Source organism: Miscanthus floridulus, chromosome 8 (assembly GCF_019320115.1).
Source record: "Miscanthus floridulus cultivar M001 chromosome 8, ASM1932011v1, whole genome shotgun sequence".
Taxonomy (NCBI): Eukaryota; Viridiplantae; Streptophyta; class Magnoliopsida; order Poales; family Poaceae; genus Miscanthus; species Miscanthus floridulus.
In genome coordinates this window covers 18328578-18399355 of record NC_089587.1, presented here as the reverse complement: position 1 = coordinate 18399355, position 70778 = coordinate 18328578, and the positions used below count along the sequence as shown (strand labels likewise).

The 70778-nt window shown below is 46.8% G+C and overlaps 4 protein-coding genes and 1 pseudogene across 6 annotated transcripts; 1 reads left to right on the top strand and 4 right to left on the bottom strand.

Moving 5' to 3' along the window:
* Positions 1 to 19857: 19857 nt before the first annotated feature.
* On the bottom strand, positions 19858 to 22021 carry LOC136471262 (cation transporter HKT1;3-like; annotated as a pseudogene).
* Positions 22022 to 29953: 7932 nt separating this feature from the next.
* Positions 29954 to 33464, bottom strand: LOC136475881 (FCS-Like Zinc finger 12-like). The gene is made up of 2 exons (XM_066473529.1): positions 32766 to 33464; positions 29954 to 30491 (listed from the first exon to the last, which is right to left on the bottom strand). The coding sequence occupies exons 1-2, from the start codon at positions 33275 to 33277 to the stop codon at positions 30323 to 30325; spliced, it is 681 nt and encodes a 226-aa protein (XP_066329626.1). The 5' UTR covers positions 33278 to 33464; the 3' UTR covers positions 29954 to 30322.
* An 8510-nt stretch (positions 33465 to 41974) lies between these two features.
* Positions 41975 to 45213, top strand: LOC136475882 (transcription initiation factor TFIID subunit 7-like). Of its 2 annotated transcripts, none has more exons than XM_066473530.1 (6): positions 41975 to 42230; positions 42355 to 42514; positions 43869 to 44002; positions 44094 to 44213; positions 44316 to 44376; positions 44794 to 45213. In XM_066473530.1, the coding sequence occupies exons 2-6, from the start codon at positions 42391 to 42393 to the stop codon at positions 44946 to 44948; spliced, it is 594 nt and encodes a 197-aa protein (XP_066329627.1). In that variant the 5' UTR covers positions 41975 to 42230; positions 42355 to 42390; the 3' UTR covers positions 44949 to 45213. The 2 variants fall into 2 exon arrangements, with proteins under 2 accessions (XP_066329627.1, XP_066329628.1); XM_066473531.1 differs by having other exon boundaries at positions 42344 to 42514.
* A 12196-nt stretch (positions 45214 to 57409) lies between these two features.
* On the bottom strand, positions 57410 to 60313 carry LOC136475877 (pollen receptor-like kinase 5). Its single transcript, XM_066473523.1, has 3 exons — positions 59311 to 60313; positions 58512 to 59192; positions 57410 to 58413 (listed from the first exon to the last, which is right to left on the bottom strand). Exons 1-3 carry the CDS (start codon positions 60002 to 60004, stop codon positions 57815 to 57817), a joined length of 1974 nt encoding a protein of 657 aa, XP_066329620.1. The 5' UTR covers positions 60005 to 60313; the 3' UTR covers positions 57410 to 57814.
* Positions 60314 to 60710: 397 nt separating this feature from the next.
* Positions 60711 to 63538, bottom strand: LOC136475880 (trihelix transcription factor ASR3-like). Of its 2 annotated transcripts, none has more exons than XM_066473527.1 (2): positions 62575 to 63538; positions 60711 to 61239 (listed from the first exon to the last, which is right to left on the bottom strand). In XM_066473527.1, the coding sequence occupies exons 1-2, from the start codon at positions 63443 to 63445 to the stop codon at positions 60941 to 60943; spliced, it is 1170 nt and encodes a 389-aa protein (XP_066329624.1). In that variant the 5' UTR covers positions 63446 to 63538; the 3' UTR covers positions 60711 to 60940. The 2 variants fall into 2 exon arrangements, with proteins under 2 accessions (XP_066329624.1, XP_066329625.1); XM_066473528.1 differs by lacking the exon at positions 60711 to 61239 and adding an exon at positions 61264 to 61738.
* Positions 63539 to 70778: the final 7240 nt, after the last annotated feature.

Here is a 70778-nt window from a genome sequence, read left to right as displayed (position 1 = left end):
GTATTCAAAAGAGGTCAAGGAATAACATTACTACTACAAGACAAATATACTCACGGTTTGGTCTTCCGGTTCAACTTCTTGAACCGGCGATACTTGCCTGATCCTCCAGGTGCAGCTACGTGGTCCGCCTCAGTGCTCTGCTGGGGAGGTTCCTGCTCTTCTACAGAAGACCGCCAATCCATTTGGTGTTCCGGAGCCCTCTCCACATGCTGCTCCGAGGTTACTCCCATTTGTTGCTTGGGCACTCCGGTCGTCTGCACCACTGGGACTTCCATCGTCGGTTGTGCAGGAATCTCTTTCGCTCTCTAAACAGGGATTTCAGCGCGGAGCAGTGGCTCCTTCATGCTCGGCGGACGCGCTATCAGGTCTTCATCATCGTCAGACCACTCCAACACTGCAGTCCTTCACGGTTGAGTAGCCTGGTCATCACCAAGCGAGATGCCGCCCAGTTTGTAGGAAGCGGTGCCCGCCGTCTTTCTCCTCTTCCGAGCCAGCTCGTCTACCGCTGGCCTTTTCCCACGGATTTTCTCTGATACTGGGGATGCACTATCCGATGAGGTGCTCAGCCCCTCCTCTTCAGGCTGCGGCGGTCGTTAGCTGTCTACTCCCATCGGCCATTCACTCCTCGGTACACCCGAGAAGTATACGGTTCTATCCTGCGAGTGGATCTTTTTACAGGTGAATGAGTCCAGATGTTTGGAAATGACGACATATTAAAAGCATCAGGAACATAATGCTGAGACATTTACCTGGGGTGGCTGGTTACTGCAGTTAAAGGGTTTTGAATACCCTGGCATGTTGAACGAGACATGCGAAGTGAACAGCTCGGTAGCTCGCTCTTTGATAACCTCCTTCAATAGCATATCCGGTTTCTCCCGGGTACCGTCAGTTTTCCCTTTGAATTCAAAGGCAGGATGGGCTCTCACCTTGCAGGGTTGAACGTGGCATGATATAAAACTCACTACTACCAATCCGCCGTTGACATTCACACCCCGGATTAAGTCAAGAAGCTCTTTCACTTGGTCCATATCAGTGTTTCTTGGCATCTCTGACCAGCTCTTTTGGTTCTCCGGGATGTGATCAGGGTCGCAGCGGATGGCTGGGTCAGTCTGCCTTATGTAGAACCACCTTGTGTTCTAGTTTTTCAATGATTTGTTCAGTGGCACAGTAAGATATTCACCTGCCATTCCGTCACACAGTTGAAGGTATACTCCGCCGACCACCTTGGAACCACCACCGCCTCTCTTCTTTAGCCAGAATAGATAACGGAAAAGGTTGAAGTGGGGAAGGATACCAAGGAATGCCTCACATAAGTGGATAAAGATAGAGATGCGAAGAATGGTATTTGGGTGGAGATTGCACAAACTGACTACCCATAGCTCCAACAAATCCCTAAGGAATGGATGAACAGGGAATCCCAACCCATGCCAAAAGTAATATTCAAATACCACAACTTTGTCGGTATGAGGTGTTGGAAAGGGCGCACCGAGGGCCGACCGCCATTCGGCGGTCGCGCGGTCAGGAAGAACGCCTGCCTCAACCAGTCTGTTTAGCTCCGCCTCTCCAGTGCGTGATGGCACCCACTCTTCATCCCTCCAGGCCTCGGTAACCGCTTTCTTCAGGCTCATCTTCTTCGATTTCACGGCTCCCTTCTTCGGTGCCATCCTTCAGATTCCGATTAGGGTTTGGCGGCGGAGGCAGATGTGCCTGTGAATCTAGAAATGTGGGAGTATTGGAGAAAGACGAAGTGGCAAGGGTGGGAGTGGGGACTGCGGCAGCACAGTTATAAAGCACTTTCCCCACCCTTTTTTGCATCCAAGGGTTTTTGGGAAACCATTCCCGTGATCTGCGCTGCTCCGAATTCTCCAACGCGGTTTAATGGGCCACAACCTAGGCTTTCACGCAACCATAGCCCACGTCATTCATTTATCACTATCGTTTGTTGTTACTCACCGAATAACCGCCGATTTCTCTGCAATTTATCGAGGCTCAGTAACCGTTACTGTACAGCGTTACTCCGATTTTTTCGCCATGGTTTGATTGCTCTAGTATATCCGCTTGCAGCTCAGGGACTAGCTGACTGCTCGGCTGGTCGTCTGTTATTTCTTCTACTTTAGACCCTGGCACCACGTGACTACGCCACCTACTGTCAGGCTCGGGGACTAAGTGGGCACACTTCACCTTGCGGTGAATGTGTTTTGTCTTGTTTCGGAGCTATGCCCAGGGACTGGCTGACTGCTCAGCTGGTCGTTTGTTATTTCTTCTACTTTGGACCTTGGCACCACATGACTATGCCATCTACTATCAGGCTCGGGGACTAAGTGGGCACACTTCACCTTGCGGTGAATGTGCTTGAATTTTCTAGAAGACTCCGTTACTCTAGAAACCGAAGAAGATTATCTCCTTTCCTCGTGGTCGGACTCTAAGTGGGCACACTTGGTCCACTAAGAGGAAATTTTCAATTCTAGACTTGAGCTCCTTACACCCTTATGGCAAGCCGTGCTTGGGGCATGTTGCTTGGCAATGGTCCACGCTGCTTGGCTATGATGCACGCTGCTCGCCAACTACTCATAGCTGCTCGGCGACTCATCATGGTGGTCGGACCATGAGTTGGACTGCTCAGCTTTGGTTCGCACCTGCTCGGACAAGCTCAAGACGGTGTTGCACAACTGGTACAAGGCGCTCGGGGACTAGCTGTGGGGGGTATGACCCCGGATACCCACGGCAGACCACATGGGCTGTGCCCCTAGGGGTGGCCCAGCCCACAAGAAGAAGCCTTACGAGGCACGACTCTGCTCGGCGCCTTCCGCAAGACATCGAGAAGATATCCTGAAGATACTACGAGATCTGTTAGGATATGTATGATCCCAAGATTCTTGTAATCAGTTATTACTTTCTGGTTATCTCTCAGATCTAACCGACTTGTAACCCTGCCTCCTGGACTATATAAGGCGGGCAGGGACCCCCTCTAAAATCACAGCATATCATACGATAGCTAATACCAACCAACAGACCACAGGAGTAGGGTATTACGTCATACTGACGGTCTGAACCTATCTAACTCGTGTGTCTCTGTTGCTTTCTTGTTCTTGATCTCGTGCTCCTCTACCGATCAATCTACCTTCGTGGGATACCCCTCGGAGGACTGCTGATGATATTCTATCGACAGTCGGTGACTTAATTCCTGAGCCCAGGTGCTCGAAGTTTGCAGTGGGGTTACAAACGAGAAGGAGAAAGATGGGGGTACAAGTGGTCCGGTCGGAAGGGCCGAGAGTGACGGGAGCCCTGCTATGAGCTAAGTGATCAAGCATGTGCTTGAGGTTCGAACCTGGCGGTTCTGTGATTGTGAACTAGTGAACTTGATCGATCTCATGAATATGAATGTTGGAAGAGAGTGCATCCCCTTTTATAGATGAAGGAGTATGTTTGCTGCTGAGCCTTGTTGCCCACGACGACAGGTACATGATGATGGTAGGCGCCCACAAAACTATTGGATGTCAGATCCACATGGGAGGTTGAGTTGCTTTCTTTGGGTATGGCAGCTGTCGACGCCTGCCATACTGTTGATTCCTGGAGGCATGCAAGGGGTTTTTACCATGTTCGCTTGGTATGGTAAATGCCAGCGTCCACAACACTATCGATGCCCAGAGGCATGTGGGGGAGCCTTACCATATGGGAGTTAATGGCGCTCACAACACTGTAGGGGAAAATATCAACGCCTACAACACTGCTTGGGCTCTGCCATGCCAGGGAGGTTGCAGAGTACTGTTTCCATAGGTGTATAGGATACGGACCCTGGTATTGTGGTTTGACTTGTGCGTCCTGCCTTACTTTCTCCATCCGTTTCTTGGTCCTTACTGAGCGGGCGTCCCCGATCGGTTGGTCCCAGTCGACTTTGATCGCGCCAGTCAAGGAAGAGTAGTGAGCAGGGTTTTGGCGCATCCCCGGTCGAAGGCGTGGGGTTGGAGTCTAAAGTAGTGTTTTAGCCATGCCTTCAGGTCGGAGGTCATCCGGAGGCGGGCTGGAGACCGATGTGAGCGCTCCAGTCGGAACGGTGGGCCGGGGTCGAAAAACGGGCTCCGCTCCTCCTCGGCCAAACCTTCCTGTCGGTGATTGGATCACCCTTCTGGCCTATTGCTTAGATACTTGGGCTGACCCATGAGTTGCGTGTCATCTACTTGGGCCAAGCCTTTGTTCGGAAGCCGGTCCACAATGGACCCCGGGTTTATGAACCTGATAGCTTGTCTAGGTGAACTTATCTAAACTTATTGCTCACCAATCTTTACTATAAAATCATTCTTCATCTTTTCCGCTATCAAATACACCTTTATCGCTCTCCACGGATACAGAGTTCCTTATGAAGTTTTTCGAACAAGAAAAGTTATGATAAACTATATAAGAGATTAGAAATTTAACATAGGAGATTTACAAATACAATATTTATGAGATGGCTCCCAAACATAGATATACAGATTGAAGAAACTTAGAGGTGTTCTAAGTTTAACTAATACTCCCTCCGTCCAAGTGATGTTTTAGTTTGTCTTAAGTCAAACCATTTCAAGTTTAACCAAGTTTATATGAAAAAGAACGTTAATATTTAGGACACGAAATATGTAGAATATAAAAATATATTTCATGATCAATCCAATAATAATTTTTGATAAATCCAATAATAATTTTTTGGTATCATAAATATTAGTATTTTTATATAAATTTGGTTAAACTTGAAATAGTTTAACATAGGATAAATCTAAAATATCATTTATTTTAGGGCGGAGGAAGTATTATATAGATAGAAAATATAAAAATATTTTAAAGATCGCATCGAGAGAGTACAGTATCCTAAACTGAGTGCGAGACACGAATGGCGTGATTGGTAGGCCGAATCGGCCGTTCTTGCACCGTTTTGATGTCTGACATCATTCATACGGCGTGTTTGGTTGCTCTCATCGCACCTTTCACCTGTATCCTTTCATTCATCTATCCTCCTCCGTCCCATACGACTTCATCTTCTCAATTTTCACTTTCCTCTCCATACAGGATGGCTTGATTCAGGCATGGCGCAGGGACCCATGTGTCATATACTTAAAACTACCATCCATGCATGCAACCAAATAAGATCTCATCTCATACTGGATCAACAACAAAGACAACCAAACACGACTGAGTGCACGATTTGAACATGCATCTCACAATTTTAAACTGGCTCTCCATCCCGACTCTCCCTCACCAAAGCAACCAATCGCGCTCGAAAGGTGTAACACCTCTGGTGTTTTGACCTAATACTAAAATTTGACATGTCATCATGTGCATTGCAAAGGATTCATATAGTAGAAAAATTTTGAATGCATTCACTATATAAGCTTTATTTCATAATGTTGTTATTTCATGTGATCATGTGAGGCCATGTGTCATTTTACTCAAATAACCCTAATGGGCCATGTTACTGGTCAAAAATCAAAATCTAAGAAAAAGGAAGACAAATTAAATTTGAATTCATATTCAAATTATAAAAGTCCTTTTTGCCCCTTTTTACTAATTCAAAATCCATGTGGAATTTGGGGTTTAGGCAAAAAGCAAAGTTGGAGATTATTTTATGTAGATCAACTTTGGTATTCAAAGTTTTTCAAGTTTACATATAAAATTTGGAGTAATTTTAAAATGATTAAATGCTCAAATGCACCCCAAATTCAAATTTCAAAATGGAGGCAGAATTTGAAAATGTTCCTAGAAGCAAAGTTGTAGAGTTTGAAAATTTGAACAACTTTCTTTTTTGGAGATTTTTTACTTCTTTAGAAAAATTGGGAGTAATTCAAAAAATAGTCTCAGTGGCAGTTCTGTAATTTATTCAAAAATCAATCGGAACAGGTCATCACCTCCCTGCTCGCCACCGAGCTGCCACCGCCGATCGGTTTTTCACCGCTTGCTAGCGCGGTGACACGCCGATGTCACCGTGGCGAACCCGCCCGTGCGCTGGCGACGCCGGACGCCTTCTTCCGGGCTATAAATAGCTACAGTCGCCGCCATCGTTCCCATTCTTCCCCTCTGCTCTGCTCTGCCACTGCGTAGCTCCGCCGCTCGCCGTAGGCATCGTCGAGCCACGTCAGTCGTTCCCAGCTACGTCAACGTGATCGCCTCGGTCTTGCGCTCCTCCTCGATTTGCTCTCGTCGCTGGTGTTGGCCGGAATCGCCCGGCGCAACCCGTCTTCCCTGTGACCGGTCAGAGCTCCACCACGACTGCCCTCACCGTGGCCAGGCTGCTCCAGACCATCTCCGTCTTCACCGAGTCCACCATCGTAATCATAGTGAGCTCCTGAACGTGTTTATCACTTCGCTTTAGTCTCTACTGCATCGTCGCCGTGGTTACGTCATGCGCCGCCGTGCCCGAGCCGCCATGGCCGGCGTGGAGCTCGCTCCCGTGAGCCTTCTGTCGTTCTGGGGATTGGGTTAGGTTCGCAACGTGGTGTAGAGCATGGTGGTACAGTCCGTCTCACCGGAGAAGCACCGCCGACGTGTTTTGCTGGCCAGAGCTGGCAACAGCGCCGTCGTGCCCTGTCTCTATGTCGCTGACAGCGGGCCCAGGTTGTCAGTGCGAGTGAGGAAGAAGAACAGTGAAAAATTTTATTTTCTGAATTTGTGAATAGTACTGAATCTTTGGAAATTTGTAGAAAAATAATCATAGCTCCAAAAATTCTGAAAATTTTTGTGTAGCTTCTGTACATGTTCTAGTATGATTTAAAATTTTGAAATTTGGATAAATTTTGAATGTTCAAATATTCAGACCATTAATTGAAAAATGCAATTTCCATGATTTTTGTAGGTCACTGTATAATTCCAAAAATTATGAAATTTGTTTTGGTACACTAATTTGTCATAAGGAAACTTACATAAAATTTTCAGGTCATTTGGAACAAGTTAATTTTTGGGCTTAATTCCAAATTAATTCAAAAATAAATAAAAGCAAACCCTAAGTGTTTGATTAGTGTTGGATCTTGTTTTGGTCATGTTTTGTGACTAGTAGGGTTTCAAGATCCATTTGATCAAGTCACATGTCTAGTTCTTAATGGTACGTTTGCAAGTTGGTTTTGTTGGCTTGCAACTGTACCGTAAAATAAAAATCATTTGCGGGTGTTTGTACATTTCATGTACCATGAAAGCATCATGTTTACATTATCATCATATTAAAGCATATGTTATCATTTCGTGTAGAACCCAAGAACGAAACGATTCTAGTTGAGCAAGTTCTGGAAGAATCCCCGGTTGTCACGGGATTCGATAATTGTGGTACTGATCCGGAACCTGAGATCGTCAACGAAGGCAAGCCCCGGTTTAAGCATTAAGCCATTATCTTGTTTACTTTGAAAAGTTTATCACCTATGTTACTTATTGCATTAAGTTGTTTAATTCAAATGTTACCTACTTGATGCATTGCCTACCTTGTTACTTGTTTACCATCCTTGAAGATGTTTTTATTTACAAAGGCGTAGATGCTTAGTATGCTTTATAGTAGGCTTTCAAAGTAAAAGTTTTGATACAATCAAAGATGGCATACTGGCCAAAGAAAGAAAGAAAGTTGAATGAACTAGAGACTAGTCGGGTGACTTATCTTGAATGTTGGGTAATGTTGCTGACTATGTCGCTTAAAGGCCACTCATTGTGGATCTTCTGAACAAGACACTTTGTAGTACTGGTCACATACTCTGGTAAGCCTACTTCGGCTAATCCGATACTAAGACGAATGCCCACGCACTGGGAGTAGAGAGATGGCGGGAGTAGCGTGTACCCTCATGGCTGGAATGTGGCCAGATTTGAGGTGTGCTGTGCTCTCGGGTGGCGTGGAGACGGCTTAGTATAGGAGGATCCGGTAGCGAGGTTGATGTATGCAAGATTAAGTTCTACATATGTCGTGTGATAAGGAATCCCCAGCTGGGACTTGAAACAATTCGAATTGCCGGTGCTCCGTGGATATGGAGACTCGTTTCATTACAGAAGCAATATAGGACTAGTGAATTACTAAAATATGAGAATGGAATGAGAAGGAATGAAATATGGGAAATGTACATTTAGTTTGAGATAAAGAACTAAAAGGACTTAGGGGTAAAATTGAGAATAGGATAAATATAGTAAGCTTTTGGCAAAAGACTGGAATTTGGCTACATCCTTACCTTGTCCCAAACCCCTGCATCTCTAAAGTCTTGCACCCCGTTATGTCGGGTTAGTCTTGTTGAGTACCTTTGTACTCAGGGTTTGTTAACCCTTGTTGCAGGTGAGTCGCATGCGCAGGCTTGTTTTGGTCCCTGCTGCATGTCTGTGTTTGAAGTCAATGACGATGAGGAGTGATGAATGGCCTTTGGACAAGGCACTAGTTTGTATGATAAATAAAGTTAATGTAATATTATCTCGCTACTATGGTTGTATAACACTTATGGTATTGTAAGTTTGAAAACAACTGGTTTGTAATTATGTTATCTTAAGACTTCCGCTATCTTTTACTCTGGTATATATTTGAATAAACTGTTGTAATCTGCAATATCTATGATTGGGATCCTGTTTGAAAAGAGAATCGTGGATGATTCGGGTTTCCCGAGGACACCCGACAGACCTGTTGAGTTGTTGGGAACTCATGAATGCTATCCGAGGTCTGATAAGACAACGATAGGTGCACGTGGGCCCGATTTCTTAGGAGGTTCTGCCACAGCTGGTATCAGAGAAGTTCCCATCTAAGATCATTGTAGGTTACTTTGGAAAACCTTCAAAATGATTTGGATCAAAGAAAGTAAATTTGATATTTTAAAGTTTAAATTTCTTTCTTCTTACCTTTGATCTAGACTCGATCCTGACTTATTTGAAAAGTTTGTGGCGGATAATATGATTAGGTTTGTCCTATGTATTATGAAAATCTAGTACTTATGATTATATTAATCTTTTGTACTTATATTCGTAAGATCGATTCATGCATCATGCTTGAGCACCTTGCATTATAATTCCCCTTAATAGTGGTTGGGTAAGTAATGTCAATCCCATTCTTGCTAACCTCCGTTATCCTCAAGCTATTCTTATAGTCCTGCCCTAAATTCTACAGGCTATGGCAAAGACCAAGGTTACCGCACACAAGTCCACGGGACCTCATGGAGTCCCTCGTCACCAGTTGGCACCACGAAACCATGAGCTTGGTGAAGGAAGTGCCAAGACCCTAGGAGATGAAGGATCTTCAAGCAACCCCGCCAACATCGAGAACCTTAACAAGGAGCTCAACACTCTTCGTCGAGCTCATGCTAAAGATCAAGAAGAACTGGCAGAAATGCAAAGGGGTATCACCATGACCATGGAGCTGCGGAATGAAGCCTGGACACGAGAAGATGCAGCCAATGAACGCGTCAATGAGTTGGAGTTCTATGTAGAAGACCTAGAGATGGACAATGCCATTCGTCATGAGAATGTCCATATACTGTATGCTCAACTTCATCCTCCTCATGGGGATGGTGAAGTTACCGATGAAGAAATGATTGTAGCTCTAGGAGAAGTCGAGAATGAAGAAGAGGAGGAGGACCCTGAGGAGTTAGTGTACTTCTCAGATGAAGATGAGGTTTCGTCCGATATGGGCACGGATGCCGAAGACTAAAAGCTTGGAGTAGTAGTAGTTCCTTTACTATTTTCCTAGAAAACCTGGGTTGTCTTGTGGGATACAAGACATGTAATATAAATAAGAACCCTTTGTAGCATGCAACCTTTTAAAAGCTTTCAATAAAGAATAATGTAAGTAAATGTGTTTCTCTAACAGATGCCTCGTCCTATCACCCGAACTGGTGCTAGTGGCTCGCATGACGATGATGAGTGTCCAAATCCTCCACCAATGCCCTCAACTATGGCAGATGCCATAGCTGCACTCGTCAATGCAATGACAGAGAATGCCAGGCTGTTAAGGGAGTTGGCACAGAACCAGCAGGCACCATACCCTAATCGTGGCCGTCGTAATAACAGAAACGACGAGTCAACCTATGTGGATTTTACTGACACACGTCCGCCTGTATTCTCTAAGGCAGACAAACCTTTAGAAGCTGATGATTGGCTTAGGACAATAGAGCAAAAGTTCGAGCTGATTCACTGTACTGAGGTTCAGAAACCAAGGTTTGCGGCACAGCAACTCCGAGGAGCTGCTGGTGCTTGGTGGGCAAATTTGGTAGCAGTATAGCCCGCTGGTCACCAAATCAACTGGAGGGAGTTCAAGGATGCCTTCAGGGCACATTATATTCCAGACGGTGTGATGACCATGAAGTTGGAAGAGTTCTTGGCTCTTAAGCAAGGGGAGTACCCGGTGATGTAGTATGTTGGGCGTTTCAACCACCTGTCGCAGTATGCTATTGAGTATGTGAATACTGACAGGAAGAAAAAGAATCATTTTCTTAGAGGCTTGAACACTAAACTTCAGACAATGATGGCAGCCTGTGGTAATGCAACTTACCATGAGACAATCAACATTGCTATCGCTTCGGAAGAGAATTACCACCGACACAAAGAGGCGAAGAAGAAGAAAATATTTGCTTCCGGATCATCAAGTGGCAAGCGTCAGAAGATTGTATACCATCCTCAGAATCATGGCCGTACTCCATTCCGCCCACAACAAGGCCAAAGCAGGCAGCAAATCTTCATTCGCCCTGCAACTAATACGCCTTATACTCATCAAGCACCACAGCAGCAGAACAATGCCAATAATGCAAACCGCAATGCTACTCCCCAGAATCACAATTTTCCATGCTATAATTGTGGTAAACCCGGGCATTTTTCCCGAGAATGTCCGTATCCTAGGAAGAACAATCCTGATGCACCCAAAGCCCCTGTTAATCAAGCTCAGAATCAGTACAAGGGCAATGCTCAGACCAATCAGAAGGGTCAGGCTGAGAAGAAAACTGGAAGGGTATTCTATACGCAAGTGGAATCTATTCCAGAAGGAGAACCAGTTATGATGGGTATGTTTCCCATTGCTAAGCATCCTGCAATTACCTTATTTGATTCTGGTGCATCCCATACATTCATCAATCGTACATTTGTTGTGAAGCATGGGATAGCTATTGGGGAAACAAAAGAACCCTATCATATACAGTCGCCTGGGGGACGAATCTGTACAAGGGAGGTAGTTCAGCATGTACCTATTGATTTGGGAGGATATGAGTTCCCTACCAATATACTGATATTAAAGGATTAAGATATAGATGTGATCCTTGGTATGAACTGGCTAACTCAACACGGGGCTATCATAGATGTCCTGCGTAGAACAATAAGGGTAAATGCACCTGACAGCAAAACCCAACTTCTCATCCAACTTCCTTTTCCTAAGAGTACAGTGGAGACAGTCTATGCAACTATTGTTGAAGGAGTCGAGGAAATTTCAGTGGTATGTGAGTTTACGGATGTCTTTCCCAATGACCTGCCTGGTCTGCCACCAGACCGAGACGTAGAGTTCAGAATTGATCTGAAACCAGGGACAGCACCAGTGTCCAGAAGAGCATATAGGATGCCACCAAAAGAATTAGCAGAATTAAAAATGCAACTACAAGAGTTGTTAGACAAGGGTTTCATTCAACCCAGTTCATCACCTTGGGGATGTCCTGCTATTTTCGTGAAGAAGAAGGACCAAACCTTAAGGTTATGTGTTGACTATAGGCCATTAAATGAAGTCACCATCAAGAACAAATACTCCTTACCCCGAATTGATTTGCTTTTTGATCAACTTGCGGGAGCTAAGGTATTCTCAAAGATAGACTTGAGATCAGGCTACCACCAGATTAAGATCAGATGTGAAGATGTGCCGAAGACAGCATTTACTACCCGATATGGTTTATATGAGTATCTAGTCATGTCTTTTGGGCTAACCAATGCCCCGGCTCATTTCATGTACCTGATGAACTCAGTTTTTATGCCTGAGTTAGATAAGTTTGTCGTGGTGTTCATAGACGACATTCTTATCTATTCTAAGAGCAAAGTGGAACATGCGGAACATCTCCGTATTGTTCTACAAAGGTTAAGAGATCACCAACTATATGCCAAATTCAGCAAATGTGCATTTTGGTTAGAGGAAGTACAATTTCTGGGTCATGTACTATCTGCTGAAGGTATAGCTGTTGATCCGAGCAAGGTAGAAGAAGTCCTTAACTGGAGAGCACCTACAACTGTTCATCAAGTTCGTAGTTTCCTGGGGTTGGCAGGGTATTACCGTCGGTTTATCCCTGACTTCTCCAGAATTGCGAAGCCAATTACTGGATTGCTAAAAAATCAAACAAAGTTTGTATGGTCAATAGAATGTGAAGAGGCCTTTCAGACATTGAAGAAGTTGCTGACAACTGCACCAGTATTAGCACAACCTAATATCGAGAGGCCATTTGATATCTATTGTGATGCATCTGGAATTGGTATTGGCTGTGTTCTTATGCAAGAAGGCAGAGTCATAGCATATGCTTCCAGACAACTCAAGAAGCATGAAAAACATTATCCCACCTATGATCTTGAATTAGCTGCTGTTGTCCATTCACTGAAGATTTGGCGATATTATTTATTGGGCAATATATGTCATATCTATACGGATCACAAAAGTTTGAAATACATCTTCACCTAGTCAGAGCTGAATATGAGGCAAAGAAGATGGTTGGAACTTATTAAAGATTATGATTTAGAAGTGCACTATCATCCAGGCAAGGCTAATGTGGTTGCCGATGCCCTGAGTCGTAAGAGTCATTGTCATTGCCTGATTGTAGAACCGATGCAGCGAACATTGTGTCAAGAGATGGAGCAGCTAAATTTACAAATCATAGAACAAGGTTTCTTGTCCAACATTGTAGTTAAGTCCACTATCAAAGATCAGATCATTGCTGCTCAATAGAAAAGTAAGGGCATAGCCCATATTAAGGATAAAGTCAGATCTAGGAGACCAACATGTTTCAAGATTGATGAATCAGATGTCGTATGGTTTAAGGATAGATTGGTAGTACCCAAAAATCCAGAGCTGCGAAAGCAGATTCTTGATGAAGCTCATTCTACAAGATACTCCATTCATCTGAGTAGCAACAAAATGTATTATGATCTGAGAAAGAGATATTGGTGGATCAAAATGAAAATAGAAATAGCTCAATATGTGGCCAAGTGTGATATTTGCCAGAGAGTCAAAGCAGTTCATATGAAGACTGCAGGTCCATTACATTCGTTGCCAATTCCATTTTGGAAGTGGGAAGATATTTGTATGGATTTCATCGTGGGATTGCCTAGGACATCTGCAGGCTACAATTCAATATGGGTTATTGTTGATCGTCTAACCAAAATAGCTCATTTCTTACCAGTCAGAGATAAATATCGAGCGGAGCAGTATGCAAAGCTTTATCTTGCTAGAATCTTCAGTCTACATGGGGCACCCAAGACCATTGTCTCTGATAGAGGGTCATTGTTTATATCCAAGTTTTGGAAAAGTCTACACGAGTCTTTGGGGACTAAACTTATCCATAGTTCTGCTTATCATCCGCAAACAGACGGACAGACTGAAAGGGTAAATCAAATTCTTGAAGATATGTTAAGAGCATGTGTTCTTTCCTTTGGTGCTAAATGGGATGAATGCCTTCCCTTAGCTGAATTCTCATATAACAACAGCCATCAAGAGAGCATTAAAATGGCACCGTTCGAAGCACTGTATGGCCGTAGGTGCCAAACACCTTTAAATTGGTCAGAAGCTGGAGAACATTGGTTCTTTGGACCAGATGTGGTCAAGGAAGCTGAAGAGAAAGTTAAACTCATACAAGCCAATATGAAGGTAGCTCAATCTCGATAGAAAAGCTATGCTGATAAGAGGAGACGACCGCTAGAATTCAAAGTGAGAGATTTTGTCTACCTCAAGGTATCACCGATGAAAGGAGTTCATCGTTTTGGGATTCGGGGAAAGTTGGCACCCCGTTATGTAGGTCCTTTTCAGATCCAACAACGATGTGGACTAGTCGCCTATCGCGTCAAGCTACCAGATCACATGTCAGCGGTACATGATATCTTTCATGTGTCTCAGTTAAAGAAGTGTCTTCAAGTGCCTGACCAAGAAATCAACTTTGGTGATGTAGAACTAGAACCTAATTTGACTTATACCGAGTACCCCATTAGAGTCTTAGATCAGAAAGATCGAGGCACTCGTAGACGTACAATCAAGTTCTACAAAGTACAATGGAATTAACACACTAAAGAAGAAGCTACTTGGGAGTCTGAGGATTCCTTAGAAGAAAACTTTCCTGCCTTCTTCGCTTCTATCTAGTTGCAATACCTTATCTATATTGTAACTTGTCTTGCTGTTAACAGAATGGAAAACCCCCCCACTAGCCTTTTGAATAAAGTTATGATGTGTTAGCTTGACACATTTCCTTTTCCATTACTTAGCCTTAAGTTTTAAATCTCAGGACGAGATTTCTTTAAGGGGGAAGGGTTGTAACACCTCTGGTGTTTTGACCTAATACTAAAATTTGACATGTCATCATGTGCATTGCAAAGCATTCATATAGTAGAAAAATTTTGAATGCATTCACTATATAAGCTTTATTTCATAATGTTGTTATTTCATGTGATCATGTGAGGCCATGTGTCATTTTACTCAAATAACCCTAATGGGCCATGTTACTGGTCAAAAATCAAAATCTAAGAAAAAGGAAGACAAATTAAATTTGAATTCATATTCAAATTATAAAAGTCCTTTTTGTCCCTTTTTACTAATTCAAAATCCATGTGGAATTTGGGGTTTAGGCAAAAAGCAAAGTTGGAGATTATTTTATGTAGATCAACTTTGGTATTCAAAGTTTTTCAAGTTTACATATAAAATTTGGAGTAATTTTAAAATGATTAAAATGCTCAAATGCACCCCAAATTCAAATTTCAAAATGGAGGCAGAATTTGAAAATGTTCCTAGAAGCAAAGTTGTACAGTTTGAAAATTTGAACAACTTTCTTTTTTGGAGATTTTTTACTTCTTTAGAAAAATTGGGAGTAATTCGAAAAATAGTCTCAGTGGCAGTTCTGTAATTTATTCAAAAATCAATCGGAACAGGTCATCACCTCCCTGCTCGCCACCGAGCTGCCACCGCCAATCGGTTTTTCATCGCTTGCTAGCGCGGTGACACGCCGATGTCACCGTGGCGAACCCGCCCGTGCGCTGGCGACGCCGGACGCCTTCTTCCGGGCTATAAATAGCTACAGTCGCCGCCGTCGTTCCCATTCTTCCCCTCTGCTCTGCTCTGCCACCGCGTAGCTCCGCCGCTCGCCGTAGGCATCGTCGAGCCGCGTCAGTCGTTCCCAGCTACGTCAACGTGATCGCCTCGGTCTTGCGCTCCTCCTCGATTTGCTCTCGTCGCTGGTGTTGGCCGGAATCGCCCGGCGCAACCCGTCTTCCCCGTGACCGGTCGGAGCTCCACCACGACTACCCTCACCGTGGCCAGGCTGCTCCAGACCATCTCCGTCTTCACCGAGTCCACCATCGTAATCATAGTGAGCTCCTGAACGTGTTTACCACTTCGCTTTAGTCTCTACTGCATCGTCGCCATGGTTACGTCGTGCGCCGCCGTGCCCGAGCCGCCATGGCCGGCGTGGAGCTCGCTCCCGTGAGCCTTCTGTTGTTCTGGGGATTGGGTTAGGTTCGCAACGTGGTGTAGAGCATGGTGGTACAGTCCGTCTCACCGGAGAAGCACCGCCGACGCGTTTTGCTGACCGGAGCTGGCAACAGCGCCGTCGTGCCCTGTCTCTGTGTCGCTGACAGCGGGCCCAGGTTGTTAGTGCGAGTGAGGAAGAAGAACAGTGAAAATTTTTATTTTCTGAATTTGTGAATAGTACTGAATCTTTGGAAATTTGTAGAAAAATAATCATAGCTCCAAAAATTCTGAAAATTTTTGTGTAGCTTCTGTACATGTTCTAGTATGATTTAAAAATTTGAAATTTGAAATTTGGATAAATTTTGAATGTTCAAATATTCAGACCATTAATTAAAAAATGCAATTTCCATGATTTTTGTAGGTCACTGTATAATTCCAAAAATTATGAAATTTGTTTTGGTACACTAATTTGTCATAAGGAAACTTACATAAAATTTTCAGGTCATTTGGAACAAGTTAATTTTTGGGCTTAATTCCAAATTAATTCAAAAATAAATAAAAGCAAACCCTAAGTGTTTGATTAGTGTTGGATCTTGTTTTGGTCATGTTTTGTGACTAGTAGGGTTTCAAGATCCATTTGGTCAAGTCACATGTCTGGTTCTTAATGGTAGGTTTGCAAGTTGGTTTTGTTGGCTTACAACTGTACCGTAAAATAAAATCATTTGCGGGTGTTTGTACATTTCATGTACCATGAAAGCATCATGTTTACATTATCATCATGTTAAAGCATATGTTATCATTTCATGTAGAACCCGAGAACGAAACGATTCTAGTTGAGCAAGTTCTGGAAGAATCCCCGGTTGTCACGGGATTCGATAATTGTGGTACTGATCTGGAACCTGAGATCGTCAACGAAGGCAAGCCCCGGTTTAAGCATTAAGCCATTATCTTGTTTACTTTGAAAAGTTTATCACCTATGTTACTTATTGCATTAAGTTGTTTAATTCAAATGTTACCTACTTGATGCATTACCTACCTTGTTACTTGTTTACCATCCTTGAAGATGTTTTTATTTACAAAGGCGTAGAATGCTTAGTATGCTTTATAGTAGGCTTTCAAAGTAAAAGTTTTGATACAATCAAAGATGGCATACTGGCTAAAGAAAGAAAGAAAGTTGAATGAACTAGAGACTAGTCGGGTGACTTATCTTGAATGTTGGGTAATGTTGCCGACTATGTCGCTTAAAGGCCACTCATTGTGGATCTTCTGAACGAGACACTTTATAGTACTGGTCACATACTCCGGTAAGCCTACTTCGGCTAATCCGATACTAAGACGAATGCCCACGCACTGGGAGTGAAGAGATGGCGGGAGTAGCGTGTACCCTCGTGGCTAGAATGTGGCCGGATTTGAGGTGTGCTATGCTCTCGGGTGGCGTGGAGACGGCTTAGTATAGGAGGATCCGGTAGCGAGGTTGATGTATGCAAGATTAAGTTCTACATATATCGTGTGATAAGGAATCCCCAGCCGGGACTTGAAACAATTCGAATTGCCGGTGCTCCGCGGATATGGAGACTCGTTTCATTACAGAAGCAATGTAGGACTGGTGAATTACTAAAATATGAGAATGGAATGAGAAGGAATGAAATATGAGAAATGTACATTTAGTTTGAGATAAAGAACTAAAAGGACTTAGGGGTAAAATTGAGAATAGGATAAATATAGTAAGCTTTTGGCAAAGGACTGGAATTTGGCTACATCCTTACCTTGTCCCAAATCCCTGCATCTCTAAAGTCTTGCACCCCGTTACGTCGGGTTAGTCTTGTTGAGTACCTTTGTACTCAGGGTTTGTTAACTCTTGTTGCAGGTGAGTCGCATGCGCAGGCTTGTTTTGGTCCCTGCTGCATGTCTGTGTTTGAAGTCAATGACGATGAGGAGTGATGAATGGCCTTTGGACAAGGCACTAGTTTGTATGATAAATAAAGTTAATGTAATATTATCTCGCTACTATGGTTGTATAACACTTATGGTATTGTAAGTTTGAAAACAACTGGTTTGTAATTATGTTATCTTAAGACTTCCGCTATCTTTTACTCTGGTATATATTTGAATAAACTGTTGTAATCTGCAATGTCTGTGATTGGGATCCTGTTTGAAAAGAGAATCGTGGATGATTCGGGTTTCTCGAGGACACCCGACAGACCTGTTGAGTTGTTGGGAACTCGTGAACGCTATCCGAGGTCTGATAAGACAATGATAGGTGTACGTGGGCCCGATTTCTTAGGAGGTTCTGCCACAAAAGGCATCTATAGAAGCATCCATGCATGCAGGGAATCAAAGATATGGTGGGGTATTTCTAGGAACATGCATTTCGCGGCCTCGCGTCGCCAGGGGGCCATCCCAACGGCTGACGTGCCCGAGCCTAACCGCACGAGGAGGACGCCGCCGTCCCCAGAGCTCAAACCGCTTCCCAGTTCGCACAGGCGCCAGCGGGAAGCACCGTCCCCGACTCCCCGTCCCGCGAGGGCATTTCGGGCAACTCGGTGCTCCCACCAGTAATGGCAGCTGATTCGGATCCGCACCGACCTCTCCCGGGCCGGGGGCGGCCAACACGTCGGCGTCGCCCCTCCCGCTACCGGACCTCGCACCGTCCGTTCCACCGACTGGCGGGCCCAGCGACGTGGGGCAGCCACGTCGGTGGGCCGATGGGACCGGGGCGGGACGTGCCTCACCGGCGCGTGGCCTGCCAGCCACGGAAAGGAGAAGGAAAGTCCTGTCCGCGTCAGCGTATCGTGATCCTCTGCTGCGCTCACACGTGTTGCGGCCCCAGTGGGCCGCTGCCGCACGCCCGGTCGCCCGCGGTGTTGCACGTCCTGCGCCGCTGCGCACGGCCGTGGCGGCGGGCGCAGGGGATCCGCCGGGACGTCCGAGTCAGGTGACGCACTTGGCCGAGTTGGCGGCGGTTGTCCGCTTGCGCGCGCTGTCTCCCTCTCCCTCCCCTGCGCCCGCGCCGCACGCCCCACTAACCTCACCGGAACGGCGGAACTCACTTTGTTTAGCCTTGTTCAGTTCCACGAAGTTGGAATTTGGGGCTACTGTAGCACCTTCATTTTTATTTGGTAATTAGTGTTTAAACATGGACTAATTAGGCTCAAAACGTTCGTCTCGCAATTTCTCACCAAACTGTGCAATTAGTTTTTTTTTCGTCTACATTTAATGCTCTATGCACGGACCGCAAACATTCGATGTGACATGTACTGTAACACTTTTTGAAAATTTGGGGTGGAACTAAACCAGGGCTTATTGGTTAAGGCTTCTCTCGCTCCTGCACCACGGCGGCCATGCGTGGCAATGACTGGACGCAGGACGGCAGGAGACCGGATCCAACTCGAGTAGCAGGGATGGATGGCGAGAGGCAGCTGCGCGTGCATGAGCACGAGGACGCGCCGGCGGCTTTACGCTTTGCCTATCCTTGGTTTGGACTCTCTGCCATGTACGGAGTACCATTGGCGATGTGTGGCTCGGTTTGCGACGGAACATTCCAGATTCACTGCCGATTCTCGTACCGCGGTGTTCCTCGCAAGCTTCTGCGGATCTTTTCAGCAGTCTGCAGGAGCCCGATGGATCGGAAACCGGTGCCAATGGGCAATGGCAGGTTTGACAGCAGCGAGCGAGACAGGAGATGGCACGGAAAACGGGCCTGAATGAAGGGAAAGCCCATCGCTTGGAGAAGCCGATCAGCCCAAGCAAACCAAGAAGTACGGGCGGCGTTTTCCACTAAAAAAAAACTTTTCGCTTTTTTCCCCTCTATCTAAAAAAACCCTTTTGGCTTCAGGACGCGGCGACGACTCGCCGGCGTCCGCCCAATCCGGCCTCCCGCCTCCCCCTCCCCCCGCTCCGTGCATGACGATGCTGACTTCCTCGACGCACTCGCCTTAGCAGGCGAGTTCTCCGCGGCGTCCGCCTCGCGAAATGTATGTGTAAGTTCCGTGCACTCTTCTGGTTTGAGTAACATCTATTCATCTCGTTTCTATGATGATTGATGGAATCGGAATACGCTTCCTACGTTTTCTGCGAGGGAGCTAATTACCCACATTGATCTAGTTTATCTAATCTTTAGTGTGATGCCTGACGCTAGCGGCCCCATGTAACGGTAAACGGTGCTTGTTGTTTTGAGATAGTCGTCGATTTTTTTCCCCTAAATGCGCAGAAAATGTTTCTCCTCTATTCCCCTGTGCCCGGAAAATGTGCTGTGAATTGACAACCATGGTGATGCGCATTTATATTTTGAGTGGAGAACGTATCAACCGGCCTGGGGACATGGACCATGGAGATAGAATATATTCATCGATCTGCATCGATTTACTCCAGATGTTCAGACTACGCCTCTTGTTGTAGTGTTATTGTCTTGGATATTGACATTCGTGCTACACCACGAAGGGGGAATAGCATTTGTGGAAGGCAGAGAGACATTGCTGAAAAGCACCTGTCATCTTTGCCACCGGCTTATGCTATGCAGGGTCACAGACTTCTTCATATCTGCTGTTTTATGTATACCTGGCTCACCAGTCACCACATAACATGGAGTGGTGTCAATCAATATGACAGGAGGAGGAGCTTGGAGGCTTAAAGCGTTCAATGATTGAGACTATCTAAGCCTCCAAGCTCTTCCTCCTTTCATATTGAACGCTTTAAGCCTCCCAAAGACCATGACCATAATCAGAATTACTTTCCCCTTGCCACTCCATTTTCCAACAAATCCATAGGAAGCGTCCCTGCAGTAGACATCATGATTCAGTAGCCTCTTGCAACTGTAACCAACAGAGAAACCCACATTCCCATATGCGCTGCATGCAACAATTTGTCACAAGAACCAGAAGTTAGTGATGATTTTCACGAGCGCAATCTAAAGACTACTACATTTGATTTCAGAGACTTGCCTGACAACTTCAAACAATATGCTGAATACATTGAAATTGAGCGGATCTGTGATCATTGCTTCCCTCTCAGTAATGCAAATTAGCATTACAAAGATAGCTAAATAAGACAGCTGGGAGAAGATCCAATTCTCTAATAGTCTTTTCCTTTTGTCTTTTATCTCAGCTCTAGAAGGCTGCTCATCATCTTTGGGTAAAAACGAGGTCTCACCAGGGAGATACCTACAGTGAGTTGGCGGAAAAAATGAATAAGTATTCACCATAACAATCCTCGCAAAAAAGTATTCATCATAACAATAGTTTAATGTCTCTGAATAATACTATTTGCTATCTGGTGTGTCCATAGGCAGATAGGTTACAGTCATACTATATTATCATCGCTATACTAGTCATGAGATATATGTTTTAGTTAAATACAAATATAGTTTGTTTTGTAATCCGTGAACATAGTAAGAATCACAAACTCACAACTTTACTATGCTACATGGCTACTTGTATACGCAAGCAAAGCAAGGATGATTTCTGCTCCAAAGCCTGTCATTTGTACTAAATATTTTTCTGGTGGAGGTAGTCAATCTATGGATTTTTTTAATTATGACTATTTTCATTCTAAAAAATCTTATGACTCTTTTGGTGGAGTGAGAGTAGTGAAGAGACTTACATCATTACAGTATACAAGACTAGGATTGCGGAAGAAAGGCTTGACAGATCAACTACATATTCGCCAGCATGCCTTGCATTAGTAGACTGGAAGAGAGCCACTGGTGGGAACAGACGTTGCAGAAGTAGTAGATTCGGTATCAACATAAACTGAGTAGCCCTTTCTGTTGGAAGACCCTTTTGTAACAGATTTAGCCCGCATGAAATAAAGATCAAGCATTGAAGTGAATACCTCTCCACCGATCAGCATTAAAATTGTCAATATGCAGAGCTGAGCACTTGAGAAATCCTCCATTTCAACAGTAGCCATGCTTGAGACAGTTGATGCAGATACAGAAGTAAACAATAAGTCTATGTCTTTCAGAGCATCTTGTTTATCTCGTGGCTTGATGATCTTAAGAGCTGCATATCCAGCAAATGAAATCAAGGTAAAATAAGTGACTTGGATGGAGAGTGGATTATTTTGACAGATGAACTGCCAAGGGTATTTCATGGACTTTTGTGCATATTTGCTAAAAGAAATCAACTTGGTGGCTAAAGATGAAGAGGAAATTTGGAGCTTTCTTAGGAATGCTACAGGGCTATGAACCATCTTTTTAGTTCTTGTATGGATCTAAACACTGAAACAGAATGTTTTCTGTGCACCCTTGGCTTGAAGAGCTGTACTGATGAGCATGCATTTATATAGAGAGACAATATTCTCCCTTAATGTGCACCTGTGATGTTTTCGTACATGTATTCTCTATTGGGAAAAACGATAAAAATGAACAAGTTGTTGTGATCTGATGTGGGCCATAGTGACTGAAGAATCTTGACTGCTTCACAGATTCAGATTGCTTATCAGAAGTTATCATAAGGTGAAGTGATAAGGAACTGATTCTCAACTTCATTTCTGAAACTATTCACAGGCTGAACTTTACACCCTAGTAACAATTGTACAATGAAGAATCAGAACGTCACTTCGAAGATGTTAAATGTTTCCTCATTTTGTGCTCAGCTTTAGGCTCGTATGAAATAAACTCTTTCCTCTCCCATCTTCAGAGCATATATGTTCACTTAAACATCAATGAACTTTCATCTTAGTAACTATACATATGTAGTCCTATAAATGGGTATTTGAACTCCTGTTTATGCCAATCCAATTCAGAGCAGATATTTGGTTTGCTCTGGTGCATATGATACCAGCGATTGATTTTTCCGTGAAAACTTTTACCTTTCTCTTTTCCTTAAGCCACACAAAATATCTAGCATAATATGTTCCAGGTAATTAAATGCTAATTCTTTTCGTGGCTGGTCATCCATGTTACATGTTAGATGTTGGACCTGGATGTCTGATCGCCTTGCACGACGAGGGCTTCCACATCCTACAACATGTCCTCACTGGTCACTGCGATCAAAAGGAAGAAACTATCAAGTATCAACCACCTCCTTTTGTCTTGATTTTCAGACGTGTGCTTATTTTCCGTTGGCAAAGACTGGTTTATTAGATTACATTCTTTTGGCTGGATATGGAATTTGTTCTCTGGAATGCTCGACACCATGTTCCACACTAGCATATACTCTGTATGAGGGCCAGGATATATATGCTAGTTTAATCGAATGAGTGGTTTGCATATATCATTTTGTGCTGTATTCGGCTATGAATGGTTATCACAGAATCCTTCCGGCACCGTAACTCTTAAGTTGCAATCCATTTGCGATAGGGAAATGCTAGCGCACGGACGTCCAATGGAGATGAATTCCATCGGATGCCTGCCCGCACGCTTGACAAGCCCGCCCCGCCGCCTGACCCGCCCCTATCCGCACACCCTGCCTCCATCCCCATCCGTTTGCCCCGCCCCTCCGCCCTATCGGCCCCTAGTGCGCCGCACGCCACGTCCACCGGCCATCGGCTCGTCGTGTCCTATTCTCTAGCGCCCCTTGACTCTCCGGACAGCAGGAAACACGTGCAACACGAAACACTTGAATGCAACATATGTTTGAAACAGATGAAATATCTGGAATATACACTTGCAACATATGTGTGAAAACATATGCAACATCCAAATAGAACACTTGCAACTTGCAACATGAAAACACTTGCTGCAACAGAAGAAGACTGAAACAGATGAAACGTTTTGAAACATACTGTTGCAACATATGTGTGAAAACATATGCAACATCCAGATCAAAACGCCTGCAACATACGTCTGTAAACAGATGGAACAGTTTGAACAAACGCTTGCAACATGCCTCTGAAACACTTACAACATCCCCTGATCTACTTTTGCAACATCCATATGAAACAATTACAACATGCCTTTGAAACGTCTGAAACAATTGAAACATACATTTGCAACATAGGGGGAGAGAGGCCTGGGCCAGTTGATTCCGGCCGACGGAGTGGGAACCGGCGGCGAGCGGCGGCGCACGAGCACCACCCAGCACCAGCACCAGTGGTGCGCGCGAGCACCACCAGCACCAGGCTTGGCTCGACGGCGACGGTGGGGGATGGGGGCGGGGAGCACCATGGCCGCCAGGGTGAGGGAGCTCGGTTGCCAGGGTGAGAGAGGGTGCCGCTGGGGTGGGGAGGGCGCCGCGTCGGGGTGGAGGAGAGCCGCCCACTCCCCTGCAACACCACCGCGCCACCTCCATGGATCTCGCCGGAGGCGAGTGGATCTCGCTCATGCTCCATGGATCTCGTCGGAGTGGGGGAGAGGGCCGTCGGATCTACAGGCATTGGGGGCTCCCGGTGAGGACACCGGGGTGGGGGAGGACACCGGGCATTGGTGCGCTGCGGCAGGGGATGAGGAGCGCGGAAGGGTTAAGGATGGGGAGGAGGAAGCGAAGAGATAAGTTTTTTTAAGATACATGCGGGCGGGGAGCAAGCGGCGGGGGTGAAAAAGCCGTCCGACGTTTGTGCGGTTCATCGGACGCACGACACGTAGCATTGGAGACACTTTACAACACGATTATTTGAAAAAGACTTTTAACGACCAAACAACAAGGAAAAGACTCACCCTAAATCACCTACCCTATCTAGTCCGAGAGCTTGAAGTTTCTTAGCTCCGGTTAGGCACCAGAGCATATAGTCATCCCTAAATTGTCTAAAAAACTCGCTCACAGGTATTACGGTGCTTTCAAAGCAACCACACAGTTAGAATGATGAGGGAATTTGTTCCTTTCCTATACTCCTTACTGATCATGCAGAATACCTTAGCCCACCAAACAACAAAACATAGATCATTGTGTCCAGGAGCTGCACCTCCCAAACCAAAGGCGACAAAATACTGAACCAAACTTGTCGTGTGAACAGACAACCAGTAAGCAAATGTTGAACCGTCTCCTCCTTTTGATCACACAAATGACACCTCTTTGGGTGTGACAATCCTCCGCGAGCAAGGAGATTTGTTGTCCAGAAGAACAAGCCAATCCTCCATGAGCAAGGCGATCTGTTGTCCAGAACAACAAGCCAGATAAAAACTTACACTTTCCTGGGGTCCATGATTTCCAGATTTGGCACCAAGGTTCAAAAGTCACTAACCATCGAAATACGCTTCGTATGCCGATTGAGCTGTGTAATCTCTTGAATCATCAAATTTCCGAACATGTTGATCCCCCCCTCCTTCAGACAGCCTAACCTCACTAAGACAATCAAATAGCCTGAAGAACTCCATGAAACCAATCATAGTTAGACCCCCTGGATATCATTCATCCAGGTATTATTCTCCAAGGCTTGAGCTACAATGCGCTTGTTTTTAAGATGGGGCCGCACACTTGCTACAATTGTAGGTGCCAAATCACCAATAGAACACTCCTTGAATCCAACGATTTGTCCAAAACAAAGTGTTGTCCCCATTACCCACTTGAGATGTCATGGCAATAGAGACTAAAGCCAAAGTGTTAGCATGGCAAGACAGCTCTAAATCCAACCAGGGATGATTTGCTCGTTTTTTTTCTAAACCACTGCATGCCATCTCATCTGTAGAGCCCAGCCCATGATCTCAAAATCATGAATACTGAGCCCTCCAAGTCCAATCGGGCGTTGTACCTTTGGATACATGCTTCACCCTTCTAGATAATCATTTGCCTATCATTTACTTGCTCCATTCCAAATTATAAAATATTTTGTTTTTTAGATGCATAGTAAAAACAATGTATCTAGGAAAAGCTAAAACATCTTATCATTTGAAACGGAGAAAGTATCTATCAATACGAGTAACTAGCATACATGACATTTTTGCGAGAGATTGGAATTTGTAAGAGTAAGGACATCCACATACATATATTCTTCGGTAATGCTGTGTGTAGGGCGTCCGTCCGTCCGGATGGACCTTCCTGGGCCTGCAATTGCACCGCACGGCTTGGCTTCTATTTTCTTATTATCGTGCCCACGTCTGTCCCTTCCATTGCGTCGGCTGGATAAGGATAGGAAAAGAAGACTTCTCCTGCTCTACTTCATCCATCGTTCATGGCGTTCCCTTCCTTTTCCTTCCCAAAAACACCACCGCTGCCACCTCCACCGCTCAAGCCCCCATGTCCGCCGGACCTCCCTTGTCGTTGCTCCTGCTCCGCAGCCCGCCCCGCCTGATGGCATGGGCACCGCCGCGCCCATGCGTTGGGACCGCTTCCTTGACCGCCAGCTGGCCACCGAGGCCGTCGCGTGCGTGCTCGCGCCCAACAACGCCGACGGGTGCCACCGGCGCAAGGAGAAGCGTTGGGCCCTGGCTTGGAACCCCTCCGGCCTCGCGCTCTTGCTACGGCTACGACGCCCCGGTGCAGGCGGCGGAGGAGGCCGCATCAGGATACGTCGGATGTTGCCAATAATGTATCTTTCAAATATTTCATATGTTTTAAAGGTACGTTGCAAGTGTTTTATGTGGATGTTGCAAAAGTATATCGAGATGTTGCACATGTTGCAATGGCTATACACTTATGTTTCAAGTGTATGTTCCAAATGTTTCACCTGTTTTAGACATATGCTGCAAGTGTTTCATCTGTATATTGCAAAAGTAGATCTGAATGTTGCATATATATGCAAGTGTTTCAGGTGTTTTCATATGTTTGTTGCAAGTGTTTTTGTCTTGATGTTGCGATGTTTTGCAATGGCTACACACATGCTTTCAAGTTTTTTCTAATGTTTTGCAAGTGTTTCAGTTGTTTCGGACGTATGTTGCAAGTGTTTCATCTAGATATTGCAAAAGTAGATCGGATGTTGCACATGTTGAATGAGACCCACCTCGGCGGTGCCCAAGTGTGGTCGAGCGGCGCGGGAGACGTCCGGACGATGTGGCCCCCCGCCTGGGCGCGCAAAACGAGTAGGCGTGGGAAACGGACCAACGGGCATGGGCATCCGGATGTGGACATGCGTCCGGATGTCCGGACACTAGCATCTCCGTATATTCTTTCAAGGTCTTTTGGTGCTTGATTCTTCCCTTAACATAACATATCGAAAGTAGAGATGCAAGGAACTACAAACGTGGTTACATGTATGCCACCATGTGAACACATATAATATATGCTAAGAAATCTGCAGTATTCTCAAATCTATGTGATGCATACGTATATGTTTCATATAAAAGTATACATTACAATTACATTGAGCTGCCCGTGCAGAGGCTTCCTAAAAATGGAACCGTATACTTATAGCCATATTAGCACAGCATATTTGTACCTTGCATGCAGATTCCAGTTCTGAATTATGGGGCTACTTAAGAGAACGTTTGGTTATCAAGCAATATTTGTTTTGCCCATCTAGCAATAACACAAGTCCCGGGAAACTTGCCAGAGCCGGCTGGGTAGATCTGGCTAACTCAATGTGTAGCGTGAAAATTTGTTGGAAACCTTTTTTTTGAAACAATGGCAGGAGCTCTGCCGTTCAATTAAGACGAATGAAGTTTATATACAAGCAAAGGTAACCAAGCGTGGTGCCAAACACCGCGAAAGGTTAGCCCACCCATGCAACGCGGTAGAGTACACACTACCATGAGTCATCGTTGCCGAGCGTGGTTGCAAAGCAGCCAGCAGCTCCGACTTTCCATGGCAAACACCGACGATCCATCGCAAGATTTCAGACCAACGGGCCCGAAGCAGGAGGCTACAACAGGTCATCGTTGCCGAGCTCAACGGCTCTGCGAAGAGCAGCTCCGACTTCCTGCCTTGATCCCACGCCCCGCCCGAGATCCGCGCGAATCCGGCCGTCGGACCGCTGGATCCGGGCGCCAAAGCGAGGAGGCTGCCCCAGACCGGCACTGGAGACTCTGGCGCCACCACCTGCCCTAGCGACCATGCCGAGCCCTAGGACGCGAGCTCGTCCCTGACCGTCGTAGCTTCCACCGCGAAGAAGAGCCTCGCCGCCGCCCTCACGGCAAGCTGCACGGCCATGCCGTCGGCCTACTCCGGCGACGGCGCGGTAGGAGAGAGGGAGGGAAGGACGAGAGGCGGCTAGGGTTTGGGTCGCCTCCCGTGTTGCCTGCGTGGGGGCGACGCGGGGGCAGCGGGTTTCTGCGTTTTTTGTTGGAAACCTTGCCTGCATGAGAACCGAAACAACTAGCAAACCAACCAAACTCATTCAATAGCTTAAGGCGATCCTTGCTCAGCACCAAGAGAACATAGTAGAAGAACCAAAGTTGTCCTATAATTCTTGAACTTGGAGCTTTGATGCTTTATATTCATTAAATGTTCTTGCTTCTAGTCAATATTCAAGCAGAAGCAAATGCACCTTCATTTTCTACAAGCGAAGTGACTGAGCTCCCTCAACTATAGTAAGGTACATTGTCTTGTTAGGAATCTCAGCAGCAAATGCACCTTCATTTTCTACAAGCGAAGTGACTGAGCTCCCTCAACTATAGTAAGGTACATTGTCTTGTTAGGAATCTCGTAACTACGGTGAAGATGAGCCCACTTTATCCGGTGCCGCTTGGGTGTTGTTTATTCGCGCCCTTTTGTCCGGACGTCTTCTTCTGGATGTCTTGAGCTTCTTGTTTATCTTCTAGGATCTTCCATGCCTCTCTTTCATCTTCCTTTGAGGTGTTGATTGCTTGATCTTCACCTTAACCTAGCTCAAGTTCATCTTTGCATCCCTAGGACTAAATACCTTGTATAGTAGAAAACAATGTTAGTCCTAAAGGATATGTTGTCATTTAACCACCAAAATCACTAGGCCTTTTATGGTCTATGTTCCTTACAAGATCCCTGCTCGACGAATCCAGTCTAGCGTAGTAGAAGAACAAAAGGCGCCCTGTAATCCTTGAACTTGAGCTCTTGTGCTTTAATTATCCATTAACAGTTCTTGCTTCAAAGGAGCATCGCTTCGTGTTGGTTGCCACGAATTATTTTACAAAGTTGACCAAACGTGTACCTTTGAAGAACATGACACACAAGAAAGTAATTGAGTTCATCACAAAGCATATTATTCATAGGTTTAGTGTCCCTCAAATTTTAACTATAGGTCAAGGAATGCCTTTTGTGTCAAAAGAAGTGCAAGAGTTTGAAGAATCATATAAGATCAAGCTAATGGCTAGGCTGAGTTAAGCAATAAGAGTTTGATCAAGCTTGCCAAGGAAAAGACTAAGGACAATCCTAGAAGATGGCATGAGGTTTTGTCTGAAGCTTTATGGGCTCATCATATATCTAGACATAGTACTACTAAAGTTACTCCTATGGACAGGAAGTTGTGTTGCATGGCGAGGTGAATTTGGTGCATATAGGTTAGCTAAACAAATAGTCAAACTGCTGCCATGTATCATGAGCTCGATGAGGTGGCTAATTAAAGAATTAAAGCCCTAAAGGATATTGAGAGGGACAAAGCTCGTGTTGCCCAAGCTTACAACAAGAAAGTTAAAAGCAAATCATTCCAAGTTAATGATTTGGTGTGGAAGACCGTTCTACCACTTGGGAGAAGAGCAATAAGTTTGACAAGTGGTCTCTAAATTGGGAAGGTCCATATAAAGTGATCAAAGTAGTATTAGGGAATTCTTATATGCTAGAGACGTTGCAAGGTGATCATCTCTCAAGAGCAATCAACTAGAGGTATTTTAAAAAAGATTTCCCTAGTGTTTGGCAAGAAGTCTAAGTGTTGTCCAAACAATGGTCGATTTACATATATCGCCCTTAAGAACAAAACAATAGTCGATGAACTTAACATCGTTGCTATTGTTTTCATGTGTTTTTAAACTCATATATGCTTGGATTAAAAATAGAAGGGCATATGTTGACAGTAAAATGAGATCGGGGTGGTCAATGATAAACAAAGAAATCAAATCCTAGAAAAACCTGCCCAAGCCAGTTTGTACTGGGCATTGTGCATGGGTTAAAGAAACCGGCCTAGGCAGGTTTGGCAGGGTTATTTCTGGTGATTAGCTGTCCAAGTCAATTTCAACCCTAATTCGATGGGAACTCGTCCGATCTCGTGGAAACTTACAAGTGTCATGTGAAATAGGTATGTAAAAAAACAATCTACTACTACCCTTCTCCTACCTCAAGCTCTTTCAACCTTTTGTTGTCTAACACCTCTCTCAACGAGATTTGTTGGCGTTTTAGGTTGCCTTGCCAATCTTGGGACATCCTTGTTGTGCTCCTCCCCGACGTGTCTTGCTAGGAGGCATTCATAGGTGTTTCAGGTGAAAAACGAGTGTCAAAACCCAGATTACTAGTCGGCCTTGCCGTGTGCGGTCTCGGACGATCTCGTCCTTTATGTGTGACCGGACGTCTTCTTTCACTTCCAACAAGAACAAAAATAAAATAAAATTCAAGCACGCAAAAGTGTTTAACATCTTGCTGAGTCTCAAAACTTTCTCCCTCTCTTTTATTCATGTCATAATTAAGAAGCATTTTATAAATTACTCTATATATGACCCATTTGTTTAAGGGAAATTTTGCTGTGGCACACTCTAGTTATGTGAAATTTGCTGTGGGACATTGGAATATTTTTTCTTTGCTGTAGGACACTAATTTCTTTGCTGTGGCACACCGCCCAGTATGTCTAGAGCAAAGAAAAAAAATACAATGTCCCACAGTAATTTTACAAAATATTAGTGTCCTGTAGCAAAATCTTCCTTTGTTTAAACGGCCCGTTTAGACTTTAGTCTCCTCTAGCTAGACTCTCCTTGCTCATAGAGGAGCTGCTTGAGGGCGAGTAGTCCATCTGCTAGGCTGCTGCTACGCTCGGCGAGAAGGCCATCGGGGCAGAGTGCGGCGAAACCGAGTACGAGTAGTCGCCGGACCTGATGAAGGCTTCGGATCCACACTTGTCAGCGCGGTCGTCCATTAGCATCTGCTGGCATCGGCACTCTGAGCTGCAGAAGGCTTTCTCCCCTCTGCAAATTTGATGAGGCCAAGAATAATAAACAGGTAGTCAATATTTAAGGAATTCGATCTTTTCAGCAGCTTGTTGTTAGTATGAAGTATGAGGAAGTCTTGATAGTTGAGATATTCAAAAGCAGAATGACTGGAGTTTTGTGGCACTAAATGAATACGAGTTATATTCTTATTCATTTGGGTGAAAACTTTAGAGAAAAAAATATCTTCTCAGGCTAATTATATGGGAGCACTGAGGAATACTAATTATTGATGTACTGTAGTTTATTAGATGTACTGGCATATTGTACCTGAAGTATTGCAGCAGCTGTCTAATACGTAATATACTACTGCAGCACATAGACAAAACTATGCTTTTGTCCTCTAGGAAGACCATACTTGGGCATCTTTAATAAAAAGGGAAAGGACGATGAACTGTATAAAACTGCACGAAAATCGTGAATCGACTCTAGTCGTGTATTTGATTATTGTAGTTTCAAATTCACGCCTATAATAATTAATGATTAACTTAAGGTGCTGTCGGGTTCATAAATCCGGGGTTCCTTGCGGACCGACTTCCCCGCAAAGGCTCGGCCCAAGCAGACAGCGTGCAACGCATGGGCCGGCCCAAGAGTCTAAACAGCGGGCTAGAAGGGTGATCCAATCACCGACCGGAAGGTCTGGCCGAGGAGGAGCAGCTTCCGTTTTCCGACTCTGGCCCACCTCTCCGACCGGAGCGCTCGCTCCGACTCCAGTCACCTCCGGACGGCCTCTCCGACCGAAAGGCCTGGCCAAAACACTACTTCCGACTCCGACCCCACGTCTCCGACCGGGGTACGTAAAAACCTTACTCATTGCTCTTCTCCGACTGACGCAGTCAGAGCCGGCTGAGACCAACCGACCGGGGACGCCCACTCGGAAGGGACTAGGGAACGAACGGAGAAAGCAAGGCAAGGCGCACAAGTCAAACTACGATACCAGGGACCATACCATGTACACCTGCAGGAACAGTACTCTGCAACCGCGCTGACACAAACAGTATTATAGGCGCCGACGTTTTCCCTACAGTATTGTGGGCGCCATTAACTCCCATACGGTAAGGCCCCCCACATGTCTCTGGGCATCGACAGTGTTGTGGGCGCCGACATTTACCATACCGAGTGAACATGATGAAACTCCTCACATGCCTCTGGGCACCAACAGTATATGCAGGAACCGACATCTGCCATACCCAAATAAAGACGACATGACCTTCCACGTGCATCTGACATCCAACAGTGTTGTGGACGCCTACCATCATCCCGTACCCGTCGGCGTGGGCAACAAGGCTTAGAAGCAAACATACTCCTTCCCTCTCACTTATAAGACCATCCCCTTTATCTATAAAAGGGGATGCGCTCTCTCCCAAGAGACTCAGTTAATCCAAGTTGATTCAAGTACATACAAGTCATTCCAGATTCATTAGATCGATCAAGTTCGCTAGTTCACAACCACAGAACCGTCAGGTTCGGACCTCAAGCACACGCTTGAACACTTAGCTCATAGCGGAGCTCCGGTCGCTCTCGGCCCTTCCGACCGGACCTCTCGTACACCCCATCTTTCTCCTTCTCGTTTGTAACCCCACTGCAAACCTCGAGCACCTGGGCCCAGGAATAAAGTCACCGACCGACTCAAACTGGACGTAGGGCACGTTGCCTGAACCAGTATAAACCCTGTGTCATTAAGTGCTAGGCCACATCCGATCACAACGTGCGGTAAAATTACAAATATTTACTTGTTGGTCACTTTCTGCACCGACAGGTGCTGTCTCTCTATTCTATATTGTAAGAGTCTATTTGGCACACCACCTTTTAAAGTGAGCCAATTGTTTGCACCTCTAGTTCATGGGTAAAAAATGGCTCCAGTTCTTTTACCGTTTGCTATAAAATAGCTTCTCCGAAGAAGCTACTACCGTAACCAAAGACAGAGCCGTGTCAAACATGCCCTAAATAGTTTTAGCTTTCTTAGATATATAAATTTTACTATACATCTAGATATACGACGTTATATTTAGGTGTGTACTGAAGTCTATATACATGTAGAAAAAAACAAAATAACTTGCAATTTGATAGAAAGGGGATACATAGCAGTGATGGGATGTTATTCACATGATCAATAGGCAAGAATGATTTTTTAAGTTTTTTTTAGCAAATAATGAGTTCTAGTAAGTGCACCATACTTTGAGTGCTGAACTAAAGTTTCTGAGAAAAACTCTTCTCTAATCTAAGAAAGAAATGAACGATTACGGTGCACACCTGTACATGTAGATATCGAGCCCATCAAGCCTCTTGTCACAGAGGCAGCATCGGCTCAGGAAGTCCGGCGCCGGCGCCGGCGCCTCCTCGTCGGCTTCCACGAGCCAGCCGCCGCCGTCGCCGAACCCAAAGTAGACCCGCTTCCGGACGCTGCCGCCGCCAGCGCCGGCCACGTGCGTGATGACGCACGTGTAGCTCTCGTCATCCTCGCGCGCGTGCCGCCTAGCCGCGGCGCCGATGGCGATTGGCTCGGCCCCGGCGCCAGCCCCGGCCCCGGTCAGGCAGGCGTGGCTCATGGCCGCGACGATACCCAGCCCGACGCCGCCGCCCTCGTCGAAGCTCCGCCTCGGCTGCGGCCTCGGGTCCGCCGGGGAGTTGTTGTTATTCGCCCCGACGAAGACCGAGAGGAGGTTCGCCAAGGACGAGGACGCCGTCGTCAGCTTGGCCACGGAGCTCCGCTGCCGAGTCGCCGCCGCCTTCTGCTCCGCTGCCGGTTCATGCGACCACATCATCCTCGCTCTCTTGCGCCTGTGACTCTGAGTAGAGGAGAGAGAGACAGAGATGGGAGAAGAGGCTGTTGTTACATGCTCAATCTCTCTCTCATCTCTGCTCTCCACTCCCGTCTCTCTCTCTCTCAAGAACACTAATGGTGATGGTGGTGGTATCGTTGAGGTCTAGAGAGAGAGGCGGTGGTGGTGATGGTGGGAGGAGGATTATAAAGAGGAAAATGGGGAAGTGGGGCAGTTAGGAAATGGTTTTTTTTTTGTGAAAGATTAGTAATAGTGTAATACTACTAGTAGCTAGTGGGGGGTTTTGCATGTGGGAGCTAGCTCATTTCTTCATAATTGCAGAATATTCCGTAATGTTTTTTAATGCAGTGAAATCAGGACTTGTCCTAGTTTAGCATTTCCGAGAACCTTTTAAGATACTGCATGGTTAAAAATTGGACCGGTTGTTCGTTGTCTCTTTGTTAGCCAGGGAACCCAATTCTGCAGATCGATCGACCAATGCTTGTCATATATAAATTAGTTCAGTATGTACATGTGTGACTTTCTGATAGATGTACCATTTAATTTGTGTCGTCATTGTATGAATGAATTGTGTGGCTGTGTGCATAGATGGATCCAGATATCATGTGCAATGCAGGGAAGTGTTGTGCAGAGCTTGTTTGTTTATAGCCTTTGCTGACATGTTCAACTAACCATACATACATACATCCAAGCTTGCTTTGAGGCCGTTCCGCTGAACTTTCGTCTGGTTGCATGTTCCTGGAATGAAGAGTACAGTACTTGCTGCATATGGTTGGTTGGTTGGTTTGTGATTTGTTAGCATGAAGTGAACAAAGAAAAAAGAAAGTTTGTTACTGCAATGATATATAATGCTTCTCTCTCCTAATTAAGCACCTTTCGTTTTAATTACATTAATTATTTATGTGTTGCAAAAGAAATGACCACTCCTTTTCTTGATACTCTACCACTACTAGCACTGTACTATTTCTTTGTTCTTGAGATGTATAAAAAATGATTGATGAACTTTCTGAAAGCACTTGGAGACTAAGAAATGATATCTTTCCTGCGGTCGATCCAATGTGGACGGGTATCAATTTCCGTGTCACGATCGTCACGAAAAGAATGGAGAGGCAAGTTTTAATCCGTGTCCTTGCAGCTGTTATCATCATCAATCAACCAGGGAGAAAAAGGTAGTATATGTAGCTGTATCCACAATGGGAACCCAATGGCCAATGCTTCAAGTCCCATCATCATGACATATGCCAGTAGATATGCACTCGAAACCAAATGGCAATTATTTATCTGTAAAATCTGTTTTGCAATGCTGCCGATGTAAATCTCCTCTCTGTGCAAACCGAGGATTTGCCACATGGAAGAGTGACCATTCGAGGATTACCCGGGCGTATTGGTTTTGTCTTATTTGGATCAGCTACACTTTTTATTACAAACTATAATAGTTAAGAGGGATCCGATAATTTTCTTTATATATTGAATGGTTGAATGGATTATAAGCTAAACTATTTGGATTAATTAGAGCTTTTTTTAACAGCTAGCAACTTGTTTTCGTGAATCCAAATAGCGGGCTTGGAATTGCTCCATTATGTAATATAAGACCTAGTAACATCTGGCTTAGGACAGTTTCAACCCAGAAAATAGAATGGTTTCTATGACAATTAACTATGGTGCCGACTAAACAATTTGTTGACATGTCATTAATTAGGACTACGAAAGATAGAGAAGGAAATGGTTTCTTTTACGAGATAGGAAGAGTTGTAATAAGGGGTGATAGGAGAGAGAAGACACATGATTAGTCAAAAAAGCCGGTGCCTCGCCGTCGACAGACACATCGCCTACTACTGAAAGATCAACATTGTTAAATCCTGAAATAGATTCAGAAAAATACAAGCACCAGCGTCAATTACAGGACCTAAACCCTGGTAGTAGTAGCTAGGTTCACCACAAGGATACCAACAAAGTGAGTTACATTCAATTCATTTGTGTAGCGTCTACATGACTTGACAAGTATGAAAACTATCTCATTGTTTCCGAGTTAGGCACCGGATAACACGACGGAGGGAGTCAGTGATGTTCATGTAGTTTTTTTTAAGAATAGAATTGGACACTTTTTTTTAATAATAATAAGAACTTTTAAAAATCATCTGGCGTCGTCGTCTGTCACGAGCTTATCGTGGCCGGCACACCTAACAAATTAATATGCGCCCATATCGTGCATGCCCAATACACTTGAAGGTCTACGGTTCAGGAAGGTTTCCTGTGACGCAGGTCACTATGAGCCAACAAGGAAGGACAACCTCCTCTTTCCCTGTCGACCAGACAAGTTACATGACCTCGACAGGGAGTATGTGCGTTTGTCTATGGCCTAAAGTGACGGTGCACAGTGCTCCGGCCGCCTTACAATAAGAACTTGCTGACGCAGCGATTTATATTATCTATTTACTTATCAATATCAAATTGAACTAGTATACTCGCTTCATCCCTATATAATCGCCCTTATGGTATTTGTGCCGGTCAAACTTTCTTAAATTTGACTATGTTTATATAAAATATTAACAATATTTGTATCATAAATAAGTTTACTAAAAATAAATTTAATGATCTATCTGACGACAATAATTATATACTATAAATATTAATATATTTTTATATATTTAACTAAGGTTGAAAGAGTTTAACTTCTCAACGACACTTATTAGAGAAGAGCGTATATTGTAGCAGTAGACTTTATAAAATCCACTTGCCACAATCTGCCTATGCCGCTATGCAGCGTGTCAATTGGTGGTCGAATAAAGGCTGCATGCAACTAGATACTCGAAGATGGAACCACCAATAATTGGTCTTTTATTTACACAATGCTTATAAAATGGTTATTAAATATTTTGTTACAACATATAAATTTAAGAATAGGGACAATACTAGCGCCTGTATGTCCGGACAGACGCCCACACCAGGCGGGACCGCCCGTGTCGCTTCCCGCGCCCGCAGCCACGCAACGCTCCATCCCTCCGCTTTCCACACGCATGCACGACGCCCCAGCAGCTATAGCAGGCAGTTGGTGAGTCACATTACAACGCGTACAACACCTGATCTACTTTTGTAACATCCAGATAAAGCTTTTACAACATGCGCCTAAAGGAAGATGAAACACCTGAAACATGCGCCTGAAACACTTGTGAAAACACCTAAAACACTTGAAAATCCATTGCAACACATAAACATCATGACAAAACCACTTGCAAACATATGTGTGAAACATACGCAACATCCAAATAAAAACACTTGCAACATACGTATGAAAAAACACATGAAACATTTGAAACAGACTCTTGCAACATACGTGTATAGCCACTGCAACATATGCAATATCCCGATCTACTTTTGCAACATCTATACGAAACACTTGTAACATACATCTGGAACATCTGCAACAACTGAAATATATGTTTGCGACATAGGGGGAGAGGCCAAGGCCAGTCGATTTCGGCCGTCAGGGTGGGAGGCGGCGGTGTGCGAGCACCACTGGCACCGGCCGCGCTCGTGGGTGCCCCTTGACTCCGCTGGAGAGGTGCCTCGGCACCTGTGCCCAGCCGCCATCGGCAGTGGCAGTGGCGGCGCATCCTGACAGCGCTGGGTTAGGAAAGAGGCCGAGGAGGCACTGCGCGAACTAGGGGAGGAGACGGCATGGTCGGCTTGGGTGGAGGAAGGAAGCAACGGTTGCGGGGCGGGGCTCTGCTACTGACAGCAAACAAATAGAGAGACTTAGAGATAGGGAGAGCGAGACGGAGCCAAGAGATAAAGAGACGGGCGAGGCGGAGTGGAAGCGCGTCTGAACCGACGCGAGCGGACGGACGCCATCGTCCGAGTATTTCCGTTAGAATAAACATATATGCGCTACTCTTGACTGAATAAATACTAGAATAATTTAATTAATATCAAAAAAAGTTAAAAGTAAAATATGTATCCAAAAGAACAGCACCATCTAGAGTTATAGGCTCAGGCTTTTGGTGCCGTCTTAGGCCGTGTTTGGCCGGGCTCTGGCTCCGGCTCCGCGGCAGCTCCGGCGGAGGAGCCGCACCAAACGCGCTGGCCGGAGGAGCCGCTTCTGCCCGTTCATCAGAGGAGTCGAAGCCCTTTTGCACGTACGGAGGAGGAGCCCCGATTTATGGCTTCGCAGCTCTGGCTCCGGCTCCCGCAACGGAGCACCGCGGGCGGAGCCCGGCCAAACACGGCCTTAGCCAGGTAACTGGCATCGGATGACAATCAGGCGTGCCTGTCCTTCAAACGTCAAATGACAGTTGACTGGTGATGATATTCCATTTTGGAACGCGTCGCCATATATATCCAATGGTTAATCTGTGTATATTGCATTTAACAAAATTCTGGCAAAGCCAGACGGAATATAAATCCACTGTATTTTAATTTAATTTGAAATGATGATCGTCCCAGTGCGGTGTGACACAAATTAATAATGCTGGTGATGAATTTGCTAGCTCAATCCAACTTTAACTTGCTATATGAGCCTATGATAGTGCCAGTGAGTCTTTGGGGTTTGCACTATACAATACAGGAACTGCATGCATGCATGCACCAACGTCCCGGCCAGTGGATCGACCACACACTGATAAAAAAAATGCTGCAGGGTACACTCAGATGTCATGTTAAATCTGTATACTCGAACCCACTTATTTCGGTTTTTCTTTGAGCATTGCTATGCTATGGGGCTGATTGGTAGCCCGGAGCGGGCCGTCCTCGCACGGTTTACCTGGGTGGCCTCGTTCCAGCGTCGTGTTAGGTTTTTCTCCTCGTATCTTTCGTCTGTTCGGTCTCATACTTCTACCCCCTCCATCCCGCATGCCTCCGTCTTCTCGATTTCCACTTCCCTCTCGATGCAGGACGACTCAATGTTTGGCGCGAATGCTTCGGGCGAGCGCGGGAGATGCCCCCGTCCCGGCGAGCGTGGGTGTCGGCTAGGGTTACTGCCCTCCGTTTTGCGCCTCTCCTTCCTCCATTGCTCTGGTGCGCCTTTCCTCCTGCTCCCCCTCGATCTCGGTTGACCACCGAAGTCGACCTTGACTGGCGGATTCATGGTGGTCCTCCGGTGCCGCGATAGTAGACCTCACCTACGCCTCTCTCCTCTCTCCTCTTCCTCTCTGTGCGGTGCTTTTGTTGATTTATGTGCAGATTTTGTTTGAGCTGTACCATGATTCTAGTCTTCTTGTTCTTACATACTCAGATCTATGACCTGCTATTCCTGATCTACTTGTTCCTTGTTGTTTCCCTCTGGTTCCACGCTCAGATCTGTGGTACAGCTAACTTTTTTTTCTAAATATGTGGTACGCCGCAAATGCATGATCCCTATCTAAATTTTTGCTTGCTCCTCGGCTAGAGTGCTTGATTGCAGGTAAGGATGAAAACGGAACGGAAATATCCCGAACCGAACCGCATCGTTTTTTTATATTTAATCCGATCGAATCCGTATTTTCTTGTCCGACTTTACCGTTTTCGCTTTCGCATTTCAGATGTTTCGTATTTCAAATGTAAAAGTAGAAAACGGTTTAGACATTTTTCCGACCGTTTTCTACTTTTCTACTTTTAATTTGAAATATTCCGAATTGAAAATTCGGTTTAAACCGAATTTGGCCAACTGCACAGGTCATACAGCCCAATTACAGGTTGTTCACCACGCAGCTGTGTTCTTTCTACTGGTGGCCAGCTGCCCTCTCTTATAGACGGCGCTCAGCCTCGTCTCTCTTCACCTCATGAGATGTGCTAAATGTCAGGAAACCGGCAGCATCTACACGAAAGCCCACCTGGGCCATAGCCCATCAAGCTCATCGGTTTAACCCCCACCTGCAAAGTCAATCATTTGATAGTTTTTGCATCAGCCGAATAAATCTTTGTTACTCAAAAAAAAAATCTGAATAAATCTTTAAAATAAAATACTACATCTATTCTAAAAAGATTAATAAAATTATTCTGACTCAGTTCGAGTTCATGTTTCTATAATATGCACTTGTTAATTATTATATGCACTTGAACTTGATCATGTATGCACTTAGTCATGCACTTAGTCTACGGATCGGTATTCCGTATTGAGTTTTCGTATACCAACCATGTTCGATATAATTCCGCTCGAATTGTTTCGTTTTCGAAATTCTCGATATTCCGTAAGTTCGTGTTCGTTTTCGTGTTCGGTTTGTCCGCTTTCGTTTTCGTTTTCGTATTCAAATGTAAAAGTAGAAAACGGTTGAGGAGTTCTCCGTTCGATTCCGTCCGTTTTCATCCTTAATTGCAGGGGATGGATGTGTCCCAAGGCTTCATAGCTTTTCTGACACTCGGCTCCAACTATTTTTATTGTAATTGTCTTTGATATTCTTGTTAAGCCTATGATGATAACAAAACTGTCATGTGTACTGGATTAAAAAACCTGATGACCTTGAGCTTGTGAGGTACTGGAACTCTATTCTAGTTCTTATTGGTTTTCATGTTTGTTTCTTACCATTGCTATGTTGTATTTTGTGTTTCTTATGCTCCAAGCTAAGGGTCAACCGAGGAAAAATTGTTATCTGAGGCCAATCTATTAACCACTTATGAAGATGAAAAAGTTCTTGAGAAGCCTGCTGCCACTGTCGTTGCCAAACCATCTTGGCTATTTCTTCTTTGCATGGTTCAGTCTTTTATGTTGCTGGTGCTCATCTTTTACATTGTTAAACGTGGGAAGTCCTACCTGTGATGATTAACCTATAACCATGTACTCATCAATTTACTTCGACCTTTGTGAGGTACTGGGACCGATTTGTTGATGTTTAATAGCTGGTTGGACTGCTGTATTATTTTGTAATATCTCTTATGCTCCAAGGTCTTAGTTGATGATGATATAAATTGATCTGAGGTAATGTTTGTGTTGTTATGCTTGTTCGGATGAAAATGGTAGTAACCTCACCAAAGTGATACATGGGTGCTCACACCCTCGTGCCATGCTGCAAACCAAACACAAGGAGGAGGACCAGCTCATTCCTAAAATTGGGTGCAAGCAGACAACCAAACAAACTCACTGTCATCCGGTATCATTCTCAAAGTTACAACCAAACACACCTAGATGTATGGTTTCAGCCTGTCTCACTCCGCCCATGACCGGCCCTCCATCCCGGATCCCCTCCCTCGGAGCAACCAATCACGCCCTATGTGTACCACTTTAGAATGTCCTAGGACCCTACCATGAACTGAATTATGGCCTTATTTTGTAGCACTACTTCAACGTTACTTTTCAGCGAACGAACATTGCTTTTTTCTCTCACAATAAATCAGCATAAGCCAAATTTTAGCAAAACGAATAGGCTTCCACTGTCCACATACATGGTATTTTACATATATATTCTGACCTTTTCTTTTTCTCGCCAAATGGCTGAGGTTTTATCTTTTGTGCATGCAATTTGGACATCCCCGAGGTTGAAAACAAATTAGCAACAAGTAATCCTCAATCATACTTTCCCAATAAAAAAAACTCTCAAAAATTGCTTAGATAGAAAACCCGCCTATTTGTGAGAATCCTAAAGAAGACAAGAGAAACCAAACAAAACTCCCAAAAACCATGGAAATTAAATGTATTTGCAGTGCGAACTAGATCTAAGACTTATGTCATGCTAGCTTAGGACTACTCATAACATGACCCAAAGCACGACATGCAACAAACACGAGAGCCGTACCCTACTTAGCTAGGATCTTAGCACAACGAGATGCATGACATGGCCGGCCAGAATCTTGGGCCGTTTTTTGGCCAACACGGCACAAAAATGATCTATTTATTAGTCCTTGCCTTCTATACAGTCTGCGTAACAATGGTCATGCTAGTAAGTAGTAAACACGACTTTTACATGTGGGTTATGTAACCATTTGTTAGTTATGAAAAGTCAAATACGAGTAAACTAGATTTTCGTCAACAACATTTTCTAGAATACTAGCGAAGCCCACAATCAAATCTAGCCACAATGACAACTATGCAAGCTAAGCCGACGAGTGGCTAAAGAAAACAGTATTCCCTCCGTTCCCAATTATAAGTTATTTCAATTTTTTTGGAGAGTCAAAACATCTCAAGTTTGACCAAAATTATAAAAAAATTATAAAGATTTATGATATCAAATAGGTATACTATGTGAAAATATAATTAATGAAGAATCTATTGATACTATTTTATATCATAAATGTTATTATTTTATTATATAATTTGGTCAAACTTAAAATGCTTTGTTCAAAAAAGTTAAAATGACTTATAATTTAGGATGGAGGGAGTATATTATTGTCAAGAATAGCCATGCTTGGGCTAGCACAGCAAGAACCCGAGCTGGTCAATAATAAAGCCTATCTTTTTACTTAAAAATATCTTGTTTTTTTTTGTGGCGGTGGTGGGGGGTTGGGGATAAAAAAAAAATATCTTGCTCCTCCAGCAGTTATCATCGTTTTTTTTTAGGGGAAGTTATCATCGTAAGAGAGAGCCATAGGACTGGGCCGAACGGCCGGAAAGCAAAGCAGGCAATCACGCTTGGCTGGGCCGCCGAGGCCCGAGGGGGGTCGTCCGATGGACGGACGCCCGGCCTCCAGTGTTGCAGGAACGACTAGGGCCCAACCAGCCCAACAAGCGGCAGGCACGGCGGTAACCTGCTCACCGTCGAGTCGTCCCGACTCCCGACTCCTTCCGTCTTCGCGCCGTCTCCCGCACTCGTGCAGCACCGGGCCGCAGACGCAGCAGCGGGAGGAGCGAGCGCCGCCGCTTGCCGGCCGCTGGCGACGAGCCTTCGCGGAAGCCAGCGGACACGCTGGCGAGTGCTTCCTTCTCCGCCAGACTGCCGCTCCGCGCGAGAAGAGCCACCACGGCGTGCGGGACTCGGGACAGAGGAGAAAATCGGCGGCACAGCGTGGATCCCGCGACCTCGAGCCAACGGTGAGTTTATCGCCTTTTGGCCTTCCCTATTCTCGATCTACTCTGCTTCCTCTTGTTCCTTTATTTTCCTTGTTCCCCACTGGCTCTTCCTGATTAGTGTTATTTCGCTTGAGTTGGATACAAGCTTCGATTCCACCGTCCCAGTGGATTTGGGACTGCGATGGAGGAGCAGTTCATCCTCCGCGTGCCGCCATCCGTGGCGGAGCGGATCGAGCGCCTCATGGATGAATCCGCCGCTTCCTCCTCTAACCCCGACGAGGCCTCCCTGGACCTCTCCTTCTCAGGTTAGGTTCCCCGACTCCCCCGTCTCTCTCCCTCTAGTCCTTCTCCCTGTCTTCGAAAACCTATCGTGTACTAGGCTAGCAGCCCCTTTGGAAACAGCGGCTCATGAATTCGCTGCTTGGGGATTACGTGCCCGTAGGCTGTTAAACGGAACGCGGAAGTCAGGTCAGGTGCGGTGGGGGCATCCAAGGCGCCGGGAATGCGTGAGGCTGGTAATCGGTGGTAGGTTGGTAGCTCTCTGCCTCTCTGGTCCAAATTGCCACAGCTCGTGGGAGTTCGGCTTGGGCATGCCGGGGTCCTGCCCTTAGAATTCTTAGCACGACTAACTGTTCGGTTCTTAGCAATAGTTGGAACAGATGACGCTGTTAAACAATTAGAGGCCAGAGATCACACACTACATTGTGCCTGTCCTGTTAGGTGACTGAGGTTATTAGGATGGTTGTTCTTGCTCCAGATTTTGTGGTGATAGGTTCATGTGTGGTGTTAGACTGTTAGTGCATTATTCAATTGGCGTTGGGATTATTTATATAGCATGGATCAGCTTGCTTGTGCATTTAAGAGACTGTTCATTTGAAAATTCCTTAAAGAGCTTAAGTATGTATGGTTAGTCCATCAGAATAATAGGGCTGTTTCATAATCGACAGTCAAAGCATATCTAAACAAAACATTCCAAGCTTGTGTTTTGGTTCAAGGCAGCAGTTTCTGCAATCTGATTGCTTTACCTTTAGATAAGCCTTGATGTTAATCACGTATGTAAGATCTATTTACTATCGGATGAGATGGTCAACATTTAGCAGCGGATGTAATAATTTAATGGTGAATAATTAAGATTTAGGATTTCAAATGTTGTGCTTCATGCTTTCGTTAATTGTACTTTTGCAAATCATGTTTCCCTGTGTTTAATGATTTCTCTCTTTTCTTACATAAGATTAATGTTTGGGAGCATTACTTGGCACACATATGCTTCATGCAGCACAATCTCTGATCCAGATGAAATCATGAAATAATTAGATTGCAATTGGTAGTCTCAGAAATAATTGAAGAGCAGTAAGTATATGACTCCAAAGAGTTGAAGTTGTTTCATAGTGGGCATCCTAAGTCCTTATTATAAAGCTTTTAGCTTGAGAGTTTTTTAGGAATTTTTAGCTTGAGAGTTGACACAAAGATGATATGATTCATTGGATATGGCATCCACTATCTGCATTAGTGCTTATTTAGTATGTTTTTCTCCCTTCTATATGGCCCCTCTTATTTGTGAGCATACAACCTGAACTAGATTACACTAGATATATCTTTTAGAATTGAAATTTGGAACTTTTGTCACCCTGTGGGTTGATGAGATATTTGTTCCTACAGAGGATGGAAGAAATGGTACATTTATGATCGGTAATGAGAGCTTTCCTTCATCTCTCTTGGATCTACCTGCTGTGGTGGAGTCGTACAAAACATATGATGATTCTGTACTAATCAAAACTGCTGATATTGGTCAGGTAAAAGTGCATGTTTACTGTATCCCTGTATGTAACCTATTTATTAAATTTCATATCTTCAAATCATCCTCTGAAAAACAAACTGAAACAGATGATTATGGTAAGGGAAGAAAATGATCCTGCTCCAGAAGGAGTTGAATACAAGCATGGGCTTACTCCTCCAATGAGGGATGCACGCAGGCGACGTTTCCGCAGAGAACCAGACTTGAATGTATTAAAATGAATTTCCCTCTAACTCTGTTCGTTACCCAAGTTCATGTTCATAGAAACACTTTTAGGTAGAACCCTGATTCTTCCTTGTACAATTTTGCAGGCAGAGCTGGTTAACCAAGTTGAGAAGCATCTTATCAATATCATGCATGGAGTATCTGTCAGTATCCTTTTTTTTCTCCTTTCACTTGCTAAATGCTAGCATGTGTTGTATTCTAGCAGCTGGAAAAAATGGTATATACTATATAGTACTCTTTTTACTATTTATAAGGTCTTAGGTTTTCTCAGTATTATTTGGCTACTAATGTTATTTGACAAATGGTTTGTCTACATGGAGTATTGGAGTTCTCTCCCTCTTTGACAAGGGTAATGATGTGTTTCTTTGAATCTTGTCAGTATAGTGGTTTCAGATAGATGTTTTGAAAGCACACTTAAACACTAGTTATGCTTCTGGATTGGTTGCTTATAACATCCGTAAGTCAATATGCATTTGGTTTGTTGAGGATTCTCTGTCTATAAGTTTTTCACCCTTTTTTTTTGCAAATTCTGTGTCAATGTGCATTTTTCTTGACTATCAATAGATCAGAACGCCAGTGTGATAGGAGGTGAAGAAGGTGGTGATCGTAAGAAACCTCCAGTAGCTCGTGCAGCCAAGCAGCCTGGTGTTCAAGAGCCTGCCGCTAATGGAGAGGAAGCAGAACCTGAGAGGAGCGACACTGATGAGTCAGAGAACTGAAGCTGAAGTGGACCTGAACTTTGTGTTGCAGCCTCAGTGGTCCAGGCGAGCCATGTCAAAGTTTGAAATTTAAATAAAAATCAGTGTATATGTTTTAACAAACAATATGTTCGCGGTTCGCTCATGCATGTTTTTTTTACTGTTACGGTAAACAAGATGTGCCGTTGCTAATGCCGAACAAGATGAAGATGCCAGACGGTGCTAATGATGCCCTTATCAGCTTTATTTGTTTCTGTTTGCACAAATCGTGCTGCCTGGACCCGGAGTATGGACTCTTATTATGGATGGAATGTACTCCACTGTCGGTCTGTTCCGGCTAGCTTAGCTACACCCTCGCCTTGGTCTGGAGATGACCTCCTCATCGATGGGCATGGCAGTGGGTCGGGACGTCGTCGTGGGTTTAGATACCTTACAAAAGGTAGTGGTACCTAAAAGAAGCTACAATAGCCTATGGAGAGAAGCCTAGAGAAATGGAGTTGAGAGAGTTTTAGGAACATTAGATATTAGATATATGCTTGTGTTGGATAGCCTTTGGAGGGAGAAGCCATAGAAATTATGAGAGAGAGAGTTGTAGGGACAATAGATATACCGCCTGATCGCTGGCCTGGGGCTGGCTAGCCAGTCCCTCACATGGCTACTGTTCACGCGAATCAGCCAGCAGTACTTCTCTCTCACATAAATGAACCAGCAACAATACGATCCAGCCAATCGAACAGGACGATATATGTTTGTGTTGGATAGATAATAGTTTAAAGTTTTTCATTTTTATTTAGACCTACTACAATTGAATGAAACTACCACCGCTTTGTGCCTTCACTACTGCGTGCCTTCATTGGTCATGTCCTGAAGGGCCGGACCAGCCTGCCGAGAACGGGAGGAGACTTGTCTCCCTCTGTTTGGTCAATGAAAAAGTCGGATACAATGGGTGTGTGGGTATGGATCTGGGGTACTGTACTAAATCCATAAATCTATAGGTTAGATATTGAAGGGCTTGAATTATATTGGGTACCAATACCGAATCATTCTTTTAATGTAAATCACTTGTAATTTCAAATCTATTGTTTGGATGCATATAGAATTGACTCATCTTCTCCTCCTATCGACAACACTCATGACCTAGCCCCTCCTATCATCGGTAGCAGCTGCACCTGTCAGAGCTACGGAAGAAGGAAAGGATCCTGCCGGAGCTAGGGAAGGAGCTTGTCGGACCTTAGGGCCTGTTTGGAATGCGGGATTTTGTCCCCATTCCTGTGTTTTTCCTGTGAAATTGAACTGATTCCTATGAAATTCCTATGTAATTCTTGTGAAATTCCTGCGTTCCAAACAAGGAGGGGGCGGTGTGCGGAGGAGTTTGGCCGCGCGCATGGAGTGATATAAGGCATATGTGCTTTAAATTAATGAATCGTACAAAGCATATTTTTGTGATTTTATCTCTCTTTTTTGGTACATAAATCTTTGGTTATCATTCTGACATGTTTGAAAAGAGTTTTGGTAAGTAGGAGCCTCATCTGCTGCTCTCTCTCTCTCTCTCTCAAAAAAAAATCTGAGATATTTCCCAGCCTGTTCGTTTGCTCATATATGATCGTGGATTATAAGTTGGAATAGTATTTTTCTCTCACACCAAATTAGCCAGCAATAAATAATCCATGATTGAACAGGCTGTCGCTGTCCCTAATCGTCCTAGCGAGAAATCAAACACACATGATGATGAGTCTACCATTACTACAATTTCTGTATACCATTTTTTGCTTCCTCGCGAGGCCACATCGCCTGCTACTCCCGTCCCTGCGATTGCTGATCAACGGCCACCACTGCACCAGTTGGAGGGAAGCTTCCTGTCCAATCTAGCCTGACCCCGCAAGCATCTCCAGGAGACTCTTCGTATCATTTCTAAAGGTTAAGAATAGAGATTTTGTGAAAAACTACCCTACAACAGTTTTTCTAAATGGTCATCCAAATATAGCTATTTTCTATTCTAGAATTTTCGCTAGCCAAAAATAAAAGACAATAATGGCTCTCTATAATATGTATGAGATATAGAAAAACTGTTGGAGAGTGAAAATATATAGAAAGCGATTTTTATGTAAATGGATCTCTAAATGATTTAGAGGATCTCTAAATGATTTAGAGGGTGAGATTTAGAAAAGCTCTGGGAGATGCTCTTATCCCTGCAAAGTTCCTCAGCTTTTGATTTAAGCGGTTGTTTGGGCTTGCGGCTGTTTAGCCCAGCCGTTCTCCCTGCAACATTCCTCCGCTTGGACAGACACTGTGCTCGTATGCTGTAATCCACTACAGTACGTCCTCTAGGCTCTGGCTAGGATTCCGACATGGCTGGTGAGTCATCGATCTGATCTGACCATCGTACACCCGCAACTCCGTTCTGAGCAAAGCTGGCCATGCAGTCCGAGCCCGTCGGCCCGGCCCAAGGCCCGTTTTTTTGCCTGGCCCAGCTCGGAGGCCAGCGGGCCCGGGCTGGCCCGGCCCGGAGCAGCAGGCCGTGCCTGGGCCTTACCCTAGGCACGTGGGCCGGCGCGGCATGGCCTGCTACATAGCAGCCGGCCCGCTAGCGGCCTGGCCTGCAGCCACGGCCTCCCCGCGCCCCGCCCCCGCATATAAGCGGCTCGCCCAGTGGCCTCGCCTCCTCGCCCGCTCCACCTCCGTAGTCCGTAGTCGCACTCAGTGTCTCGGTCCAGTCGCCTCGCCTCCTCGTCCGCTCCGCTCTTCGCTCCCAACCCTAACCCTAATCCCCAGTTCCCCACTCGCTCGCCGTGGCGTAGCCGAGCCCCGCTCGCCCAGTCGCCTCGCCGGCGGCCGGCTCCGTAGTCCGCTCCCAACCTTAACCCTAATCCCCACTCGCTCGCTGGCTCACCACGGCACAATCTCTGCTCTCTCTCTCTCGCCCGCATCGGCCACATCCACGATCTGGCGAATCTGAGCTCTCTCTCGTGATCTACTGATCTCGTCCATCGTCTCCAACTCTGGTGACCTCGATCCGCCTTTCCTCCCTTCTCCCTCTCTCTTCTCTCGCTCTTGGTGACCGTGTTCCTATCCGTCCCTCCTTCGTCGTTCGCCGTCATTTCTAATCGGTCTCTCTCCTCTGGGTGGCCGTCATCATCTTCGGCACTGGGCTCCGATTACGCAGGTACTCCACTAACCCTAACCCTAACCCTAACCCTAGATTTGTCTTCTCCACTTCTTGTGTCTCTTCCACTGACTCTGGATCTGTACCTCTATCTCTCTGACTATTTTTCTCCTCCGTGTAGGTCGGTTGCTGATGCCTCGTCGTCCTCTTCCTGTGGCATAGATCAGGCACGGCGGCCGTGCGCACCGTTGAGGAACGGTGCTGGAGATAAGCCGTCTGCGGTCAAGGTCGCCATGGCGGATGACAACGATGTCATCTATCCACTCACCAGCAACGATGACCTGATCGCGGTAGGGCTGCTCCCAGAGGACGACGACGACATCCGTGACGCTGCTGCTGCGTTGTTGGGTATCGATGTCAGTAGCAGCTATGCTCTGATCGATCTGGACGGTGGCGACGGTGGTGGAGGGGCGGAGCCGGCGCCGTCGGCGATGGTGATAGGGACACCAGTCGGCTCCAACAGCACAGATGGTACCTCATGCCTTGGTAAGCGGAAATCTAGTGTCTGGGTTGATTTTGATGAGATCTATGAGACTGTAAATGGTCAAAAGGTTCGAACTGCTGCAATCTGTAAAATGTGTAAGAGTAGATTGTCTGCTAGATCTTCTGCTGGCATTGGCCATTTGATTAGGCATCAGAAATCTTGTAGGAAAAAGGTTGATCATGCTGCTAGGGTTCAGTCTAGGCTTTCTTACAATCCTGATGGATCTGTGCATAACTAGGACTACAATCATGTTGTTGCTCACTCTAAGTTGTGTAGGTTGATTGCTAGGCTTAACCTTCTATTAGGTATAGGTGAGTCATAGGCATAGGAGGATTACATTGTTCTTACTCATAACCCTAGGTTTGACAAGGTTTCTAGACAGACCACCACTAGAGATCTTGGTAAGATGTTTACTAAACACCGTGATAAGCTTAAGAATTTTGTGTTGCCTGCTGCTTCTTCTGTTGCTTTGACTTCAGATATTTGGTCTGGTAATGCTAAGGAGGACTATATTAGTGTTGTTGCTCACTATGTGAATGCTGATTGGGAGTTACAGAAAATGGTTATTGGTCTTAGGCTGATTGAGGTTAAACATTCTAGGTGAAAACATTGCTGAAAGAATTGCTGCTGTGGTTGAGGAGTATTGTCTGATTGACAAGATTTTCTCTAATCACTCTAGACAATGCTTCTTCTAATGCTAGGGCTATGAACACTTTGACACCTCTATTTGCTTGTTACTTGGGTCCTGATCCTTCACCTGATCCTTTGGATCCTAGTAACTGTAAGTATAGTCTTGTACATCAACGTTGTGCTTGTCATATCATTAATCTCGTTGTAAAATCTAGGATTAAAGAGGTTGAAACCTTACACAGAAGATTTTAGAACTTACAATTAACTTCTTAAATTCCTCTAATCAAAGAATTGCATTGTTCAAGGAATACTGTAATGCTTAAAGGTAGTTAGACCTAAAAAGTTTGGCTTGGATATGGATGTTAGATGGAATTCTACTTACCTGATGCTTAAACACTTGGTTTCCATACAAGAATGTCTTTTCTGTGTTCATTAATTCCCATTATGGTTCACAATTGTTGACTACAAATCATTGGTATTTTGCTGAGAAGTTATTGGAGTTCCTGGAACTCTTCTATGACTCCACTGTTGTACTGTCTAATGTTTATTATCCTACAAGTCCACCTGTTCTGCACCATATCCTAGAGATTGCTTCTCATTTGCATGCATGTGAAAAATATCATAATCTGAGAGCTATTGTATATCCTATGAAGCTTAAGTTCCTTAAATATTGGCAGGACATACCTCTGTTATATTCATATGCATTCATTCTTGATCCTAGAGCTAAGATGAGAGGTTTCTTTAATGTGCTGCAATTACTTGGTGAATACACTAGTTCTGAGTACAGTTCATACTATGTTGATGTCAAAACTGAATTGTATAAACTGTTTAACAAATATGAGAGCAAGTTTGGTGCAGCTAGGTCTCAAAGGGTTGCACAACCATCACATCATACAGGTAAGAAAAAGCAGGCATGTGGAAGAATCTTTGGCCGTGGATCAGGTGTTGTTGGTCCTTCCCCTCTTCCTGCCACTTCATCTTCATCTACTTCTGCTGTTTTTGAGCTATCAGCTTACTTAGACAGTGACAATGTCACTTCTTATAAGGATGATTTTGACCTACTTCTATGATGGCGTGACCACAAGCTAATATTTCTAATCCTGTCTATAATGGCTAGAGATATCATATCAGTTCCTGTATCTACTGTCTCTTCAGAGTCTTGTTTCAGTTTGACAGGTAGGATAATTGAGGAACGGTGGTGGCACTTGTCACCAGAGACTGTGGAGATGCTGATCTGCTTAAAGGACTAGGAGTTAGGAGAAAAAAGGGAGCAGCATGCTGTTGGCAACCAAGAGCTTGAAGACTAATTCCAGAACTTGTACCTTGATGAAGATGAACCTACTGGTGGTGCTCCTGGTACTTAGTGAGGTACTGAGGTTAAGACTTCACTCCTGAGTGTATGTGTGTGATATGTGACTGTGAAAGGGTGTGTGTGACTGTGAAAGACTTATCTATCATTTGAACAATGGTTAATTAAGAGCTGGTTGTACTCTTTTTTTCTTTCTAGGGTTTCTCACAAGGATGAGTTTTACCTAGAAAGATTTTTAATGAGACAGCATTGCACTAAACAGCTCATTTTGGTTATTTCTGTTGTCTGTCGGCTTTGGACTTTGATTCTGTAAATGTATGAAACTATGATCTGTGAATGTATCAGACATTTCGACTTCGATTCTGTGAATGTATGAAAATGTGACTGTATCGGACAAGTTTTGAACTTTGATTTTGTGAGTGAAAGAAACTGTGATGATGTGAACTGTGAATGTATGAATTATGATACTGTGAATTGTTAACTGTTTGTGAAATTGTGAATGCAAAGGGTAATAGGCCGCGGGCTGACACGGCCCGTGATTCTGGTCATGCTTCGCGGGCCAGGCCGGCACGGAAATCGACCCATAGGGTCAGTGCCTAGGCCGAAGGCCAGGCCTGTGGTCCTACGAGGCACGGCCCGAGAGGCACGGCATGCCGTGCCGGCCCGTTGGCTACTGGGCCATGCTGGCACGAGCCCGTGCCGGGCCGGCCCGGCCATATATAGTTCTGGGCGATCAGCTGGTTAATTTCATTACTGGTCACCGTATAATAGTATATATAGTACTAGTGCTGTACTTTAGTTTTGCCTTGGCCAGCTGTTGATCGCCAATTTGGACCTGCGTGCATGCTTTTGTGTGCTATGGTATGCTTTTTTGTTTACTGTGGCGAGTGTGTGAATGAAAATAACCTTGGCTTCATCGTTTATGTGGCTTATAAGTCTGTTGATGCTGTTTTGTTGTGAGAAAAAAAAACTATAATATGGCTGATATGATCGAGCGAATAAGGTGCTAATGGATGAGAATGTTCGACTACATCACCTCCGTGTCGTGGTATCCTATAGACCCTCAGCTATTCAAATTACCTCCGTACCCTAATTTTTAGTAGTTTTGAAGACGATTTTATATTTTTATTAAATAAAATTTATAAAAGCCTATAGATAGGTAGTTGATAAGGTTTTTAAAACCACAAAAAAATATCTAAGCTTTTAAAAAATTTACAAAAATATTCTAAAGATAGATTGGGATACAACCAATCCAAATAAATTAATTAGATCTCATAAAAGTATCTCTAGAAGCTTTCAAAAATTAGATTTAGCTATAGAAAATATCTAGAAAATTCTAAAAAATCTTCGAATTGATGTCTACATGCATGTGAAATTGCAAAAAATCTTGGGAGGTTGGCAAGCGAGCCTCTCCCAGATTTAATTTTCCCCCTATTTTTTAGCCTAATATACAAATTCTGGAAAAAAAAACATTTATAGTGGTGGTTGGGATTCGGAGTGCCTCTAGAAATCGATCCAAGAGACGGCTACGATTCGTCCCGTCTAGAGAGGCACAAAATTCTGGAAATTTTTTTGTCACGTCTAGGCGGAGTTACATTGCCAGCACACAAGACGAGGATGCCTAGAACACCCAGGCCCGGACGATGATCGTTCGGAGACATGGACACCTTCAGGCGGGTACATCAATGTTGACGACTCATGACTCCACTCCCGAACATATGCATCCCGAACTGAGCAATCGTCGCCTGACAAAATTCGGTGGCTCGAGGTCATCCAAAGCAAGTTAGCGGCGAGCACCGGCCCAGGGACAAAATGCAAAGTTTTAGACTAAAACGGAGCCTGTTCGCTTGCTCGTAAATGATCGTAAATTTTCAGCTAGGAATAGTATTTTTCTCTCACACCAAATCAGCCAACAGTAAATAATCTACGATTGTTTACGGCCTCCCGAACAGGCTGCATTTTGATAGTTGTAGGATAAAATTGATCTTAAAACTAAAATTTGAGGACCTAAATGACTGTTTTAAAAGTTTAGGAATGAAATTGAGTTTCGAGTAATAGTTGAGGAACCAAAATAGCTATTGTGCCTAAAAAACGAAACCAATTACATCGCGTATAAATGCCTTTTTTCCCTGATGGCAGATACGGGAAGCACAAGGAAACTAAAAAACAATACCTGGAATATTCAAGAAACATCTACACATCTATGTATATATTCTAACATGATTTTAATGGGCAGCGCTGACGCCCGGACGTCCGATGGATACCTGATCCATCGGATGGTGCCGTGGACGCAAGGACGCCGGGCCCTATGTACCGCGCCTCACCCTCCCGCACGGAATCACGCCCACCCGCCCGCCCGCACGGAACAGAACAAAGATCGGAACCGCCCTTCCTCCGCTCCCCGCGCACGGAACCTAGCCCGCCCTAACGCGCACGGAACCCGCCCACCCCCAACCTCGCCCACCCCCCGTGTACGAAACGGATCGAATAGAACGGGTTTCCCATCCGCCCCCAACCTCGTCCGCCACCAACTGCACTCCCATTAGAAAATTGTTTGCAACATCAAACAAAGCGCAATATGTGGCAGAACCGTCCGAAATAATACACCTTCGGAGGCGCTCGTCTTCCACCAGACACTAAGCACCCCAAAAGCAAGCTACATCGGACGGATTCCGTCGAGTACACCTCAAGGAAGAACTCGAATAATCCACGTTTTTCCTCCAGGATCAATAATAAGAACGAGTTTATAATACTTAGTCCATTCCATACAACCAGAGTTCTTAAAAATATATTATCACAGTACCAAGCTCAGAGTGCGAAATTTAAACAGCGAAATTACAATAAATATCTAACGGTAGAATACAATGATCCATCTGTGCCCACCAGAAGAATCCTCCACACAACAGCTACTCTTCAAGCTGCACCTACAACAGGGGATAATAAACCCTGAGTACACATTATACTCGCAAGACTTACCCTATTAGTGGGAATAACTTTCTGACTCCAAAGGATATGATAATCTTTTTGTGTTGCTGGGTTTTCTTTTTACGGAAATCAATACTAGTAGTGAATCCTTATGTACGTTTCTCATGAGCAGTTATGGTTATTTCATTATCTAGCCATTCTATATAAGCACTATGTTCTACTTTCAAGCAGGAGTTGAGCAAACAGATCCATTTCACTATTTTTCATCTTCCAGTTCTTACTATGGTGCTAGACTTTAGACAAGTCGTACCAGATTACCCTGGTGATTCACGAATCAATGTGCCCAGCTGAGTATCTCGAAACACACGCCCCTACTTGTACCCCAAGCACAAACAGGACCAACCCACCACTCTACTGTCAAGGGGTTCAGGTCCCCATCCAAATTTGGACTCCAAGCCCTCACACATGAGTCTCAGACTCAGTGCGGTGCTTAGACCTTCATCATCCCTGCCTCCAATCAGTCGGTCCAAAAAGAGCCGGAACCCATGACAAGAGAGCAACGAGCCTTCCCTGCTCCCATAAACAAGTATGTGCTCAAGATAATAAGTCTGTGACTTGCCTAGAACCTAATGCAATGACCAATCCTTAACCAACAAGGTTATAGAAAAATAGTGTAACCAAGCTGTGCCCCGTTGGCCATAGGATACAACCTCTTACATCCACCAATACCCATACAACATCTCTGTCCAGTCTCCATTTTCTTTCACTAGTTTATTATAAGAGTGATAATAATAATCATCTATTGTGAGTAACGATAGGTTACTCACGCTACCAAACATCCTAAGCATAGCAGCTACTCGCAATTGTACTAGTAGGACTCATAGGACAGATATATTTATGTAGATGGTTTCTATAAAATGCCTATAACATAAATGCACATTCAAAATAAGGGTTATGTAGATGGTTTCCATAATATATATTTAGTGCTCATTTAAAATAAGGGTTATGCATCGGAGCTTACCTTGGGCAGGTGCGGTGTCAGCTCAGTCAGTTCGTGGCGGCTTCGGGACCTCCTCCTCGTACTCTTCAATTATCTCCTTATACTCCTGCTCGCCCTCGGTGATGAACTCCACCAACTTGCTTTTTACATGCATACAATGACGATGCAACGCTTAATACTAAGGCAACAATAATTCTTAAAATAAGAATACATCTACTAAGCCACTAAGCTAGCTCTAATGACTAAGATACCAAACTAATCATCATTCCCATCAAACCAGCAGGGTTTCACCTACGAGTGCTACTTAGCAACTAAAATATATCCTTACTCTTATTAACGATTTCCTATATACTACAACAAGTACTTAGCTATCATATTTCTCAACCTATTCTAAAGCTACAAAAATTACAGTGAGCACATAATAATACAATGAATCTACTGTAAAAATTTAATGGTCGAAGCTATTACCAATTTACCACAAAAATTCTTACAAATACTAATCTAAAAATTCTTACAAATACTAATCTAAATAATACTAAACACTCACAAATATTTTAATAGACGGCGGAAACAGAGGCGGACGGGCGCACAGAGGCGGGCAAGGGAGAAACAAGAGGACGGAAGGCGGTGAGATCGCGGTCGGTAGCTGGCGAGTGCACCTTGGCGTAATACGGCTGGTGCAACCAGTACGGCCCACGCCCGGTGCTAGCCGACGGCACGCGCACGAGGTCGGTGTGGCCCGCGCGCCGCAGTGCCATAAATGGCATGGCGACTGCGGTCCGACTCCGCGCGCACAGCGCCCAGGCGGACTAGAGGCGCAGCGCGGTGCAGCAGCAGGCGAGAGAGAGACGGTGACGCGACGGCAGTGGCAGCGTCGCGACGTGTGGTGGGGCAGCGCGTGGGGTAGGTGGCCGCGATGCTTGGTTGTGCGAGCAGCAACAACACATGGCAACTGGCAGCAGGCGGTGGGGCAGCGTGACGGGACAAGTCAGGCATCCACTGGCTCCGTGCGGCGGCAGGCCGAGGAGGCCAGTGATGCGGCCAGAGCAACAACACGGCAGCAGGATGGGACATCCGCGTGGCAAGGGCGGCAATGGCAGCCAGGATGCCGGGCCCGTGTGGCAGCAGCAACGCGTAGCCAGGCCGATCCGGCCCGGGGAGGATAGCCGAGCGCGCCAATGAGCGCACGCGCAGAACGCCTGACGCAGGCGGCGACGACCACTGACGTGCGGTGACCACGCCCACGCGAGGGAAACAAACCGAAAACGTGTTGTGCATGGATTTTAAAGCTATTGACCACGACTAAACCGTTGATCCAATACCCAAACCACTTTTTGCCTATACCAAAGAGGGTATATTAGGCTACCAAAATAGGCCCTGACACTACTCTGCTTCTTAACTAAATTTTTCTACAAAAATTGATGAACAAGGTCTATCCTTTCCAAAGTTTAAGAAATTTTGTAAGTTTTTAGTCGAACTCTATTTCAAATTGCATTTCTAAGCTAGTTGGAAAACTTATCTAGTTATATCATTTTTCGACCACAAGTATTTCATTGTCATCTACAAAGTTTATACTTCAAACTTTATTGAAGTATCACATACATGTTCTATAGCATTTTTGCTTAATAAAAATTAGGTTTTAAACCCTAAGTGATATAACATGACTATGGAATTAACTTTTATTTCGCATTTTCGTTGATCGTTCTGAGTTGTGGAAATTGATCTACACACTCTATTACATGCATTAACACATAAACATGATGCTCATGACATGTTTTAGTAAATGATTTACAGTGTAAGGGTGTTACACAATGCGAGGTGAAACATATAGAACAAGTCTATTGCAACATGAGAACAAGAGAGACTGCAACAATACAACAAAAGATACTGCAATACGAGATGCAACATAAAAAAATACTAATACAACAAAGAAAAAATTACTTGTTGCAACAACAAACCAAAGTTATTGCAACAACAGAAACAAAAAGCGCAATGCGAAGATGCAACATCAGAAAAAAAAGACTAATGCAATAAAGAAAAAATTTCTTGTTGCAACAGCAAACCAAAGCTACTGCAACAACCGAAAATAAAAGCGCAGTGCGAGATGCAACATCAGGAAAACAAAGACCAATGCAACAAAGAAAAAAAACGTGTTGCAACAGCGAAATAACACTACTGCAACAACAGAAACAAAACTGCAATGCAAGATGCAACATCAGAAGAAAAAAAGACTAATGCAACAAAGAAATATTGCTTGTTGCAACAGCAAAACGACGCTATTGCAACAACAGAAACAAAAGGCTCAATGCGAGATGCAACATCAGAAAAAAGACTAATGCAACAAAGAAATATTGTTTGTTGCAACAGCAAAGCAAGCCTACTACAATAGAGCTCGTTGGAACCCTAGCCACCGCTGCCTCCCTCAGATCCAGATCCAGAAGAGGAGGAGGATGAGGAGGAGAAGGAGGAGAAGGAGGAGGAGACCTCAAATCCAGATGAGGAGGAAGGAGAGAGGAGGAGGAGGAGGAGGAGGAGGAGGAGGGCTCAGATCCAGAGAAAGACCCACCTACATCGCCGGAAGCCAACGTCGTCGCCCTCCTCTCCGGATGCATGGAGGTCGCGGAGCGAGGGAGGGAGGGTCGGCTCGCCGGAAGCCACCTCCGCCGCCCTCCTCTTCGGTGGCATGGAGGTCACGGAGGGAGGGAGGGAGGGGCGGCTCATCGGAAGCCGCCGCCGTCGCGGCATGGAGGTCGCGGAGGGAGGGAGGGGTGGCGGCGCACGAGCAGAGCGAGAGAGTGGAGGAGCCGGGCGGAGGAAAGGGCGAGAAGAGCGAGAGAAGTGAAGCACGCGGACACGGGAAGGGGATGGGGAGGGCGTCGAGAGGGCGGATAAGACGAGGCGCCGGTCGAATCGTTTTCTGACGCATGTTCGAAGCGTCGGACGTTCGAGTAGGAGCATTACTGGATTTTAATTTGAGTATGAAAGAATTTGTACGAATTAAACATAATTACAAGACAGACGAATTTAAAGCACCTTACACACTACTACACTAGCACCTCTTTTCCTGTGACAAGATTAATTAAGCTAAACCAATTTACACGATCGGAAATTTCCCATGAACATATCAGAAAGCGTATTACCATGATTTATCCCATCCCAAACGCATTTGTTCATCAAATCGATCAGCCGACCAACGCATCCAACTTTAGTTGATTTGTGGAACCAAATAAGCAACCGATTCATTCATGCTCATGGCCGCCACGCCACGTATGTAAATCTTCGTCTCGGAGGTAGCTCAGGCATGCACGCACGACGTCGACGAGTTGCTGATCGATCAGTGGGATTTGCTTGGTCAAGTACACACGCGGGTGCTCGCCTAGGACGATGACGAGTCGGAGGCGGCGGCGTCGGGCTCCCGGATCTCGTCGATGCGCGCGATGACCGTCTTGAGGTCCCACCTCCGGTCGACGTCGGCGTCGCAGCAGGCCAGGCCGACCTGGAGCAGCTTCACCATGTCGGCCTCGCAGCCCCTGGCCCCCGTGATGTCCTTGTCGAACACCTCGCCGGTGCGCTCCTCCGTGACGACCGACTGCACCCACCCGGCGAGGTCGGCGTTGCCCTGCCGCCCCTGCCGGAGGTAGTTCGCCGGGAACTTGCCCGTGAGTATCTCGAGGATGAGGATCCCCAGGCTCCACACGTCGCTTTTCTTGGACGGCTTCCCTTGCGGCGCGATGCACTCGGGCGCCTTGTACGCCACCATCACCTGCGCCGCGATCTGCGCCGTCACCACGGGAACCAGCGCGTAGTCCGATAGCACCGCCTCGAACGCGCCGTCCAGCAGCACGTTCGAGGACTTGAGGTGCCCGTGCGGCACCGTCAGCATCGGCAGCTCGTCGTACAGGTGCGCCAGCCCCCGCGCCGCGCCCTTGATGATCCGCAGACGCTTCCCCCAGTCCAAGAGCGACCCTTTGTTACCTGATCATCATCAAGTTCAAGTTCGTCAGAACCAATCAATCACCCAGCTATATTCCATTTCATTTTCTTGTTCTATGTATTGTAGGAGAGCACCATACCATGGAGGAGCTGCGCGAGGCTGCCATTGACGATGTAATCGGTGACGAGGAGCTTCTCCTCCTTCTTGTAGAGGTAGGCGACGAGAGGGAGGAGGTTGGGGTGGGCGAGGCGGCCGAGGCGGCGCATGTGCTCCGAGAAGTCCTCCCGCCCGACGCCGTTCATGTCCTTGAACCGCTTCACCACCACGGCGGGGCCCTCGCAGAGCGTCGCCTTGTACGACGACCCGAAGTTGCCGCTGCCCAGCACCTCGGCGGACGCCCGGAGCAGGTCCTCGATCTCGAACCGGGTGCGGCCCTCCTGGATGAACACCAGCCGCCCGTGCTCGTCGCGGCGCGGGCGCTTCCCCGCGGCGGCGGCGGCGCCGGCCCCGGCCATGCCGGCCGCGGCAGCGGCGCGCGGCTGGCTGGTGCTGGCCGCGTTCTCGATGTTGACGGCCGGCGCCGTGTTGAGCTTCGGTTTGGAGGGCGTCTGGTCGCCGCTGCCCAGCCTCTCAGCGGCCGCGCGCCTCGGCCTTCTTTTCCGGCGGCCGAGGGCGCCCGACGCGATGCCCGTGGCGCAGAGCAGCACGCCGAGGATGATGAGCGCGATGGCGATCTTCATCATGGTCGACATGCCCGTGCGCGGCGACCCCGAGCTGTCGCATTCCACCTCTAGTGGTTTGCCGCAGAGGAGCTTGTTGCCTGCATCGCATGCAGATCGTCGTCGTTCATCAACAAGACATATCGAGAGGATTTCGCCGGAAAGAAAACTAAAGACGAGGAGAGCGAGAATCGATGGATCGATCGATCGATATACTACCTGCGAACATGCTTGCATTGAAGCGGCTGAGCCCTACCGGAATGGGTCCGGACAGGTTGTTGTTGGAGACGTCGACGAACCTGAGCTCCGGCTGGGAGAAGTCCGGCAGCGGGCCTTCGAAGTGGTTGTTGGCGAGCGACAGCTCCAGCAGCCGCGGCGAGGTGATGGACTCCGGGACGGGACCGGAGAACTCGTTGGAGGAGAGGTGCAGCTTGCGGAGGCCGCGCATGGGGTGGAACGTGCCCTCGGGGATGGCGCCCGACAGGCGGTTCCGCGACAGGTAGAGCATCTTGAGCACGGCGAGCGCGGACACGTTGGGGAAGGCGCCGGTGAGCGCGTTGTCGGAGAGGCTGAGCGCGCGAAGGCCCGGGAGCACGGCGAGGACGGCCAGGTCGGGCGCGCTCCCTGCCAGGCCGAGCCGCTCCAGCTGCAGGCCCTGCACGGAGCCGTTGCCGTGGCACGACACGCCGTACCAGGAGGAGGAGTTGCCCCGGCATGGGCCCGGGGTGCCCCAGTTCCGCAGCGGGCCCGGCGGCGCGCCGTCTGGCCCGCGCAGCGTGTCCCGGAACGCGATCAGCACGTCGCCCTCCTGGACGCCCTCCGCGGCCGGCGACAGGAGGACGGTAGAGGCGAAGGCGAAGACGAGGGCGAAGGCGACGCGGACGATGTGGCCGTGCGGCCGCGGCCGCGCCATGGGGACGCGGGCAGGCGCCGAGCGAGTCGTCCGACGAGACGAGACGAACCAAGCCGAGGCGAGCCGGTGTCTTCACGCGCGCGGCGGTGGTCACCTTGCCGGAGGGGCTGTGACCGCTCGCCGCATGCACGCACGCCCGTGCGCGTCGTCGTGGGAGGAGCCGAGGGCGAAGCTACGCGTCCCGCGTGTGCATGGGTCAAGAGAATGGAGGGGAGAGAGGAGGTGGCGGGTAGAGGAAATGCGGTGATGGGTCGCGACGCCGGGTGGGGAGGGAGGTAGAGAGCCTAAGAATAGGCGGGAGAAGAGACGGCAGACACAGCAGCGTCTGTTGTGTCTGTTGCTGCGGCCGGTTTCTGTGTCATTCGTGGTTGGAGTTGGCTGCGAGAGCAGGTTTTAGCCTTGGCCAGTTCATGGTTCATTTTTTGTCAGCAACAACAGATGCCATGTCCCCATTTCTTCTTAATGAAAAACGCGCTTCGGCGTGGTCGGAAAAAAAAAAGATGCCATGTCCCCAGGACACCAACCTCGCAACATTCTGGTTTAATCCCAAATTACTACAGCCTCATCACCCACCCATCTTATATCTCACATGTGAGTATGTGATGCATCTGAGAACATCTGCTACTGCTACCAAATTGAGGCATCTGATCTCTCACCATCAGGGATTTTCAGGGCCAGAACTGAAAGGAACGCCAGACAACAGATGTGAGCATCTAATCTCACTAATCAAGGGCCAGAAGCCCAGAACAGCGGTGCTGTCAAGGCACCTAACATTGTCTGCTACAAACCCTACACCACCCGGGCTGGGCGGTCGTCATACAGTGCCGCATATTTACAAAGATGAAGGACGACACAGAGAAACTACAGCGCTAAAACGTTAAGCAGCATGATCATCTAATCCTCCAAAGGAGGCCTGCGTGGCTGCTGTCTCGTGCATCAGGTCATACCGGCGATGTTCTCGAACCCAGTTTCCTTGACCAGCTCGGTGAATTGGTTCAGGTAGCTGACAAGCCCGCCTAGCGACTTGATCAGCTCATCGGCTTTTTGGCGGGTGGCCTCCATTGCATCAGGCAGCATCAAACCACCAAGAGCATGATTCTGGCCACCATCTTGGTCGGCCTCTTCGTTCAGTATGGTGTGGATATGCTGCGCGTTCTCGTGTAACTTGTTTGCCAGCTCCCATGCAATATTTTGGCTTTTGTCGGGTTCAATACTTGTCCCGGTCTCTTGCCCTTCTACACAAATATATTGTGAAGAAAGTAAGGCAGCAGCAAAAAATATGACAAGACAAAAGGAACAAGAATACAGGCTGATAGTACAAGGTATGAATCAGAGTTGGAACATGGAACTGTAGGGAACTCATATTGTGTTGGCTCGTTGCAGCATACACTATAATCCTATCCAACACCAGGAACAAATGTATATTCGATGAATACAAATGAGTTCCTAAAGCAAACTGTTTGTCTAACATATTGTGCATATTATCAAACAACGCAATATTGTATTACTTGACGATTGATGCCCATTTGCTACAAACATAAATAAATTGATACTATTCATGAAATTATATTTATGCCAAAAGTTTCCATAGACAGTTTAAACTTTGATACGGATAATTTTAGGACTTTAAGCTACAAAAAAGTTCTCCAATACAACTTTACAAACCATAAATCGTTTTTAATGGACTGTTTTCAGTCAAGAATCACCGTACCATGGCATTGAATCCAAAGCTGGCTGCAAAAAAAAATTGCTTCATGACTTTATAGACCACAACCACAAGACAGTAACAAGGGATCAAATGACGTGTTAGATACCATAATACATTAGAGAACATATCTAGTGAAGCTAAAAGTTGAATCTTTTTCTTTTTTTTAAAAAAAAAGGTGGTAAGTTTTCATCGTCTGCCAATGAGGTTGGACTTCAAGTTTCATTTTACACATGTATAGGACATGCCTCCCTACATCTGATAATTTCTTGACAATTTTGTAAAACTTTTGTGGCTTGTTCTCATGGTTTGTTAACATTTACCTGGTTTCCCTAGCTATTTTGCCTACGTGAAAAACTATAACAGACCAATGAGGCTATGCTATCCCGCACTACCCACTAAGTGTGGACATGACAAAACAGGAAAAGATATCGTAATTGGGCACTACAATGGGACATGACCAATCAGAATGAGCCTTATTTCCCCAATAACCAGTACAACAGAAATACTGTGACTGAAATTTTGTCTTCTTATGATGATACGGTCATTCCTAATAATGGTATTGGCATATTTGACTGACATCAAATTTCACTGATGAATCCCCTAGAACCAAAACCATATTAGGCCCATCACTGCTAATCAAATGCCCTGCTCAATCTCCCAGTTTTTTCTGTTATAAATCCTCCTACTTGCACAGTCACCTCCATGTAATGACACATGACACATGACACATCATTGCAGTCTTGACATAAGCTTCATAACCAGACTACATCTTCAGTAAGCAGAAGCAAAGCTATCGCGATCATAAGCACATGACAACAGAATCAGTGCATTCAAAAGCGAAAAGTGGATGATTTGCACATACCCAAGTCATTTGAAGCATCAGCATTGCCCCCATCCTCCTGCATTTCTTCTCCATCCTCCTCGACATCTTCCTCCTCCTCCTCCTCCTTCTCTTCCTGTGGCTCCTCCTCCTCTCCTGCTGATGCATCCTCCTGCACCTGCTCTTTTCCAACCTCAGCCTCACCGGAGTGACCGCCGTCCTGCTCACCCACCTCGACGCCGACGCCGGCACCGCCGCCAACCAAGCCCTCCACCTCCTCCCCACCCGCACCACCGCCCGCAGCATCCGCAAGCAGCGCCTCCTCGACCCGTATGAGCGCATCCATGGCCCCATACACCTCGGCGTCGAACTCCGCAGGAAGGCCGGCCTTCCTCCGCGCCGCCGCGCCCATCTCCCAGTACGTTCCCCTGGTGCGCACCTCCCAGCGGCGCACGGCCCCGTACTCCGCCGCCAGCGCCTCCCAGCGGCGGCGGCACTCCCCGGCAGTCCTCTTGCTCCCGCTCCCGCTCCCGCGCCCGCGCCGGGTCCTGGGCCCCGACGCGAAGGCCTCGGAGGCGGCGAGGTTCTCGGCGACCATGGCCCACTTCTGGAACGCGGAGACGGAGCGGGACCAGCCGTCGTCCACGGCCGCGACCTCGGCGACGAGCGCGAGCGTCTCGGCGGGCGTCCACTCCGGCGCGCCGCCTGAGCGGGTGCGGCGAGGGCTCGGGGGCGCCGGGCCCGGCGGGGCAGGCGCGGGGCGGCGTTTGGCGGCGGGGGAGGGCGGCGTGTTGTTGGTCTTGGCCGGGGAGTGCTGGGCCGGGAGCGCCTGGACCAGGAGCGGCGGGAGGGTGTTGCAGTTCGCCGGGAGCGCCTGGATGACACACGGCTGGTCCGCAGCGGCGGGATCCATGGGGCTGGGCACGGCGCGGAGTCGCCGTCGAGGGCGGCGGGGCGACACGCGGGGTAGGGAGCTCTCGAGACCCGAGTGAGTGTGCGCACTGTGTGCTGTCGTGTCGTGGAGCCGGGAGCCGAGACGAGAGTGGCCTGCACGTTCCAGTTCCACCACCAGCACTTCTCGGGACGAGGGTCGGCCCGGCTCCTTGGGCGGGCCGCGGGCGCATGCCACACATCGCAGTGCCGGACAGAGGCCTTGGGCCTTCTTCCTACCGACCCGGTGGCCCGTGGGACGTTTTCCCCTGCCGGGCCGGCGGTGCCAACTGGCCGAACAAAGATGGACCCACTCTTCAGCCACGTTCCTCCCGTGCACACATAGTCCACCACGGCGTCGCGGTCGCGTGTCGCTGCGTCCAGCTCCAGCCCAACAAACAACGTGCTGCTGCCTAGCAGCATCGCTGCTACCGGACAGGATCCCTGACAGAGACTGCCAGACTGGCCTGTGATCCTGTGAACGTGCCACCACTAACTGAGGCCACGTTTACTTCCAAGCCAAAAACCAAAAATTTTCAAGATTCTCCGTCACATCAAATCTTGCGATACATGCATGGAGTACTAAATGTAGACGAAAAAAACTAATTACACAGTTAGCCGAGAAATCGTGAGACGAATCTTTTAAGCCTAAATAGTCCATAATTGGACAATTTTTGCCAAATAAAAACGAAAGTGCTACAGTAGTCAAAAGCCAAAAATTTTCGGAACTAAACGGGGCCTGAACGCTTTTTGTTGACTTGCCGGCCGACCACCCCGACTTGGCGACTTGACTATGAACAGTGCTAGAGAGAGAGAGACGCGGCTTTGAGATCACACACGACTGTGAAACGCATGAGTATTGCGCGTCTGGTTCGGAGGTTATGTTTTAGAGGGCACGAAGTTTATACTAGTTCGAGTAGAAAATTTCTATGTTCAGTTCGTCGCTGCTGCTTGTGTTACTAGTACTGGAAGTTTATAGTAGAGGTTACAAACGGGTGAGAGAGGAAAATGATCCTAAGTCTCTGGTGGAAGGAGTGAACGGGTGCTGAGAGCTCGATCGTTCCTCAGTCGTGTGTTTGTGTCGTGCTCTTATGCGGATCTGGATCCAATCGGGTCTCGATGGGGCGCCCTGCTTTCTCTTTTATAGACCAAGGGAAAGCGCAAGTAACAGCGGTGAAAAAGGAGAAGAACGAGAGAGAGGAAGGCTACCAGGACCGTCGGGTCCTTCTTGTCTTTCATGCGGGTCTCACCGATCCTGTAGACGTCAACAGGGACGGCTCCACGTCGCGACTCTGTTCGTCACTGACGCCATGCGCAGGCGTCGTCTGTCGGTCATGGCGTCCCATTCTGCCCCGACGAGCATCGTGAGGAACTGACGCGCCTGTCAGCGTTCGTACGAGGATTAGACAGAACAGCACTGACACGCCCGACGCTGTTCTTGATATGAATCCTCAGGTATGGCCCGTCATGGCCATGGGTTACATCGAGGCGTGTCGGGGTCTTCCTTGGTGTCAGAGTTTTGACCCAGGCCATATGTTTAGACCTGGAGTGGTTGGCGACGGTATGAGTCCCCGTCGGGCGAGGCGGAGCCCGCGGCCTCGGGGTCGGGCGAGGCGGAGCCCGACCCAAAGGTCGGGCGAGGTGGAGCCCCTGCACCTGGGGGTTGGTTGGAGCTATAGTCGCTCTCTTGACTGCTCGGATGAATCAATGTTAACGGCCATTAGCTCCTCCTCTTCAGGTACCCTAGTATTGGTCCCCGACAGTATCCCCCGAGCCCACGGAGGAGTAGAATACTTCTTCGAAGGCTTTTTCGAATGGGAGGACTCTGAGGGCCTTGGCCTTCTCTTGTCGTCCACAGCGTGTCCTGGGGACGACGATTCCCTTTCATCGTGATCGAACCTCTCAGAGGTATAGCCATGAGATTTGGTGGGTCAGAAAAGGTCTTTCCTGATTCCGACCCCTATGGAGGTCTATCGTTCTATGACCGTGCGTTTGGTCTTCTTGCGAGTCCTACTTTCCTCGAGCCCCCGCCTGTAGCAGGGGTCCAGTCGAGGATCGACTCGTCTTCGTGATCGTCTTCCCTTAAGTGTTTTTTCGATAAAAACAGAGAGACTGAGTCGTGCCATAATTTTCCTCTATGGACGAGCCATGGTGCTCGATGAGTTGTTAATGGGCTAGTCCGAGTGGGCCCCTGGTATCCCGTTCATGGGGTTCAGCTTGGGTCAGCTGGTGACCGACTCCAAATTCTCAGCGGTCAATCCATATAGTTCTCGGGTCCGTTCGACCGGTCCCGAGGGCTCTCTGCCTTTCTTCGAGAAAAAACTATGGATCGTATCTGGCCGAGGCTCGAACGTGGGTCAGAATGCCCGCGACACTCGTACACCTGGGTACTGGCCGTTAGCGGGCTCATCTCTTTCCACCCCTCACTCTAAATGTGCCTAGAGCAGTTATCGAACCCATCGGTGGGCCAACCTTCAAACTCCTAGGCCTAGACAGGCCGTAGGAACGTTTTTAGCTCTGTATCCCTCTTACTTGTGACGGGTCATGGCCTGTTCAGGGAGGTGAAACGTCCAACGCATTTTCCGAGGGGACGGCCATAGATTGTGTGCGCTCGCCCTGCGACGAGACGTGGTGACAGGTCATGGCAGGCATGGAAATCTAGGTGGGCGGTAGGTTTCCTCACACCCATCGCCCCTATAAAACCAAAGGGTTAGCCCTCCATGTTTCATACGCACGCCTGCATCCTTGCCTCCGCAGCCACACCGCCACCGCCAACGCTTGGGTTTCCTGCCTCTGCATCTCCGCTGCTATTGAACTCGCATCCATCAGCCCCCACCTCTAATGGATCCATGGTACCGTTCCAACATCTCCTTCCAACGCATGGAGGGCCTCGTCCATCACGGTCTTCTCCACGCTCGAACCTCGGCTGAGGAGTGGTTGCTCCCCCACAAATTCCTCTGGGAGATGCTGCACTTCTACAAGATTGAGCTGCAGCATCTCATTCCCAACGGGGTCCAGCACATGGCGGTGTTCGTCGCGTTGTGCGAAGGATTCCTAGGGATCAGCCCCACTTCAACTTGTGGAGATATTTCTTTACCGTCAACCTCTAGAAGAAGAGGGAGAAGGGTGGCAGGTAGGAGCTGCACATGTCGATGGGGTGTGCCGACATCCAACTTTGTAACAATCGAGTCGATGAGTACCCATCCATGTGGCTCTCGATGTCCAACAAGGGGTGATACTCATAGTGGTTCTACCTCAAGAATGACGATGTCGCCCCTCTGTCGAAATTCACTGGGCGCCTGATTGAAGAGGCCCTAGAGCAATGGAGGAAGTGGGGCATCCCGTAGAAGGACAAGAAGAAGATCTGAGACCACATCGCCGCCATCCACATCCTAAAGGAGAACAGCCTAAAAGGGTCTAGCATCATCGTGGCTTACCATGCGAGGAGGGTGGCACTGTTGATAACACGCACTCCTGCTATATGCGATGGCGCCCGAGGCGTCATTCGATGGAACGTCGCTCGCCGAGGGAACGCTCCCTAACTCCAAGATTGCGCAACACATCAAGGAGGCAATGGAGCCTTTGCGGGATGATGCGGGTGCCACCCTCAACTTCGTCTACCCGGTGCCAGAGCATCCTCTGATGCGGCCAAAGCCAGGCTATGTTGCCTTCGTAAGTTTCCCTTTCTCTTGTCTTTTGTTCAATTGATTTCCTAACCCTGTGAGACTAACTTTGAGAGGGGTAGGACCAGCCAAGGGACCTCATCCTCATGGATCACTCAGAGCCACTGCTGAGGGATTTGGCCATGAGGGTGGCGAATCATGCCAAGGGCGAGCGGCTAAGGAAGGTGAAGGAGGACAAGAAGAGGAACAAGCAGCGGAAGCTATGGGCGCGGGAACGAGGGGAGGACACTAACGACGACGATGATGATGACAATGAGGTGATGGAGGAAGAAGAAATGGTAGCCGATGATATCGAGTGGGACAACCTAGAGAATGAGGATGCGCTGACAGGCATCGGTTCATCCTTGCAGGTGTCAGGACCCTTCCCATTCTATGGAGGGGAGGGCACGTCTAGGGAACTAGCGAAGGAGGGCCATTCCGATGCCCCCCTAGGAACCGACAGAGGCGAGGCATACCGTCGGCCTACCCTAGGAGCCAACAGAGGTGGGTGGCTCTGTCGTCACGCCTGAGGTGCCATCAGAGGCGGGCAGCTCCACCATCACGCCCTAGGAGCCAAGAGGAGCATGGCATTCTGCCAAGTGCCCTAGGAGCTACCAGGTGCGAGCCCCTCTGCCTAGAAGCAAGGGGCGGGCTCAAAATGGCCTTGTTCCAACAAGACGGAGCAAGGGTCAGGGGGTTCATCCTCTAAACACATCTACCACCCAACGGCGCTGAGGTGAATTATTAATTCCTCTGTTTTTCTTGTTTTAGTCAGATTTCATCGTGACTTATGTTTTTCATCCCTTGCAGCATCGGTAGGCATCGGAATCCTTTAGCGCTGGTGCCAAAGAAGAGCATCGCCCTCCAACTACGGTGGCGGCCGTTGGCTAGTGTCACACTCATTTTAGGCTAGAGCGGCACCAGTGTGACCACATCATCAGCCGGTTGGGCACCGCCTACGATGGCGCCTGTGCCCTCGGTAGGAAGGGCGGACGCGGGCATTCAAGGGGTGCCTTTGGAGGCCGTGGAGCAGTCGGTGTCGACCACGATACCGCTGCTGCCGACAGGATGGAAGGGGCTGCCAACCATGCTCATGGCACCGACCGTGGTGAGCGTGGCGTAGCTGGTCATGATCCCGCCAACGCGGGTGGGGGTGACGGCGGCCGTGATAGATGGGTTACAGCCGGGGGCAACCGTAGCGGCGCCTGAGGCACCAGCACGACCCATGCCATCGGTGGCCCAAGCGATGGCGCCTGGCGTGGGCTGGATGGAGGGGGACATGGTCAAGGGGTCCTCAGGAGTTGTGGTGCTAGGCGAGAGGTTAGTGTTTGCACCGCTGACCCCTATCATCACCAGAGGGGGCGTCTCAGCAGGATGTCATGGCGAGAGGGGTCGGCGGCACTTGGAGCCGGCAAGGTGTCGTACCTAGCCCTGACATCAGTGGGCAGCGACTCACCCGCGTGGGGCGAGCCCCTACTCCAGTGGGTGGATCCATGGGATCCAGCGTCGGCGCTTTTCACCCATGACGACATCGCAGAGAGCATGGAATGGGAGAGCCTCGATGTAGGGATTGCATCCGTGCTCGAGGCCCTAAACCACACCACGGGCATATTGCACAATGTTGTTGTTCCCTTCGGTCGGGTATTGTTTGTTCCTACCTGAAAGTGCATTTGCCCCCTATGTGGGTTTTGGTGTATTGATGACATCCAAATTAAGGACTAATGTGATCTTAATAAGATACGTTGCAGCTATTAGTCCCATGAAAGAATCAAAGAGTTAATAAAGATGAAATGGTATCCCTCAATTTTTGAAGTTGTAAAGGTGGACGAACTCAAAGCGCTCTCCAAAGGTTTTATTTTTGCTTTTGAGTTTAGGATCCACCGCACTATAAAGAGGGATGCAAATTTAGTTGGTCTGAGGAAGAGAGAGTGCTCAAGCATAATAATTAAATAAAAAAAGAGACACTCTAGCACTCCACGAGCACGTAGATTATTTTTCTGTGACTATCGGTGTCGGAAGTCCCGACATAAGCCGAAACTCCCGATAGTCAGAAGTCACGACTCTTGCCGGAAGTTCTGACTCCCAGTCACTTAGCCTGCGCGGTGACTGTGGACGTCGAAAGTCCTGACGTGAGTGGGAACTTCCGATAGTCAAAAGTCCCGACCTAAGCCGGGAGTCCCGACAATGGTGGTTCTGACTGTCTAGCTGTCTATGCTCGTCGGAAGTCTCAACGTACGTCGGAACTTCCAATCGTCGGAAGTCCTAAAGCTTGTCAGGAGTCTCGACACCTGGAGCTTTACTGGCTATTTAACTGCGCACGTCGGAAGTCCCAACGTTTGCCGGGAGTTCCAACATTAACTTGCATGCGCGGACTTCTGACCCTATGTGAATAGTCCTTTCTGTTATCGTTGGAAGTCACGAGATCTGCATCAGAACTTTCGATGTAGATCTGAATGATTAGATTTTCACTTGGAGTATAAATACCCCTCTCTTCATTTCTAACTGTTACGGACTCATTCATAGCTGACCCACTTCGTGCTGAACAGCTCCCAAGCAACTAAAGCACCCCTCTCCTTCCCCCTTTGCTCTAATCTTCGATTCCCTTGGGGTTTTGAGTGAAAGGAGAGTAGATTAAGTGAGAGCATCACTTTGGCAAGCTTGAGCACTTGATTTCTTCATCAAGCCGGTTGATTTTGCATCTATTACTCTTGGGGCTTTGCCCCTAGCCAGCTAGGCGTTGCCCAAGAGCTTCCATCTTGTAGAAGAGCCTTGGGAAGTTTGTATCACCCATCTATTTCTTAGTGGAAAGCTCAAGTGACCTTTGTGGTCGCTTTGAGAGAGGCAAGGAGGTGGAAAAGACTCTGGCCTTGGTGGTCACCTCAACAACAAGGACGTTGGAGCTCCTTAGTGGGGTTGCCGAACCTTAGGATAAATCCTTGTGTCTCGTGTGCTTATTGTTGTGATTGCTAGAGATCAATTGTATGTGTTTGTCTCTGTCTCCCAAACTTCTATTTTAGGGTTTGGACTCGATCTATGGTTTGGAGGCATTACGGTGTTAAGGGAGTGACCCAACATCTTCACCAAACCACTAGAAAGTGAGGTTGTAAGATTATTTATCTGCAAAGTTAAATTTAGCACTGCTTTTGTAGTTCACGTAGGTGTCAGAACTGCTGACGTTTACGCCAAAACTTCTAACAACATTGGGAGTTCTAACCCAAACGCTGGGACTTCCGATATTGACTGACAGATTTAAACTTAGCATTTGTAGTAAATTTTTAGATATGCCTATTCACCCCCCCCCTCTAGGCATTGTTAGATCCTTTCACTACCTCTTGCTTTTATCTTCCTTTATATACTTTTTGTATACTTACCATCGTCTTTATGCAGTCCCTTATAGCTCGTAGCTGGGGGAAGTCTCAATTCCTCCGTCAACAGAAGGAAACCTAGGACCGCCTCATCGAGGAGGCATGGCTACATGGGGAGGTGACAGCTCAGCTTGCTACTGCCCAGCAGAGGGTGGCTGAGCTGACTCCCCTCACCAAGGAGGTGGCCAATCTTTAGTCTTGGGTGGTTGAGGCCTGTCGGGATGCTGATGAGGCCGAGAAGGCATTCGAGGCCCTATCGATAAGGCCGTGGAAGGATGACAAAGAAGCC

Bases quoted from the DNA above. Each gene is read 5' to 3' on its own strand.
- LOC136475881 (XM_066473529.1), bottom strand. From the start codon at position 33,277: ATGATGTGGTCGCATGAACCGGCAGCGGAGCAGAAGGCGGCGGCGACT. The intron at 30,492-32,765 runs GTGTGCACCGTA...TCAAATTTGCAG, and splicing joins CTCGATATCTACATGTACAG to AGGGGAGAAAGCCTTCTGCA.
- LOC136475882 (XM_066473530.1), top strand. From the start codon at position 42,391: ATGGAGGAGCAGTTCATCCTCCGCGTGCCGCCATCCGTGGCGGAGCGG. The intron at 44,214-44,315 runs GTATTAAAATGA...ACAATTTTGCAG, and splicing joins GCAGAGAACCAGACTTGAAT to GCAGAGCTGGTTAACCAAGT. The intron at 44,377-44,793 runs GTATCCTTTTTT...GACTATCAATAG, and splicing joins CATGCATGGAGTATCTGTCA to ATCAGAACGCCAGTGTGATA.
- LOC136475877 (XM_066473523.1), bottom strand. From the start codon at position 60,004: ATGGCGCGGCCGCGGCCGCACGGCCACATCGTCCGCGTCGCCTTCGCC. The intron at 59,193-59,310 runs GTAGTATATCGA...CATGCGATGCAG, and splicing joins CAATGCAAGCATGTTCGCAG to GCAACAAGCTCCTCTGCGGC. The intron at 58,414-58,511 runs GTATGGTGCTCT...GATGATGATCAG, and splicing joins CCTCGCGCAGCTCCTCCATG to GTAACAAAGGGTCGCTCTTG.
- LOC136475880 (XM_066473527.1), bottom strand. From the start codon at position 63,445: ATGGATCCCGCCGCTGCGGACCAGCCGTGTGTCATCCAGGCGCTCCCG. The intron at 61,240-62,574 runs GTATGTGCAAAT...ATATTTGTGTAG, and splicing joins TGATGCTTCAAATGACTTGG to AAGGGCAAGAGACCGGGACA.